At 37.0% G+C, this 60948-nt stretch overlaps 3 protein-coding genes and 1 pseudogene across 5 annotated transcripts; 1 reads left to right on the plus strand and 3 right to left on the minus strand.

The window, feature by feature from the left end:
* The first annotated feature begins 16480 nt into the window (after positions 1 to 16480).
* LOC122306231 (ribosomal RNA small subunit methyltransferase, chloroplastic-like) lies at positions 16481 to 28747 on the plus strand. Of its 3 annotated transcripts, XM_043118668.1 has the most exons (12): positions 16484 to 16700; positions 22219 to 22275; positions 22558 to 22707; positions 23138 to 23194; positions 23958 to 24059; positions 25400 to 25495; positions 25600 to 25684; positions 26003 to 26041; positions 26166 to 26218; positions 27281 to 27364; positions 27861 to 27971; positions 28088 to 28747. In XM_043118668.1, the coding sequence occupies exons 1-12, from the start codon at positions 16503 to 16505 to the stop codon at positions 28151 to 28153; spliced, it is 1098 nt and encodes a 365-aa protein (XP_042974602.1). In that variant the 5' UTR covers positions 16484 to 16502; the 3' UTR covers positions 28154 to 28747. The 3 variants fall into 3 exon arrangements, 2 of the variants coding, with proteins under 2 accessions (XP_042974602.1, XP_042974606.1); XR_006241464.1 differs by lacking the exon at positions 28088 to 28747 and having other exon boundaries at positions 16481 to 16700; positions 26003 to 26046; XM_043118672.1 differs by lacking the exon at positions 26003 to 26041 and having other exon boundaries at positions 16486 to 16700.
* A 7562-nt stretch (positions 28748 to 36309) lies between these two features.
* LOC122293417 lies at positions 36310 to 39672 on the minus strand. Its single transcript, XM_043101987.1, has 4 exons — positions 38899 to 39672; positions 38140 to 38811; positions 37486 to 38031; positions 36310 to 37068 (listed from the first exon to the last, which is right to left on the minus strand). The coding sequence occupies exons 1-4, from the start codon at positions 39670 to 39672 to the stop codon at positions 36310 to 36312; spliced, it is 2751 nt and encodes a 916-aa protein (XP_042957921.1).
* Positions 39673 to 53230: 13558 nt separating this feature from the next.
* On the minus strand, positions 53231 to 58185 carry LOC122306245 (annotated as a pseudogene).
* A 1431-nt stretch (positions 58186 to 59616) lies between these two features.
* On the minus strand, positions 59617 to 60568 carry LOC122301511 (RING-H2 finger protein ATL7-like). The gene is made up of 2 exons (XM_043112908.1): positions 60383 to 60568; positions 59617 to 60198 (listed from the first exon to the last, which is right to left on the minus strand). Exons 1-2 carry the CDS (start codon positions 60424 to 60426, stop codon positions 59847 to 59849), a joined length of 396 nt encoding a protein of 131 aa, XP_042968842.1. The 5' UTR covers positions 60427 to 60568; the 3' UTR covers positions 59617 to 59846.
* Positions 60569 to 60948: the final 380 nt, after the last annotated feature.

Genomic DNA, 60948 nt, shown 5'->3' on the forward strand with positions numbered 1-60948 from the left:
TACAATTTTCTGGTAACTCTTAAGAGACACACGTAACACAAGATCCCAGGTTGCAAATTGTTAAGAAGATAGTGGCAGTTTGCAAAAATTACCAAGCATGGTCCTCACACACCACCCCTTCTGGCAGCTTTTCTCGTCACATGCGCCGGATCACCGATTGTGGCTGAAAAGAGAAAAGCTTGTGGCCTTCATGGCCGTCACAAATTCTGAAGTTTACAGGAATTGGTCTAAACTATAATCCATTCTTTTTCGTTCTTGTTTTCTTTATTGTATAGTTAAAATTATATTTAAAAAAGAAAAAAAGAAAAAAAAGTTCATCTCTTAGACGGTTTGTCAGTAGAGGTTGAGTCCTCCCTTTGTATGAAGGGTAAGGTTAAGTCTCTATTTAGGCAGAATATTGTGTCTAAGACATTTTTCTGCAGAGAGTATCAGCAGTACTGAAGTCCAAACCAGTCCAATAGTATACTGGTAAAGCTCCAAATTGTTGATATGGGGATATTCCAACAATAACTTCATTGACTTAAGGTGCCTTCACTTTTAGTATTGGTTGGAATTTAAAATTTGGAGCATTATTGACTTGGATTGAGGCAAACTTAACATCAAAAGAACTACCAGGAGTACTGTGGGCCTACACGACCATGGTAAAGACCCCCACAGTGGAGACTCAATTCACTTTAGCATACGGACGTGAACTTGTGCCCCCAATAGAGGTCGTGCTACCAAGCTTCCGGACTCGCCATTTCTCGGCAACCCAAAATGACGAAGCGATAAAAGAGCATCTGGACCTTTTAGAAGAGGAGAGAGAGATAGCATAAGTCAATATGGTACATGGTAAGAAAAAGGCAGAACAATACTTTAATAAGAGGGTCAAACCCAAGACATTTAATCTAGGAGACCTAGTTTTGAAAGAAAGCGGAGTCACCGCCAAAAAAGAGGGCAAGCTGGGACCACGTTGTAAAGGACCATACATTGTGGTTGTCAACCACAGACTAGCGTCCTACCAGTTGAAGGATAGCCAGGGCAAATAGCTAGAACACCCCTAGAATGTAGAGCAATTGAAAAAGTTTTACCCTTGATGATGTTTTATTTTCTATTGTTGGAACTTTTATTGTATATCGTTAGAACATCTGTTATAACTAATTTATTGATTTTCCTTTTGTAATGAAGAAAGTGCCCATTCGAGGCCATTTTCACATTACCCTTAAACATCAATGACGAGTGCAAAGACTTGCGGTGCCAAGTAAGAAGGGCATAGAGGTCAGTAGACCACGCCACCCTTAAACATTAATGATGAGTCCAAAAGACTCGTGGTGCCAAGTAAAAAGAGTCGCAGATCATGCCACCCCTAAATACCAATAACAAGTCCAAAGGCTTTTCATTGCCTAGCAAAGAGGGTGAGGAGGTCAACAGACCACCCCACCCCAATCCACCATAAAAGACAACAAGAGCACAAAAGACAAGAGCAGCAATAGAAGCAACATTTAGCATGATTAGCAAAGGTCTAGAAATATACAAGTTTAAAAGTATTCATCTTTTTACAAGAATTTACACAGCAAGCTATGGGAATCATAAAAATTAAGCATTAGAGCCGCCTGCAGCTGGAGGTGGAGGAGGACTGTCAAACGCATTGGACACAATGTCCCGGCCGAGGGTATCAACGAACTAGGTTAAGGCCGCATCAGGTTTGAACAATTCCAAATCTAAGCGTCTCAAGTCGACACGGGGATTGGTCAGCAAATAAGACCTAAGCCATAGCACGCCAGCACCATACACATAACCAAAGGCACGGTCTCTTATGGCATGCACCGACGCCAATTGTGGATGAAGGCAGACGACTTCCTCCCTTGCCGCCTTCAATTCAGATTCCAACATTTGCACCTCATGAGTCTTCTCCCTCAGGCATATATCCTTGTGCACAAGGGCCTCATGGAGCTTCCTCTGCTGCTCATCGACATCAGCTCGACTCTTCTTGTATTCCTCGTACCGTCGTTGCAACTCCTCCAAGGAACCACGCGTCTCAAAGAGATCAAGGTTAGCTAGCCGACCCTTCTCCTCAGAAGCCACCAAGCTTTCACAAGTATAGAACTATGCACCTGGGAACTAGATAGTTCCTGGCAAACAGACTTGAGCTCCTCCTTAAGAGCTGAGAGTTCATAATTGAGACGATCTCACTCGAACTAAAATTCCCTTTGGGCGAGGGAAAGTTGAGTCCTAGCAGAGTTCCGCTCTGACTTCAATAGCCCTATAGTAAAGTTGTCCCGAGCCTTCACCTCCCTAGCACGACGAAGTTCATCTCGAAGGTAGAAAACTTTGTCGTGGAGAATTTCTAGGTTGCCCACCAAGGAGTGGATGTAACCGTCAAACTGCTCAAGAAGGATCTCCAACTTTGCCCTCTCAGCCTTCCATTTTTTGAACTCTTTTTTGGCGTAAAAAGAAAAAATACGCCCAGAGCTAACTTCCTCTTCCAAGTTAGCTCGATTTGCCATAATCTAGGCTGCTAAATCATCATCATAGGCAAAACCAAAGGAGGGTGAGTAATAGTAAACGACAAATGATAAAATATGAAACAAATGAGGAACCGAAAGTACACCAGAGAGAAATTGCCTTAGCTGATTGGCCATATTACTGACATCTTTATCTTGGGCAGGGGCAAAGGAGGAGGACCTGCCTCACTGAACCTCTCCATCCCCCCTAACCTTTGGACCATGACAGGCACCAAGGAAGAACGCCTCAGACGGCATTGTCGCCAAGCCTACGCCTATCTCAAGGGTTCCACTAAGACTTCCTGTATGGCAAGCAAAGTTTTTGTAGGCGAAGTCTGTGTTGACCAAGTTGAAAACCTCACTCACAAGGCCACCTAGAGGAATACCCCCCTCTAGGAGAGAAGACTCAACGTCATCTTCAAATGAGGGTGGGAAATGAGAAGGAATGAAAACCTGCTCACCGCTGGCCCCCAAGCCCAATGAAGGAGTCTCTCCCTAGAGATGGTGGACGGTAGAGAGTAAGGAGCAAAGATTCTCAATTCCTCTTCTCCCTCAACCTCTTCTACAATGGGGGCTTCAATACCATCCTTGCCGCCCCTGACCTTGCAACCCTTATCTCTGCTTTGAGTGGCATCCTCAATATGGCCTGAGGCGACATCTCCCTCTTAGCCCCAAGCAGCATCATCCTCCCCTCCACCTCAGGCAGTACCCTCCTCACCACCTCAAACAGTATCCTCTTCGCTACCCCTAGCGGGATTCTCCTTGCCACCTAGGGCAGCATCATCCTCATTGCCCCTAGCGGCATCCTCCTCATCACCCAGAGCAACACCTTTCTCTCCACCTAAAGGTTTCCCTACTAGCCAAACTCAAAGAAAAAGCAGCCTCTAAGTCAACATTGACCTCGCCACTCCCCCCGATCGGGTCTTCCAATATCGAAAATTCCAAGGTGGAGCTAGACACCAAATTAAGTGTTTGGATAGGGAGTCCAAAATCAAACACCATAACCAAGTTAGAAAAGGCATGGCCCATCAAGCCTCCACATCATCAAGGCCCGAAGAGGGCATATGTGTTGACAACAATTTGGGGGCAGAAGGCAGGGTACCCAGAGGGTTGCTAACCGTGGAAGTGGCGCCACCACCTTTGCCTGAAACCCCTTTCTTCATCGCGGGGGAGGGGGGCAGATGCGTCTATGTTGGTGGAGCGAGAGCATTTTTGGGAAGCTTTTGGAGTAATGGTCGCAGAAGAATGTTTTGGCATAAGAGGTGAAACCACGACCTTGGTTGATAAGAGGAACCCTTCAACGTTAGAACGGTCAGGAATCATCAAGAAATGGTCAATGTTGGCTGGGGTTAACAGAACCTTAGTCCAAAGGTCATCCTCATGGTCCTTCGCCCAAGTGCAGACCATCTTTATAAGAGATCGCTCCCACTCAGACAAGGGTTCCAGGGCTGCTGCCAAGCCCTTTTCATTAGGGATTTTGCTCCAAGAAGCCCTAATTGGGAAGTCCCGTTGGAGAATTCGGGTCCAAAAGACCACTAACCCTAACACGTGGACATAATAGTGTGTACCGTCCAATAGAAAGTGATAACAGTTAATTGGATATTATGAAATGGTTTAGTTTCTTTATGAATGAATGTACAAGGTGTGTGAAATATTTTATGAGGAATGAAAACATTTTTAAAGAAAAGCTCCCTCCTTGTAATATTTTCCAAAAAATAAAATATTTTATGTAAAGTATGTAGAAAAATGATAAATGCATAAATGACAACCTGTGTTAGTATATTTTTACATTATGAAGTAATGTTTATTGAGTATTCAACTCTTTTTGTTTATACCCCCTCCAATGAATGAAATGGGGATGAAGTGTTAGCACAGACATGGCCCAAGAAAAATGTGAAGAAGGCTAAGCACATTTTATGTAACGTATGAAATCATATTTCGTAAAAGGATTTTATATTTTAATTTAATGAATTTCGTTGTATATACTCTTTTAAATTAATAAAGCATGTTCAATTTTTAATTATAGAATCTTTTATATCCTAGGGAGAAAAGAAAAAAATTTTAAAAAGTTCATAATTGCCGTCTCATGTTCTTAAACTAATTCTTAAAATCTCACCATAAGGACAGGTGTTACATTAGTAATCTTCTCCGGATCTCTCAATCAATTATCTTTCATACAGAAAATGAAGTCAAACACTTTTCTAAAAGATAATTATAGAATTTAAAGGGTATGAGTACTATATTAAGTCATCATCTTACTATCAAAGTACATCGCTCATAACATCTAGTCTATGCCCCAGACTAAATAATCTCATTATGTCAATGGTCCTTAATCTCTCACTAGTTTATAACTCAAAGAAGCTATTGACCTTACATTATATAATATGCTCATGATTATATAGAGTCAAAATTACATAATCATCTGGGCTATGAGTAATAAAATAACAAGTATGAATTCAAATAATCTTTTCTAAACATTCATGTCAATTCAACTAGACTTGACTATTTTCTTAAATATGCTCAACGAGTCTGTATCATTCATGGATATGCTAAAATAACAACATCAAGTTTTGATCTCATGACATAGTTCCAAGTTCAGGGCACATGAATAGATCATCTATTGATGCATTAGGGCTCACATAATAATGGAGCAAGGACTCATCTAATCACTCCCTCATATGATCATCTATGGCACATACAATTATGTTTGTCACATTCAAACTTCATAGGTATCTTTAGTCTAATTGTCATAAAGGCACCCTGACTTGAGTTTCTTAACACAATTACACTTTCAATGCCCGCCTAAGATCTCACATTCCGCTTTAATTAAGCTTTAAGAAGTTGTGTAAATATTTTATGTACGACTTTTGTAAGTCTCATCTTAACGAAGCTACAACAATATTCTTTAAATATATCTTGAATGCTCTCAAAGCATCAAAATGTTTACTTGCTTGCTTTTCAAGTGCTAAAGTAATCAATTTTTTTTTCATCTTGCTCACTATTCAAATGCCAAGGTGATCATCCATGTGAGTGGACCAATCTTTGTCTAGTGACATGTTTATAATATGTGCTTTTCACTTAGTATCAATAACTTATAATATGAGATAAACACAAAAATCTCGCCAATGCAATTGATACTAACAATATCAAATGTACAATAAAGTATAAGGCATCCTTAATACAACATATATCAAATACGATGAAGTATCAAACTCCTAACATAAGTTTGGAAAACATTTCTATCAGTAGCATTAGTAAGAGGATCATCTACCATCTTACTAGTAGAGATATGTTATAGGATTTATCTCACCTCATGCAACAACATTCCAAATGTAATAATATTGAATATGAATATGTTTAGTTTTGGCATGGTATTTGGGATCACTGGCATATTGAATATGAATAGTATGTCTTAATGCCAAATCTCCTCAACCAACAGGCTCTTGTACAACTGCTAAACAAGCAACATACTCTTACTTCATCATAGACAAACCAATGCATGATTGTTTCTTACTACACTAAAAAACAGCTCACCCGCTAAGCATAAATGCATAACTCGTCTTGAATTTATGCTCATATTTATCATTAACCCAATTAGCATCGCTATAACCTTTCAATTTCATGTCTCCACCTTGATTATAAAGAATAAGGTTTGATGTCCCACAAAGGTATCAAAAAATAATCTTAGCTGCTTGCCAATGAACAAGTCCTAGGTTACTCCAATAACGTCTAACCAATTCAACTATAAAACAAATGTTAGGTCATGTACACAGCATAACATACATCAGACTTCCAATTGCAGTTGCATAAGGAATTCTACTCATCTCTTTCTTTTCTTTATCATTCTTAGGGCAATGTTCTAGGCTTAATGTGTAACCCTTCTCAATTGGAGTGTCTAAAAGTTTAGAGTTATGCATACGGAATCGCTTTAGACTCTTGTTAATGTAAGTCTCTTGGGAAAGACCAAGAAGTTTCCTAGACCAATCCCTTAAAATATTAACTCCAAGCACATAATTTGCTTCACCTATGTGCTTCATCTCAAAAGTAGAGGACAACCACTCTTTTGTAGCGACAATTAACTTCATATCATTTCCAGTTAATAAGATGTCATTAATGTACAAAGACAAGATCAGAAAACTCTTCATTATACATCTAACATACACACAATGGTCTTCTTCTAGCATCTCACACAATGGTCTTCTTCTAGCATCTCAACACTAGTTAAAGTAATGGCCTCATGAAATATGAAGTATCATTGTTTAGGCTATTGTTTAAGGCCACAAATGGAATATTTCAGCTAGCATACTTTGCGCTCTTGTCCCTGAGCCTCAAAACCAATAGGTTGATCCATATAGATCTCCTCGTCTAGTTCTCCATTGAGAATACAGTTTTCATAGACATTCAAAAAGTTCCAACTCTCAATATGCAACTATAGCTAGAATGAGACAAATGGAAACAAATTTCACGACAGACAGGGGAGAATGTTTCTTCATAATCTATGCCCTCTCTTTGGGTATATGCCTTTGCCATGAAACGAGCTTTGTACTTGTCAATTGATCCATCCACCTAGTGCTTAATTAAAAATAAAAATCATTTGTTTCCTATAGATTTGCTTCTAAGTGAAAGATCAACTAACATCCGAACTTAGTTCTTTGCCATAGAACTTATCTCTCATAGCAGCCAACCAATTATTTGAATCAAGTGAACTTAGGGCTTCCTTATAAAAATCAGTCTCATCACGGTCACACAAAGCACATATAAAAGATTTCCCTTCAATTTAATAACGACGAAAAGGCAAGTTAGCTTGCGTCATCATTGATAAAACTATTTCCAATAAGGTACGATTCCTTCTTTTCGCTACATCATTTTCTTGTGGTGTGTCAAAATTTGTTAATTGCCAGGGCATCCCATTTTCCTCACTTTGTCTCTGAAATTTTTTAGACAAGTATACAAAACCCCAATCAGCCCATAGAAATTTTAAATTCATTTATTTCTAACTCTCAACCAAGATAAACATAACTAAGGCGTGACTAGTCGTCTATAAAAGTGAGAAAATAAGATGCGTTATGGAGTGCCTTCACATTTTTAGGCCCACAAGTATCATAAAGGACTAGCTCTAATGGATAAGATGCCTTAGGAGCCTTTCCAAAAAGCTACCTATAGGCTTTACCAACTAAATAGGATTTACACACAGGTAGGCTTACATTAGCGAGAGACCCCAATAAGTATTTTTTAGCTAGTCTCGCCATTCTATCTTTCCTTATGTGGCCTAGTCTAGCATGATATTTCAATGTATTAGAAACATCATCATTATTCGAAGTCATAAAAGAAAGTGAGGAATTATCTAAATCTAACATAAAGAAACCATTCAAAAGAAAACCAAAAGTCCTATCCAAATAAAGGTCCAGGTGAGAGCCATCAAAGTGAAAAGTAAAACCAGGTGAGCACCAGGTGTGTAAAGCACATCATGCAAAATTAAACAGTGCCCTAGATGCATCTGAAGTTGGTGCCAACTTTAAGCACTTTCTCTTGAGTTCCGTTATCTAATATAACGTACTGTTGACCAGTCAGTATTCTTCTATACCCTATTAATCCAACTCAATCTCAAGCTACATGTATGGTTGCTCCTGTGTCTACAATCCATTCAAGGATTGAGTGAGTAACAAAAATATGTGAATAAATATAAGTAATGAGAGAGTTGTGTTTAGTGTATACATTGTTTGCCTTTGTGCAGTGACGAGCAAAGTGTCCCACTTTTCCACAGTAATAACACTATAGTTTGGACTTGTCCTTGCTAGCGCATTTGCCTCTATTGCGCTTTGCTAATTTTCCATCCTGTGGCCCAAGACTATTTGTCATTGTAGCAAATCTCTCATGTTGCTTGCGTTTAGGCCTAAATGCCTAGCACTTCCCAGCTTGGGTAATAAGAAGAGTACTACAGCTCACATCTATGCGCTCAGCCTCTAGATCCAAATGGCAAGATATATTAGCAAGAGTCTTAATATTCTCACAGTTTGTTAAAACAAGCTACATTTGCCCCCATGTTGACTCAGGTGAAGAACGTATCATAGTAGTAACTTGCTCTTCATCAAAAAGATTATTGCCAGCAACCTTTCGATCACAGATCAAGGCACACTCATTAAAGCAGCGTACATAAAACTTTCATTTAAAGAGTTTCTTGATAGGGTGGTTAATTAATGATGGGGTGATTAATTAACTTCCCCAGAAGTTAATTAATTGCTAGTGATGAAAAGTTAATTAATAGCTTGTAACTCCTCACCCATATGAACACTACATGGATTATGAGGTAGCCATTACTAAGAGCATTAGTATTGATGTAGGCACATGTAAAGGCAAAATTTGGTGAAAATCACATATTTTGTCTTTTGCCTATTTCATTCAAGAGAGATTCTCACATTCAATTATCCATTTGTTAGCCAAAATAATATTAGTTTAGTCCTAGTTTGTTTTTAATAATTTTTTGTATATTTTTAATTATATTAACCTTATGTTAGTTAATAATTAAATTATTATTTGCCAACTATTTTTTTTTTTTTCAATCGAATAATATTTTGAAGGAGATAGAGAAATAATTCATAAAATAGTCAATAGATGAGGAATTGTAACCCTTCAAATATTTAGATTTACTATAACTTGTAAGGAAAAAAATGCATTTGCCTCTTCCAATGTAGATAATTTAGTGAGATTGTTAGTTAATTTTTAGTTTGTATTTATATTTGCCTACACCAATGCTATTAAGGGTAGTGAAACCTGTAAGTACAATGGCCTAGATTTGCATTGGTGATTTCAATGAAATTTTGAGTCAACATGAAAAGATGGAGGCTGTCACCAGACCTTACAAACAACTAGTGGCCTTTCGAGAGGTTATTGAGGATTGTGCATTATCTACAATCAATACTCAAGGCTTGAAATTTACCTGGTCAATAAAAGGAGTGGCAGAAGATTTACCAAAGAAAGATTGGACAGAGGTCTGGCTAATGCTACCTGGAAACTTAAATTCCCTTCTATAGTCTGTCATGCCTTACCTGCCATTAAGTCTTACCACTACCCCCTTCTAGTTCAGATGGTTAACCAGCCTCGAGAATGTAGGAGTATCCACTCTACCTTCAACTATGAAGCTGCCTAGTCTCTAAAGGATGATTGTTCTACCACTATTAAGGTGGCATGGTCTAAACCAGTAGGGGGTACTGATGCTAGCTCTATTCTCAGAAGCAAGCTCACTCATTGTGCAACAACATTAAAGGACTGGATTTCCTTGAAGAAAAGAGAAGGCCATTTCCCTATAAGGCAAAAGCTAGACAGAATAGCTGGTCTTCAAGGCATTGACAAGGGCAATCAAAAATTAACAATCCAGCAACTTCAATAAGACATTGAACAAGAATTGGCAGAGAAGGAGCTAAAGTGGCGACAGAGGGCTAAGCAACACTAGTTACAAAAGGGAGATAGGAACACTCAGTTCTATCACCAACATGCTAACCAGAGGAGAAAAACCAATTCCATCTCAAAAATCATGGATCAGCAGGGCAGGACAACCTTAGATAAGCAGCAGATAGCTACTGAATTTTTTGATTATTTCTCTAAGCCTTTCTCTTCCTCAAAACCAATTTCATCCCAAGAGTGTCTCTAAGGCATGGAACCACGAGTTACTGAGTCCATGAATAATAGATTACTGGCTCTATTTACAGAAAAAGAGGTCAATGATGTAGTACAAAAAATAAACCCACTAGGATCTCCAGGCCCTGATGGGTTTCCAGCACACTTTTATCAAGTCCATTGGGATAGCATTGAAGGAGAGGTAAGTAAGTTTGCCCTGAATATATTGAATAGAAGAGGATCATTAGCAGGTGTGAATGATACCTTAATTGCTTTGATCCCTAATTAAGCTGAAATATTGCATAGTTTAGCTATTTAAAACCAATGTATTTTAAATTCTTTGTGACACTATTATTGGTTTTAGATAGAAAAATGGTTAATAAGCATAAATACGAGTTGTGATTTTTAATTGATTGATATCATGTTTATGCTTAATTTTATAACTATGATTAATGGGACAATATTTCCTCAAATATATAGTTTATTTTTTATAATCTATTTTCCTTTTAATTTATTTTTGAGTGTTAATTATTTTTTTTATTTTCAGCTTAAATAAAATTCAAATGGGATCCGGTTGGAATTTTTGACTAAAAGTTGAGAAGAATGAAGAGAAGGAAGTGTACTTTAGCAGCTAAAAAAAGAAAATACGAAGATTTTTGGTGGAGTGTGAACATAAAGATTGAGGCGGCAACTTCTTGTTATTTAGCTTGATAGGAGGTGAAGACTGAAAGCTACATTCGGTGCTGTAAACGTGCTAAGTAGATCAATCAAATATTTGGAAGCTCTCGTGTCTGTTGGTGCAGTTAAAGTGGACGGAATTGGAGTTAAGATTGCCGTGCTTGACTTGTGGAGTTGGTGGTGATTATTTGTGAGAAGTCGGCTGGAGTGAATTGGGATTGGAGGAGTTTGGCACCGACTTGAGGCAGCTATATATATATATATATATATATATATTGTTGAACGGAGAAGAAAAGGTGAGTTGGTGAGTAGTAAGGCTAGAGAACGTGAAGGAGTGAGAGGTTCCGTGCTTGGTTTGAATTGAGGAGAGGAAATCGGTGCTTGATTGAATAGATGAGAGAGGAGAAATCGGTGGGATTATTTCTTTATTCTTCAAGAGGCGGCTAGTTGGGAAAAGTGGAGTGTGAATGTAACTAGAGGCAGCTAGCTGGAGTTGTTCCAGTTTGAATTTTCAGTAGGTTGAAAAGCTTTTATGAGAGAGTTCGGCTATTTTTAAAGATATTTTCCTTGCTATAAAAGGAGGTACGTTCGGGTTGGAGTTTTATTATTGAAAAAGAGGGAAGAAACATAGAGAGAGAAGTGTGGGACGGTTGGAGGTTGGACGTGGAAGTCTGTAGGCGAGAGAGAGTTTTTGAAAAGGGAAGAGCAAGTCGGTTTCTTAAGTGGTAGTGTCAGTTATTTTTATTGGTGGGAATAAATTTGTTGCGTTGTGAAAAGGAAGAGAGGGAGTCGGTGAGTTGGGATCAATTGGATTTGAAGGGAGTCGGCTGGAATTAGTTTGATGTTGCTGAAAGTGCAGGGGCACGTGGGGATTTGAGAGATGTAGTGCTTGAGTTTTCAACCGAGTTTCAGTTGGAGAATTTTTGAGTCGGTGTGGGACGGACTCAGCTCTTTGTTTTTATTTTCATTATGTTGGTTTCCATTTCTTTGCTTTTCATTCGGAGTGGATGTTTTTCATTTGTGGCCTGAAGCTCTCTTTCTTGTTGATTCATTTTCATTTAGAAAAGACGGATGGAATTTAATCTCTAGTTCTGATTTATTCTTCTGTATCAGCTGGACTTTCAGATTTTATTACTTTCAAGTTATTTTCTAATATTTCTCGTGTTTCATTTTAGTTTTCTTTTATGGAAGATATTTATGTAATTTCTATAGTACTTGTAATAAATATGTTTGGCTAAATTTTCATACTAAGGTTAGAGGTGAAGTTTAATAAATTTAAATATTGTTTTCGGATCCACGTATAATTTATTTGTGAGCTTGATCGATTGAAGGATTTTATTATTGGATATTTTGATTATCTATATATTTATCTTGATTCATTTTGATTTCCGAATACAGTGAATGCTTGAGGAATCCTTGTGGTATTCAAATAGATTTGTAAATGTTTTAATCATCAATCGTTCACGCTCAATCATAAGCGACTATTTTTCTTGATCTTAAATGCTAAATCTTCTAATTAAATGGAATCATTATTCTAGTTTAATTGAAGTAAATCGATCGGAAACAATATCATAAATTATTAGATGGATCCTCGAAACCTTAGTCTTTCTCCATATCAATTCATTTTATTATTTTAGTTTAATTAAGTTATTTTATCAATCTTCATTTGATTGCACGTTTCTTTTAATAATTTCATTTCATTGTCTGAATTTATTTTCTTTATCACAAAAGTCAATCCCTGTGGATTCGATCCTGTAAGATACTACAACACCTGTATACTTGCAGGTAAAACTGCACTAAATTTTTTGTTCATTAATTTGAGTCAAAGTTTAGACGCAACAATCCCAAAAGTTAAGGAGCCAAAAAGGGTCACTAAATTCAGACCAATTAGTTTATGTAATGTAAGCTATAAAATAGTTGCTAAGGTCTTGGCTAATAGGATCAAGTTGATCCTGTCTGAAGTCATATCTTGGAACCAAAGTGCATTTGTACCCGGAAGACTCATTACTAATAATGTATTAGTTGCATATGAGACCATATCAACAAAGATGAAAGGCATAGTGGGTTATATGGCTCTCAAGTTGGACATGAGCAACGCATACGATCGAGTAGAATGGGATTTCCTCAAATCTATGATGGAAAAGATGGGTTTTAATCATAGATGGATATCCCTTATTATGAGATGCATCACTTCAGTTTCATACTCCATTTTAGTCAATAGAGAGGCAACTTTGCCTATCACCCCATCAAGAGGCATAAGGTAAAGGGGTCCCCTATCCCCTTATTTATTCATCCTCTATGCAAAAGCTCTCACATGCTTACTTAACCAGGCTGAACACATTGGTAGTATTTCTAGCATACCACTTGGAATAGGTCCAACTTGTGTAAATCATCTGTTTTTTTTTTTTTTACAGATGATAGCCTTATATTTTGCAAGGCCAATTCTTTGGAATGGAATAGAATGATGTATATTCTGGAAGTATATAAAAAGGCCTCAGGTCAGGTGATAAACAAAGACAAAACTTCAATATTTTTCAACCAAAATACTCCCTCAGAGGTGAAGCAAACCATCTTAAGAATCTCAGGTATTAAAGCTTCAGGCAACTTTGAAAAATACTTAGGGTTACCTACCATGCAAGGGAGATCAAAGGGAGCAGCATTCAATTCACTCATAGATAGAATCTGGCACAAGATCATAAATTGGAAAAACAAGTTCTTGTCGACTGCAGGAAAAGAAGTTCTCTTGAAGGCTATCCTGCAAGCTATCCCAACTTATTCTATGGGAATCTTCTTGCTACGCATGTCGATAGCCAAGAGGCTCAACCAATTGCTGAGGAAATTCTGGTGGGATTTTAATGAAGACCATTCCAAGATACAGTGGATAAATTGGGCAAAATTAAGTCAAGGGAAGGATAGAGGAGGGTTAGGGTTTCGAGCAATTAGGAGTTTTAACATTGCAATGCTAGCCAAACAAAGTTAGAGGCTTATTCAGAATCCAGATTCATTACCAACTCGAATTCTCAAACAAAAGTACTTTCCTAATGGCAATCTAATGGAAGCCAAGATGGGGAATAGGTTCTCATACACATGAAGGAGCATACTAACTGGGCTTCAGTTACTTAAAGAAGGGCTTGTGTGGAAAATTGGGAATGGTCAACAAGTCAAGATATGGGAAGACAAGTGGATTCCTCAAGCTCATACATACAAGATTCAGACCATCAGGCAGGAGGGAACAAGCCAGTTTCTGGTTGCAGACTTGATTGACCATGAATTGAAGACATGGAAGGAACCATGTCTGAAATCCCTTTTCTCTACACACGAAGTTGAGGTAATTAAATCTATCCCTATAAATCTAGGTGGGAGAAGTGATCAACTAGCTTGGTGCTATACTACCAACAATAGGTTCTCAGTAAGGAGTGCATACCACCTACATATGGAAATGCAGATTAGAAATAAAGGAGGACCCTCTACTTATAGGGAAAGTTTTGCAAATTGGAAAGCTATGTGGAAGATTCCAGTACCTTTAGCAGTGAGAATGTTCATATGGAGAGCTTGTAATGAGGCATTGCCTATTATGGGTAACCTGAATAGAAGACATGTTGTGCCTGACAGCTGTCCAATTCGCAAGACTGAAATGGAAACTACTGGGCATGTTTTATGGGGGTGTGAGGTTGTAAAGGATGTTTGGAGTCAAGGGTGTTAGAAGGTCCAGAAAATGCCAATCAATGGCTCTTCATTTCAAAGTATATGGGGTTATTTTGTTGAACATTTAAATGAGGAGGAAATCATGGAAGTGGTAATGATCAATCGCTTAATATGGACTAGGATGAATGATTGTGTACATGGCAAAGGTTTCTTGCACCCTAACTTGCTTCTTAAAAGAGCCAAAAGAGATAGAAATGTTTAAGAGCAATTAGAATCGGCAAGAACCTGATCTACTTAGAACAAGTACTCAGGACTCTGTTATGGGGGTGAAACCCCCTCCATGAAGCTATAAGATGAATTGGGATGTGGCCACCAACAACAGAAAAGGTATCATAGGTATTGGGGCCATCATGAGAGATAATGCTGGGCAGGTCATTGGAACCATCCAAGCAAAACGAGTGTTGAATGTGAATGCATTTAGTGGGGAGGCTTATGCCATGATGATGAGTGTATTATTTTGCAAGGACATAGGTGTCTCTACTTTCATTCTTGAAGGTGATGCCATGCAAGTAGTCAATCTGTTAAATGGGAAACAACTTGATTCAAGCTCTGGAGGCTTAATCGTAGAGGATGCCAAAGGGGTGTTGATTCTATTGAACCAATTTGCAAAATGGTCTGCAGCCCATGTGAAGTGGGAAGGGAATAGAGCAGCACATCATCTAGCTCAGAATGCACTAAATCTCTGTGAAGACTTGTTTGAACTTGAGGAAATTCCATGTTGTGTTCAACAGATTGTAAGAGATGAGATGTTGTAATCTTTTATTAGAGAAATGAAATGTTCGTCTTTCAAAAAAAAAAATGCTATTACTCTAAAAAGCACATTAAACTATGAATATAAAATAATAATGTTATATATAAGACTAAAGTGACTTGTGGAAAAATGGTGCAAAAACTACTTTTTATTTTGACGCGATTAATTTATTTTATTTTATTTTATCGAAATGGCTGCAATTTGCAATTTTGCATCCCGTGAATCAATTTTGCTAAACAGAGTTGCTAGGTACAGTCATAATATACAAGCAGCGTGTAAACGAATGTACGGAAATAATTAAAAAAAGAAAAAAAGAAAAATGAATACCTCTCTTTCTCTTTCTTCTTTCTCCTCTCTGTTTGTTTTCTAATCTCTTTCTCGCCTCTAGTTCTTCTTTCTCGCCATCTTCTTCTCCTATTTTATTTCTCTCAAACTTGTCTCCGCTGTCCTTCACCGACCCTATATCATCTTCATTTTGCCAAAACCACCCAACACCGACAAACTCTCTTTGATCTATTCCTCCCGCTCTCTCTCTCTCTCTCTGTCTCACACACACACACACACATATTTTAGTCTTCTTAGATTATTTTTTTAGTCCTGTCCATCTGCTGCTGGTTAGATTTTCTTTTCGGTGGAAAAATTTCAGGTTGGTTTTAAGATGTCCCACCATCCCATAGCATTCAATCAAAGGTTTTTTTCATCTTTTTTTTATTTGTTTTTTTGTCTTAAAACCTGGATCTTTATGGATAAGCGCAAGCGGTTAGCCGTTTGAAATGGATTTAAAGGCAAATAGATTCAACTTTTTTTATTATTCTAAAAAGTTGCCACAGCTTGCTGTCGTCTTCAACTAGGGAGGGAGCACGGAACGATATCTTCAAGACCTTTAATGGAACTTTGCACTGATACGAAGCTGAAGATCTACATTAGGAAGACGATTCTGGGCGCATCATTTACTTTTTCTTTTCTTTTTTTCCTTCTTCTTAACTCGTCTCTCTCTCTCTCGCTCTTAGCTTTTTCTCTTAAGTCTTAAGTCTGGATCGGCCATGACGTTTGTTCCTTTAAGCACTTATTAAATGACAACGAACAAAAGTAAAGAGATATCGAAAAAGAGAGGAGAGAGAATTAAAAAAAATTATTATTAAATGGCCGATTACGTGTCGTTTGTATGCGGCGCTTGCAAAAGGCATTTCCCTTTGCTAAAAGAATCATGAATTAGCTATGTTTACAGTTGGAGGCAAAGCACGTCACCTGAAGACAGACTCGTGAGAGACATGACCACTGGACATCTTTCGCTCCACTCTCTCCCTCCACTATCTCCAAGAGTAATTCTCAAAGCTCCACTCCCGAAGCATAATAGCACCTTCGGCGCACGCAGAAGAATCATTACCCCGCCGTGCATAGTCTGCTCGAACAGAGGCCAAAGACAAAGCCAAAGCCGAAGCCGAAGCCGAAGCCAAGACGACTACCATGTGTAATGTTCTTGATCTTACAACAATCAAGAACATACTGTAACCCTCGAATGCGAAACTCAGAAATGTAGCAACACAGACACAGAACTCAGTTAACCACATACACAGAACACGAATCAAGAATGAATTGAATGCAAGATTCCCTACTTGAATCTTGACAAGGAATTTTCAAGGAATTCCCAACCTCCAAATTGCATTAAAGCTCAAGATTCCAGATACCATTTACACAGGCCATGCACTGCTTTTATAACCGCAGTACATAAAGACTCAAAATGCAAGACTACAATATAAAACGAACTCACAATCTCTGAAATTGAAACGCACCGTATCGCTACACAGCTTTAATGAACTAAACAACACATACAAACAAAACACAACGTATTACTAAAAATGCAACTACAAGTCGTCGAGCTTTCCTTGGCAGTTAAATCTGTTACAGCCTCTTCACTCCCGCTGCTGCTGATCTGCACACAGTCCTCTTCACCTCTTCATGATCTCGCCCCCAAGCACCCGTGACAATCTCCTCCTCTTCAAGAGCCTTGCCCCCAAGGCACCCGTGACACTTTACAACACCGTGCCTACTAAATGAGGGTATAAAGACCTCAGTTTGTACAATAATTCCCAAGAATTATTCTCCATATCAGCACCTACCCATTTCACTAATACTTCGGTGACAGCATGGTTACCTACTTTCTTCATTCTCCTCTCCATAATCTTTTCAGGTTCAGGCTGAATCACCCCTTCATCATCAACAGGAGGAAGTGTAGACAAGGGAACAATGTGCTCCCCTACTTTTTTCTTTAAGCAAGATACATGGAATACTGGATGAATTCTTGATGAGGATGGTAACTGCAGTTTATAAGCAACTGAACCTATCTTTTGACTGACTTGAAAGGGGCCATAGAACCGAGGGGCTATTTTCATGTTATGCCTCATAGCCACTGATTTTTGTCTATAAGTTTGAAGTTTCAAAAACACCCAATCTCCAACCTCAAAGTTTCTCTCTGATCTTTTTCCTATCAGCATACAATTTCATTCGATTTTGAGCTTTAATCAAATTCTCCCTCAGTAATGACAGCAACTGTTCTCTAGATTTTAATTGCTGGTCAACAGCAGCATTTGCAGTAGTGCCTGCTACATACGACAGCAACCTGGGGTGTGGCATGCCATATAATGCCTGAAATGGAGTCATGCCTGTGGAGGCATGCACAGTTGTGTTGTAATGCCATTCAGCTAAGGGAAGCCAAGTACTCCAATTATTTGGTGTAGAGCCACTGTATGCCCTCAAGTATGCTTCAACAGCCTTGTTCAAAGACTCAGCTTGTCCATCAGTTTGAGGATGGTAAGCTGAACTCATAGTTAAGAGAGTGCTCTGCATCTTAAAAAGCTTCTGCCAAAATGAACTTGTAAAAACAACATCACGATCTGATACAATTGTCTGAGGCAGACCATGCAACTTGAAAACACCAGAGAAAAAAATTTCTGCAACCTTAGATGCTGTATATGGATGAGCCAAAGGAAAGAAATGACCATACTTGGTCAATCGATCTACCACTGTAAAAATAACTGTCATGCCTTTAGAAGAAGGAAGGCCTTCAATAAAGTCCATATCTATATCTAGCCAAGGATTCTGAGGAATAGGTAAGGGCTGAAGCAACCCTGTAGGTAAAGTATTTTCAAATTTGTTGACTTGACAAACTTGGCATTCTTTCACCAACCTTCGTATATCCCTTCTCATGCCAGGCCAAAAAAAATCAAACTTAGCCCTCTGTAGAGTCTTATGATACCCCACATGCCCCGCCTCTGGACTGTAGTGTATATACTGCAACACTTGTTTCTGAAATGCTGAACCAGGAACAATCACAATCTTGCCATTTTTCAGAAGTAGGCCTTGCTGCAATGAAAATCCTCCTGAGGTCTGTTCTCCTTTCTATAGTGCCTCAATCAACTGAGTAACATGAGAAGACTCTAGGTAACTTTGCTTCAACTCTGTTATCCACACAGGTGTTGGAAAAGAGATTAATGCCAAAGTAGCAGACTCATCTTCCATCTTTCTTGAAAGTGCATCAGCTACTTTGTTGTCCCTACCTCTTTTATATTCAACCTTAAAATCATAACCCATAAGCTTGGAGATCCACTTATGTTGAGCTTCTGTAGCTATCTTCTGCTCCAACAAGTGTTTTAAGGCCTGCTGGTCAGTCTTGATCTTGAATGGCTGACCCAATAAGTATGGTCTCCATTTACCCACTGCACTCACAAGTGCTAAAAACTCTTTTTCATATGTGGATAAGAGTAAGGCCTTACCCTTAAATGCTTTACTAAAATAAGCAATGGGTTGATTGTTCTGCATTAACATAGCTCCTAACCCAATTCCAGATGCATCACACTCAATGGAAAACTCTTGAGAAAAATCTGGCAGTTTCAAAACTGGTGGTTTGAGCTACAGCATTTTTGAGGTGGACAAAGCTGTTTCAGCTGCTTCAGTCCAAGTAAAAGAGTTCTTTTTCAACAACAATGTCAATGGAGCAGCTATAGAACCATAATTTTTGATAAACTTCCTATAATAACCAGTTAGGCCTAAAAACTCTCGTAAAGCCTCAACTGTTTTAGGAAGGGGCCACTCTAGCATGGCTAAAATCTTGGTAGGATCTACTTTAACACCCTCACCAGAAATAATATGGCCTAAATAGTCAACCTCCATAACTCCAAATCTACATTTAGACCTCTTAGCAAACAATGTATGTTGCTGTAAAACAGATAGAACTGTTTTCAAATGCTCCAAGTGTTGATTTAAATCTTGGCTGTAAACCAAGATATCATAAAAAAAAACCAGGACAAACTTTCGAAGGAAAGGCTTGAATACATGATTCATTAATCCTTGAAAGGTATCAGGTGCATTAGTAAGCCCAAAAGGCATTACTAAAAACTCATAATGGCCTTCATGAGTTCTAAAAGCTGTTTTGGGAATATCTTCTTCTTTCACTCTAATTTGATGATAACCTGATCTTAAATCAAGTTTAGAAAAATACTTTGCTCCATAAAGCTCATCAAGAAGCTCATCAATCACAGGGATTGGAAACTTATCCTTGATAGTTTCCTTATTGAGGGATCGGTAGTCCATGCACATCCTCCATGTACCATCAGCTTTTTTCACAAGGAGGACAGGTGAAGAAAAAGGGCTTTGGCTTGGCCTAATTACCCCATTAGTCAACAAATCTCGCACAATTTTCTCAATTTCTGTTTTTTGGTAGTGAGGGTATCTATAAGGTCTCACAGAAATTGGGGTAGTGCCATCTTTTAAAACAATTTGATGATCAAATTGTCTAGGTGGAGGTAACCCAACTGGTTCCTCAAAAGCACCTTTATACTGTTGTAAAACTTCTTCCACTGCTGGTAAGAGCTGCTGCTTTTTAGTGTTATCTTGAACAACAAGTTGCAATAACCAACCTTACTGTCCAATGAAGGAAGATTTCATCATATGCACCCCTGCCTCTACTTGCAGTTTCTCAGTTAATAATCCCTGCAACAACAACTCCTTATCACCCACTTTAAACTGCATTGACATATTCGAAAAATCCCATTGAATAGGTTCCAAAGTTCTGAGCCATTGAACACCTAGTACAATGTCACAGCCCCCAAGGTTAGTACATGAAAAGGAACCCTGAACTTAGTCCCTTGCACACTAATTATTTCTTCACATCTCCCACTACTTATTATTCTAGTGCCATTAGCTACTTTCACCTGCAAACTCCTATCTTCAATAACCTTCAGATTGGCAGCTTGTACTACCACTGGATCTAAGAAATTGTGAGTGCTTCCTGAATCCACCAAGATTTCACAAGAGAATGACCCAATTTTTCCTACCAACTTCATAGCATTACTGCTCATGCAACCTGAAATTGCATGAATAGACACCTCTAGTTCCTCAAAACTTTTCTGCACTAATCCCTTAGATTCTGGCAGCAACTGTTCTACATCCTCTCCCACATTATCAAGCATTTCCTGATCCTTACCATTTTCACCATGGAGAAAGTACACCTTAGGTTTTTTACAAATATGGCTGGGGTTCCATTTTTCTTCACAATGGAAACACAACCCTTTCTTTCTTTTCTCATCTATGTGAGTAGAGTTGACCTTCTTAAAAGGAAACCAACCCTTCAGATCTTTATTAAGCCCATCGACAGGCTTTTCACTATTAATTGGCCATTTATCAGCAAAGTAACTATTTTGCCTCCAAGACTTCCTTGTAGACAAAACATATTCTTCTTGCAATTTAGCTAGGCCAAAAGCAACCCCAAGATTCAAGGGATTGAACATCTTCACAGGAATTCTGATTTCATCCTTCAACCCACTAATGAAACAACTCATCTTGTGCCTTTCGGATAAACCTTTCAACCTATTTGCCAATGCCTCAAACTGAGCTGTATACAAACTAATAGATGTAGTTTGTTTTAACCTTGTTAAAGCTTCCATTGGATCATCAAAAGCTGATGGTCCAAATCTTGCTTGTAAAGACACCACTAATGACTCCCAAGAATTAAAGAGGCCTAATTCTAAGACATTTTGATACCACACCAATGTCTCTCCTTCCATGTGGTGAAATGCCACCATCAACTTCTGATGGAAGGGAATTTGGAAACAATAAAAGTATCGGTTGGCCTTGAAAATCCAACCAGCAGGGTCATTTCCACTAAAACGTGGAAATTCGAGTCTAACACTTCTCTGAAAAACAGTTCTGTCACCATTATTCCTTGGTTCACCAGACACTTCGCTTTCTCTAAAAGAATTGACATTAAGAGATTCAACTAAAGAACTCAACATATTCGACATGTGATCTACCTTTTCAGTTATTCCCGAGATTGTTTGATGATGTTGATCCAATTGCTTCTGAACCACTTCCTGTTGTTTTTGATATTCTTCTATTTGAATTTTCAACGCTGCACGTGTTCCTTCAGCCATTGCTACGAATTGTAAGGATCGACTACTACTGATACCACTTGTAACGTTCTTGATCTTACAACAATCAAGAACTTACTGTAACCCTCGAATGCGAAACTCAGAAATGCAGCAACACAAACACAAAACTCAGTTAACCACAGACACAGAACACGAATCAAGAATGAACTGAATGCAAGATTCCCTACGTGAATCTTGACAAGGAATTTTCGAAGAATTCCCAACCTCCAATTGCATTAAAGCTCAAGATTCCAGATACCATTTACACAGGCCATGCACTGCTTTTATACCCGCAGTACATGAAGACTCAAAACGCAAGACTACAATATAAAACGCACTCACAATCTCTGAAATTGAAACGCACCGTATCGCTACACAGCTTTAATGAACTAAACAACACATACAAACAGAACGCAACGTATTACTAAAAATGCAACTACAAGTCGTCGAGCTTTCCTTGGCAGTTAAATCTATTACAGCCTCTTCACTCCCGCTGCTGCTGATCTGCACACAGTCCTCTTCACCTCTTCATGATCTCGCCCCCAAGCACCCGTGACACCATGCCACTCACAAAGCTCTCAACTCCAAAGGCCGCACCCCAAGGAAATCTCTTGGCCAGGTCCTCCCCCATATTCCATCTACTCCACTTTTTACTTTTTCCGACAAAATTTAAACGAATTTCCCTAAATCTTTCGTCTTTGTTTGGTTCCCGAGAAAATGTTATTATAAATGACAATTCCAAACGCTTCCTTTGTAGATGTAGCAGAAAGATGAGAGAATTCAAGATAATTTAATTTCTTAGTGATTTCGCCTAAAATTATGCTTGTCCGGTAACGTAGTTGTTTGGTGTTAACTCTCGATTCGAGAAAATTTCCCAATGAATGAGTTTCTGTGACTGCAGCATTATATGTTGAATAATGAGATCAATGAGCAGCTTGCGAGTGCGGCCAATGTTGAAGAAGGCGATGTGGTGCTAGAAATTGGGCCCGGGACGGGCTCTTTGACTAACGTTCTCATCAATTCCGGTGCCATTGTTCTTGCCATTGAAAAGGTTTGTTCGTTAAAAACCAATGCTTGGTCTTTAGCTCCACTCATCTACTCTATAAGAAGGAACGTTGCAAAATTTTGAGCGTACATGCATGTGCTTGGTTGCACATGCTTTCCTTGGCTTGTAATGCAATTAGCATTATCATAAGCCTAATACGTAAGCAAGCAAGCATGAGACAAATATGTCTTGCAAGTAACTACAGAAAATCTATTTATTCGGATAGAAATCCTTCCCTTTGCCTCAAGATTGACCTTTTGGTCTGATATAGCACACTTGTTAGTGAAAAGGTTAAATTATAATGCTATTCCGAAATTGTTTGACTTTTGATAAGAGTATTGTTTGTGAAAAAAATGTGAGGGTGATGGAATGAGAAATTCTTTTTCTTCTATATTGATTCCATAGACTTACTTTGTACATTTTTCATGATCTTTAGGATCCCCACATGGCTGCTATTGTGAGTGAAAGATTTGCAAGCACAGACAGGTTGAAGGTAAAGTATGACTTTCGTGATCGCTTAAGCTGTAAATAGTATTGATATATTCTCACTGGTTTCTCCTGGCAGAGACGCACGTATCTTTTTCTCCAAAGCATTAAAATAATTTGGCTCAATTAACTCAAATGGTAACAATTTTAATGCATCTTACAGTTTGCACTATGGGAAGTGCTTTTGGACTGTAATAGTTAAACAAAATTGAAGAAAGCATGAGAACAATGTTGTTTCACCTCTTTCATTCTACAGCAAGTCTTTCCCAAAATGCTTTTTGAAGTAATTTTTCTGCAAGTTAGAAGTTATAAATTGAAGTTTGGTATCAATTTCCAATCCACCATATACTTGAATTGTTACCTTATGCATATGCGTCTTTGGAAAAACCAGAGAATGTTGTGTATTATAGTTGTGTATACAATTAATGTAGCTGAAAACGTTTTTGTTGACAGAACTTAAGCAGTGTCAGGTAGGAATTAACGATTTACAATCTTCAATGAATGACTCTAGATGGCTACGTGAAGAATTAATCATTTAAACTCTTCAGTGTCCAGTAGAAAGGTTTTTATGTTTCCCTTATGACTGAATTGTTGGTATTTTTCACTTAGATTTCCATGTGTATGGTAAAGTGCCCGATGTCATTTTAACTGTCAGCATTCTATGTGGATACTTAATGGGTTTATGCATATTTTTTGTGCGAGATCCTATGTTTTCTCATTGTCAATTATATGTTGTCGATGATGTTGACTGCTTTAATTGAACTGTGTAGGTTTTGAAGGAAGACTGTGTGAAATGTCACATTCGCTCCCATATGTTGTCTTTTTTGGGAAGCATAAAGTCGTTGAATCATTCAAAATCAAGATATGCAAAAGTGAGAATCCTACTTTTATGTACGCTAGTTACATAATTATGCAATGCATGGGAATAACTAGATATTAAATGAAAAATAATACTTGTAACTAATTTAGCATGACCTTGAGCCATTATGGAATAGATAGAACTTTTCAAAGAGTGTCAATGTCAGTACCTTGATATCTATAATTTTGGTTGAGCACATTGATCTTCTCTCATCTTGCTTTCCTTTATTTCTATATAAGTGATGGAGACCTCACAAACTCTACTGAAGTCGAGAGAGACCAAGAATTATTTATATAATGTGCCAAAATAACCTAACTATCAAGAGTCATATCTAACTTATAGACTCATTAACTTAAAATGCAATGACCTATATACATACATTACTTGCAAAAATAAAAAGGTGTGAGTTGAAAAACCAAAAAGATGTGCTTAGAAAACTTAAACACTACTAACATTAAATGAAAATTATTAATTTAATTAGATATATTATTTTACTTTTGAAAACTTTGACTTAATTAAATATATCAGCAAACATTATTTAATAACATGATGAGGGAGTGGGTGATAATAGGCATGCTTTCAAAATTACATATTGCAGTAGTTTTAATTTTTATTTGATAACATAATAGGGGATTGGATGATGTGGCTGAACTGGAGTAAAGCTTCGTGCTTCCAAAATTATAGTTTGTGTGATTTCAACATGATCTTGAATTTTTATTCACTAACATAATAGAGTGGAAGATGTGCTGGACAGTAGAAAAGCTCCATGCTTCCTAAGTTCTATATTAAAATTTTATTTCACCAAACCCCCAGGCCTTGGGCTTGAGGGTACGCTCCCCCTAGGTCTAAGGTTCAAATCCCCTTGGGTGCAAACAATCTCTAGGGCCGGTCGGACTGGGAGATTTTTCCCTTTAATTACCCGAGGTACACTTGCAAGAAACTCCTTGCCAAGGACCTGTGCACCCCCAGGATTAGTCGGGACACTGTTCTTGACAGTGGACACCCAGTGCCAATAAATAAATAAATAATTATTTCACCATGATCTTGAACGTGATCTCTAGTTGCTTTTGATTCATTAAAAGAACTGCATTTTCAATACCAAGAGGAAATGGATGCACAACCTGTCTGTTTAGCATAGAGTGTTAAATCCATTGCAGTTGTTCAGACTGGATGCACAATTAGTCAATTCCCTTTGTATGTGTCCAAGACGATACGGTGCACTTTTGTGTGTGTGTGCATTTTAACCTCTGCTCCAACTTCAAGTAAACACTAAAAAAAGAATAAAAGTTTGTTGTTCGCATCATATATTTATATATATATATATAACAATCTGTATAAGTTTGTTGTTTGTAGGTTGTCTCCAATATACCCTTTAATATTAGTACAGACGTAGTGGAACTGCTTCTTCCAATGGGTGATATTTTTTCGGAAGTTGTTCTTCTACTCCAGGTTAGTATTCCCTTTTATTTTCCTGTCTAGTATTCGGGTAGGTGTTGCATTTCTCTGATAGTTACTCTAAGAAGATTTGAGCTCATGATTAGATTTATTTTCAGGAGGAGACAGCAGTGCGCTTGGTGGAATCGTCCTTGCGGACATCAGATTACCGACCGATCAATTTCTTTGTCAATTTCTATTCAGGTATCCTTGCGAGACTGTAAACTATGTGGAATGCATATCTTAGCTGGCATTATGCTTTGTTTTGAGAAATTTATAATAAGCTTTTGGATGGTATTGCAACTGAGAATCTTTTTTTTTTATTTTTATTTTTTATAGGTAAACGAAAAAGAATCTATAACAATTAGATGATACATTTTTTTTTTTTTATATTGGTAAATTACTAAATTATCTCTGTACCTAGTGCTTATTGAAACATGACCTTACCATAACTGCTTTTCTACTGGAACTGTTTTTTTTACTTGTCTTTCTTCTTGGCAACATTAACTTACACAAGTGAAGCAATCAAAATGCAATCTGTAGAAGAGCCTTCAAAGTCTGGTGCTGTATAATTCTGTCCCTACCACTTACTCAGAATATTTCGCACAATTGTTTGTTCATATATAGCAAAATATTTTGCACAATTTTAAATATACTTGACATAGGCTTTCTGTATGTTTCTCAGATCCTGAATACAAGCTTAAGGTGCCAAGGACATATTTTTTCCCTCAGCCTAATGTGAGTGATTTTTATCCCATATATGCAGATAAATACTTCCAAAGATGGCAATGTATTTTTTTTTCTTGGAATAAACTTTGACTAACTCCTTGTCAATCTTGGCTTGGTCTCTCCACGTCCTATCATGAGCATAAAATGGATTCTGCAGATTTTAACAGATCTATAAATAGCGTAATTCTATGTGCATAATATGATGAGATAAAGGAGATGTACATAGCAAGATATTTCAAGAGAAAATTTTGAAAGATAATTATTAACAGAGCGAAAAAAATTTAGCTATAATTATTTCCTTGATTGTGGGGAAGAGGAGGCATAGCAGCAACATAAATTGGTGACAATATAGCTTGTTGTAAGTATTTTTTGGCAGTGAGCACAAAATTATTTGGTGAAAGTTGTTCCCAAAACTTATCCCTTTTCTCTTTAAACATCATCGCCTTTTACATTTTTGGAGGATAGAATCTTTTTTGCCTACCACTTTGGAGGTTTTATAAAGTACCTATGCAGTAACTCTAATTTGTATGCTCTCTCTGGATTTCCTGCTTTCAAACAAATCAATCAGTTTGTGGCCAGAGAAAAGCCTTTATTAGAGTACTGGTGAAAACCTATCATCAATGGTTGGTGTGTGAAGACTTTTGCTTCTCCATGGAGCTGACATCTATTTGTAACATACCTCCATTTTTTAGGAACAATTTGATATGCTTCTACTCATCTCTGTAAATGGTGGAACTTGACTAATCCTTGGTTTTTGGCACTGAGAATCACTAAATTCAAGCCTGCAGGGACACACATCAACCTGACCTTGAGGCATGGAACTTCTGACCCCTGGTTGTTAGCAGTTCCATCCTTCACTGTGGCAGCACTTAATAAAAGATCTTAGCTGTTATTTGGAATACATGCGGGTCAGAGAAGAGTAGGTTGCTTGGGGATAATCAATAATCACCAAGCACCAATTCTACTTCTCATCTTATTTGTAATTTATGTGCATTCAGGGAAACAAAGAACAAAAAATGCATCACTTTGCCTAATAATGCAGGTTAGCCTGATCCTTCTTATGTTCTTTAGGTTGATGCTGCTGTTGTTACATTTAAGTTGAAGCAAGCTGCGGAGTATCCCCAAGTTTCTTCCATAAAGAGCTTCTTCTCAATGGTACTGTCAATTTGTATATTATCCTTCTAAAATTTTCATATTTTTATTGTTCCAACAAACTTAACTAGTTTTGGTTCTAGCTATGGATGCGCTTTTTTTTGTCTTTTGTTATTGGTGTTACTCTTATTATTTTTATTCCTAGAAGACCAAAACTTAGAATTATGTTATATATTACACACTCGTCTTATTTTTAACACAATGTGCTAATGTAGGATTATTCATCAACAATTAGATCAGCTCTTATATTTTTAAAATAACAAATCCAAAGGTTGATAAATGATGTCACATCATCATCATAACGGGGTAGGAATTTGAAGAAAATGCAGTATTTATATCATTTTTCTAGAATTTAAGACTTATGCATGCAGCCTTTACTACATGGGCCAAGGCCATCTATATTGTTGATTATTCTTTTAACTTCTAGTTATATCAGTCTGAGGACTGCCTCGTTATTTCATTCTGGTAAATAGGTTTTTGCTTTTTTGTGGGAATATAGGTAAATTCTGCCTTCAACGGGAAACGTAAGATGTTACGGAGATCACTCCAGCACATATGCACATCCCTCGAAATTGAACAAGCTTTGGGAAGATTTGGTCTTCCAGCTACCGTAAGTATTGGGAATTAGAGGAGTTGATAGCTTAGTACTATGGTCATTTTTTTCTCTCCGAAAAGCTCGTTAAGTTGGCAATATCTCTGTTAATTAATCTTCCATGATTTTTGCAGTCCAGACCAGAGGAGCTTGCATTGGATGATTTCGTGAAGCTGCATAACTTGATTGCCAAAGAATAGTGCTTCTGGTTTTTATGAACGGCAACTTAAAGGCTGAAGTCCCAACACAGCCTGATATACCACATTGTGGAAATTGCACCAGAGTTAAAATGCAAACATGGTCCCAGATATTTCTACATGATTAACATCATGTCATCGTCCATGGCTGAAAGGTGAATTGGAGATGAAATAGGTTGTGGGCAAGTCTGCTTGGACGCATTTTGTGGGCCAAAGCGGCACACTTTGTGGCAGAAACAGCATTTATGAGCCCCAAAAGTCAAGTTCATGCAATGATTATAAGCATGGTGTGCACCATTACTCATCTTCCCCTGCAACCCCTGGTTCCTTTTTCCTTAATTTTTATTCCACCCATCTGATGGTACCATAAGTTGACTTTGACATGGAGACGAATATTTATGCACAAGTTTACAGATGTTATGATTTTGAAATGCTCTTACGAGAAGACAACAGGGAAATCAAATGGTTTCAAATGAACAATTTCTGTAAACGAACCTCTGCCAAGTGAAATACTCTTAAAAGAGTATCAAAACGATTTACCAGCAAAAATCCCCAAAATTTGGGTTTACTAGAGTGAGTTGAAGAATTTGCTGCTCATTCAAAGTGTTCCTGATGTTGTACTTCGAAAGTGACCAATAATTACCATAACACATTCTTGTCCCTATTTCATCAGAAATCAATTGAAATGTAAAACCTGCCCCCATCTCACACACACACACACACACACACACAAAAAACCAGAAAACGGGGCTGATTTAGTAAGTTAATGCACACTGCCCAAAATCACTTCTCTACGGTCTGTTCATAGCATAGGCAATGAAGATTTCCTCTGTTTCTACCCTGTATTTGCTCTATTTCTCCAACGTCCTTTGCTCCCTTAGCCATGAAACTGGTAGACAAGGTCCAAAGCCCTCAACCTCATCACGTGAGGATCAAAACCCTTCACTCCCACTGCAGACCCATCATCATATAGCCTTCTATCCTCCGCCATGGCCGAAGGCGATAAGACTGCTTCGGCCACTTATTTCTAGTAAAGAAATCTTGCATCTTCTCTTCAACCTTATCAAGTGTAACAGCCCGCTAGAAATTCAATGGTGGAATTTCTATAGACTTTAGGAACCTCGTAAAAACTATAAGTTTTCACGAATCGACTAATCGCAAAGATTTTAGCCTGTCAACAAAGTCAGTGTTATCACTCACTGTGGTGCCAGAAATGCGATTTTAATTGTTTGAGATAGTTAGAAGTGTCAGAATACGTTATAGTCTACACCACTAGACTCAGTTGAATATTTAGGATTTTATAGCTCAATAACTCATTTTCATAATTTCGAACGAAATGGCTGTTTGAAACTGTGAATTTTATTTTTAGGGACACTTCGGGGTTGAGTTTTGGTAAACGATTTTCACATTAGGTTAATATGATTATTTAGGACTTTTCAGTACTAAGTTTATTACTCATTTTTGTGGAGTAAATAGTAACCTCGATAAGCATATTAAGTGCAGGAAATCAAGGTGTGAGATCATACCACCTAAGCAAAATATTTTTCATCTGATCAACCAAATTGAGCCAGATCAAAGAGGGTTTCAACCCTAGTGAAACTCTAAATGGTTGGAATCCAATTGAAACTCCAAAATTTTGGTTGAAACCGAAACCCTAAATGGTTTCCCCAAACCCTAAAGTTGGCCTTCAAACTCTTTTTTATCCAATTTCTAGCATTGTGTTTAATCACTTGATTAAATCACTTCCATATGCTATTAATTTCTCAAATTCTTGTTATGATATCATTATCCAACCTTTTAAACCTTAGAAATTTGATTGGGCCAAGAAAAATTGAATTTGGGCTTGATAGCATCTCAAAACCTAACCAAACCCCCTTTAAACCCCAAATTAAAGTCTACTTGGTTGAGGCCCACCAAGACCCACGAATTTGGGTACCTTGGCAAAACTTCTTGAAAAAGTTTCCTCCCCCACATGGCAGACCATCCACTGCCCTTGGTTGCACCCAATAGTGCCTTGATGAGATGGACAAACCCACCCCATCAACCTCCATACCTCACACTTCTGCAGGCAGTCCTTTCCCCTCACTATTCTCCACTTTATGTCATATAGTCACCTCAAATCAAGGTTCATTCAAGTCCATATCTTCGCCCTCCAGAAGTCTTGAGTCGTGCAAGACACACTTTCTTCCCTTTCATCACTTCTTTAGCCCGTTCTTAGAGAGAAACCCAAAAGAGCTCTCTCGGGCAGATTTCTGGGTTTTTTTGTGTGGAGATTCTTCACCACTTGTAAGTATTTTCACATGATTACTCCTTCATAAACATTGTTCTTCTTGGAGTCTAGTTTTCGTAGATATATTATTTGTAGCATTCCATGGTCATTTGGTCGGTCAAAAGTATTTTTAAACATGGAAAGGTCATTCTGGGCATGAAACTGGAGAGTATGTTATGTTTTGGAGTTTTTGACCAAGCTAATGGACATATCTTGGTCCGAAAATTTTATGGAGTGTTTTTAGCATGTGCTTAAGAGTTTTCATTGAGGTTTTGTTGCATGAATAAAGTTTTTTATGATAGATTTTCTTAGATCTAGAAACTTGAAAACTGAAAGTGGAAAAACAGTTTTTGTTTGGAGAAAGTTTGAATATTTCGTGGTTTGATTTTTACTCTAAAGGCTTTGATATTTTTATATGATGATCCTAGGTCTCTTATTTTCATGTTATGATGTTATTTTGAAGATATTTAGCATTATTTTCAAAGATATGATTTTTTTATGCAAGAGGATTTCAGTTAGGCCTAAGATTTGATGTTTTTGGATTAGATCCATGTTTTATTGATTTGTAGCCATGCGATTTTAATTTTGATGGTTGGATATTCTTTAGGACACATTTTTAAATTATGTGATGCTTTATTTCGAAGATATCACATCCTTAAGCCATTGATCAAGAGATTTATCAAAACTAGTTGAGGAAAAAGTTTCTGTTTTTTGACTAAGTGTAAAACCAAAAACTCCAAGTGTTATTTTGTGATTTTGATGACTTTAGTTTGATTATTTAAAGCATGGTTGATCTCAGGATGATGTTATGAATATGTTAGAAGTAAGATTTGATTTTTTGGATATCTTGGAGATGTTTTGATTTAGGATCAAAACTTGTGATTTAAGTGTTTGGATTTTTTTACAAAAAGTTTGGTGTTGATTATTAGCTTTTTCTAAATGGATGTTTTAAGTATGGTTTTAAACTTAGGATAGGAAGATCTTTGTTTCAAAATTTTGTTTTAAGCATAAGTGTTGAAGTTGGAAGTAATTGCAACAAAAATCAAGAGAAATGGCCTATGGATGTTTCGGCCATAGTGTGTTTTTCTTAATTTTGATTTGTTTTAAATTTTTCTGAGTTGATATTTGAGTTTATGAGAAAATTTACATGAGGAATGTAAATTTTGAAAATTTTTGGAGTTAGGATGTGAAATCCTTAAGTTAGGGGTAAAATGGTCATTTTTTCACATGTAGAGGGTAAAATGGTAATTTAACTCTAAGCAGTCTCTTTTACACATTTCTAATTATTAGTAATTAAATTTCTAACTTTTAGAATATCCTTTTACAGTTTCTCGTGTTTCGTGCCTTATTTTCATAGAACGCGACAAAAGAGGTAAGTTAGCTTCTAACTTACTGTCAGTTTACTATGTATGTATGATGGGTAAGGGAACTAGTTTATGTCTGTATGTTATCATATATGTTATGTCATACCACGTCATTACATCACTACAACAGAAGGGACTTTTAGCGGCGATTCAAAATCGCTGGTACATAACCAAAAATCGCCGCCTTCCTGATATTCCAGCGATTTCATAGTCGCCGACTGATCACCGGTAATATTCAGCCACTTCCTAAATACTGCGGCGATATCAGAAAATCGCCGCTTTATATACACTATTTAGCAGCGATTTTTCTATCGCCGGTATATAATACCAAAACGGTATTTTATTTCCCGGCGAATTTGAAATCGTTGTGATATAATATGACAACAATTTATACCTCGCCGTTATATTAATCTTGAAACCGTGAAATTAATTGCCGGCGATGTATAAATCGCTGTTAAATAATATAGTAGCGACTTTATCATCGCCGCCAAGTCATTTCACGATTCCGAAGTTCATTTACCGGCGATAAAAAAATCGCTAGCATATTATATAACAGCGATTTATACCTCGCCGCTAAATAATTTCCTGCTTCTCTTATGAATATCCCGGCGCTATAAAAGTCGCCGTAAGATAATATCCCGGCGACTTATACATCGCCGGGAAATGCGTTTTCCTTTTTATATAAATTTCCCGGCGATTAAAAAATCGCTGTGATATTATATCACGGCGACATTTACATCACCGGTATATTCCTTTTCCTTTTTAAATTAATATGCCGGCGATATTGAAGTCGCCGTTATATAATATCACAGTGATTTTTTAATCGCCGGGAAATTTATATAAAAAGGAAAACGCATTTCCCGGCGATGTATAAGTCGTCGGGATATTATATAGCAACGAGTTTTAAATCGCCGGAACATATATTACCACTGTGAAATTATATTCCGGCGATATAAAAGTCGCCGGTAATTTATTTGGAGTGCTGGTATTATTTTAAATTAGTGCTTAATTAGTTTTTATATGAACTGTTTGAGGCCGTATTAACGGCGATTGATAAATCGCTGGAAAAACCTGTAAATCTCATTGTTATTAACCCAGTATTCTTACTGGGTCTCGAATTCACTATAAGACCCAATACGAATACTGGGTTAACAACAATTCATCCCATTACTCCGAATGTACCTGATTGACATTATCAACTAACAATCCATACATACACAATTATATCCATTGTGAACAATTCAATTTAAATGGAATAATTACCAGTATAATTGACTTAATTGACTATATATAATTTCTTACTGGGTGGTGCACTATATCGAGTCATATCAAGTACAAGCTGAGCTAATTTTTATATAATATACAAAACATCACCATTACCTACTAATTGTCTATACTCAAACTAATATTGGTAACCAAGGGCTACCATTATTAGTTTGGCACAAAGTAATACTGTGGGACTTTTCATTCACTGGCACCCAAAGTTGGTGAACACTAATCCACGAAAACTCGTCCTGGTTGCACAGCTCATGATCAGCCCAAGCTCTGCCATATCACTGTTGTGAATAGAGATAACCACCCCTTTTTGTCTGATGCCTAATGTAAGAGTGAATAAAAAAACAACCATTATTAAAGCCATGCAAGTAATTTGTAGAATGTAATGAATATCAAACACTTACATTATAAATGAAAGACAAACAAAAACCATATTAATGAACGGAAAATTATTGTTCTGGGTATATGCATTTGGCTGTTAACATTTGGAGATTTTTTCAATACATTTTGGAAGAGGTCCAATAATTTTCAGAATGGGGAATTTGTTACACTTGCCTAAACATTTTTCCAATGGAAAATGTTTTTCTCCCAAATAATCAAACTTTGCCACACCCAAACATTTGGAAGCAACATATATTTTGTGAACTACTAAAGGTTTTTTTTAATAAACCTTCGGCAATTCCTTTCACCTAACCTAAACAGCTTTCAGATGGAAAATGTCCACCATTATCCTAGGTGGTGTAGTCAATATTGGGAAGATCTCAGATAACAAAAAGGCCAGGCTTAACTTATTCAAGCCTTGTCAGTAGATAAAATGCATATTGGTATACATGCAAAGTCTAAACTTGAATATAATTATTTCGGGTTGCCAATATTGAACATAATGCTTATTGGGTACTGCATATATTAATTTCCACCTCAACCAATGCCCTTTTAATGCAACTTCTAGTTTGAGAGTCATGTGTGTGAGTCACGTGATACTATGTTTTGATGACGTATGATAATGTGACTTTGCAGGCAATATAACCCCTTGGTTATCTCATCTATATTACCACAAAACAATCCAAGCACACAAAATATTTTCAAATGAGGTTGCAGTCTGGACAGCAAAGCTTTAAAAAAGGCATCAACCTGTTAAAAATAAGTGGTCGAGTAGCAGGGAAAACTTTCACTATACTGGCAGAGTTTATATTTCAAATTTGACTTTTAAATGAGATTTGAGTACCTTTTCCAATTGCAGAGAACACTGCACCCTAGCATCATCATTCTTGTCTTCCCCAAACAAATTCATGCATTTGGGGTCGCAGCACTGGGCCCCGTGCTGAGTAATGCCGGATTTGGTTGCATATTGGATTTTGAGCCAATCCACTATTGCATGACGAGAATAGCGGCTTCCATCAACAATGTATTACTAGTTCTAAAAAAGTAAGATGGCTTTCATTAATATTCTAAGGCTAATTCGATTTTCAGAAATAAACTGTGAAAATCTCTGATAAGAAACAGATTTTTTCCCAATCACAGAACATCGTATTATTGGTCTGGAAGCCAGCAGTCAAGGCTTTATATTTCATAGCCGAAAACTTAATATGCATGTTATTGGCACTCCGAAATGGACAGATTTCGGAGAGCTACTGCTACTCAGTAGATTAAAAGCTAAATTTAACCGTGGCCTTTGTTAGCTTGGGTACAGGTTGTGAAAATATTTGAGCACTAGACACTGAGTTAGCCAACCATAGTCTTGGGTTTGCCAATAAAGAAAGATGTACTTTATGAAGTAAAGTTAAGAATATAAACCTAGCTAAAGTTTAATAGCTAGGTTGTATACAGGTGGTGTTAAAATTATTTTCAGGGGTAATTGAAAGAAGGGCTTTTATATCCACTTACCTTAACAGAGTTGCCCACAATATTTGTAACCAATCTGCCTGAACCTCCTTGGATCACCCATTATTGTTTCATGGAAGTTCATCGGAAACAAACACTGCTAGCTTTTTAACATGATTAATGAAGTTTGTGACTTTGAGCATTCAATTGGTAACAGAACCCATGCACAGATATATAGAAATATTGCTAGTCACAATTTTACCCCTTTATCAGTAACATATAGCAGTTCATATTTGGTCCTACATATGCATTGAAATGAGATCCAATTCTAACGCTTTTTAAGGAAATTGCGTTTACATATGAGCTCCATGTTGTTATCTAATATTGTGGATGCAAAAGGAGACATGATTCCCCCTCCAGCAAGAAGAGGCACAAATATCTACCTTATGGCAAAAAGCATCCGGAAACTATATTTCAACAAAAGATCAAAAAATATATTATGTGTAATATATTTAACTAGTACCACCGATGGGGAAAATCTACCCACGCACATAATAATATATTTTTTGCACACCCAACAACACATAAGGCTATTTCTATGCAATCATCCATATAAACTATCCCCTCCACCCATATTCATTCTTTATAAATTTTGATATAAATTTATATGTATGGTAGGAAGATGCACCTTTCAACTCATATTCGGGTTTTATACAATTAAAGATATTAATCTGATTGTATAGTTAATACCAGAATTTTGTCTTAATCAAAATGTGCATAGAGAAACCCTTTCGGATAGGGGATTGATATCTGTAATGACCCTCACACACAGTATCATATGAATCCGTTTTTAATCTCCGTATATCCACAACCACTTATTAATATAAATGGATAATTGACAGTTGCTAAATATATTTACCTAAGAGAGAGAGAGAGAGAGAGAGAGAGAGAGAGAGAGAGAGAGAGAGAGATAGACCTTCTCCATGCTGTGTCAGTTGCAAAGCTCCTTCAACTGTGTCTCCAGGTTTTGCACCAACTTGTGAACACTAGCATGATGGAGAAGCTGTCTAACCCAAGAAAAGGCCTTGCAATAAAAGACCATTGCGTGTTAGAAATGTCTGCCCGCATAATGATGGACCTACCTACTAAATAGTTGTACCTAGAAGAGAAAATGGCTTCCAGCCATTAGAAACTTACTCAAACATATGATGATGTACACATTGTGGTTCAGCAAAGGAGTCTTACATACCGTGTTAGTCTAACTAAATCAAAAAAGTCATGACTCTACAATATCAATATTTAACGATATGTGAATATGTACCAAATTCAAGCAGGTAATCTGTTGTACCAACCTTAAGTAGAAGAAGTTTTTGGAGTGTTCATGGTATATCTGACACAGACTCTTCATCTGTTGATAGGTCCTCTTCATCTTAATATTCCCCCTCACTATACGCATCTCCGGAACCAGAAGAAATCATGGCATCATTAATAAAGCCTGTTGAATCTATGCATTGACCATGCACATCCATGACTTCTTGTGCTTCAATATGGCTAGGTGGTATATCATTCCTATCCAATGGAGTTGACATTGGATCTGCATTACCACACTGAACTGGTTCATAGTAATCAGAAGACTCATTTTCTTGATCGGCCTCATTTGTACTTGGCTCCCCATCATTAATATCTTCCAGATTCCGTGACACTGACGGAATGTTATATACATTCCTATTTGTATAGGTTTGCACAACACCCCAATTCCCTTTCGATCTTAAATCTCTTATGTAGAAACATTGATCAGCCTGGCTCTCCAACACGAATGGTTCACCCTTATACCAAGTCCTATTCATGTTGACACTAATCATATGGTCATCCACCCGCACCCCTCGTTTTTGATCACCAACATCAAACCAATCACATTCAAATAGGTATACCCGACGCCACTCCATGTAGTGTAACTCTACGATATTATTAATAACACCGTAAAAGTCAGCGTTATTTGTGGCCTCGTCCCCCGTTACCAACACCCCAGAATTTTGTGTACGCCGATGAAGTTCAAGTTGTCTCGTATGAAACCTTTTTCCATTTATTATGCAAGCATCATATGATGCAACCCAACGGTTAGGCCCGCAAGCTAACGCATACAGATCAGCGGACACATCATGTGGATGCTGGGTACGATGTTCCTGGATCTATACCAAAATTGTTGAAAATTCATAACGTATATTGTCATCATTTCAAAACATATGATTGAAGTCCATAATATATAAATGTAGATAAGTATTCAAAAGAACTTACACGGTGCTTGAACCAAGTTGGAAAGTCAGTTTGATGCATGCGATCGATGCAATTTGGGTGTTGCACCTTACATTTCTCGTAGTGTTCCCTACATTTGGTGCACAGAATCGCCAAGCAAAATGCATGATGTTATGAGTAGTGCATATATAATAACTTGTTAAGTTTGAGTGGAAGTAGATTTTTTAAAAACTCTTTGATGCTTACTGTATATATGGTCCAATCTCCTGACAATTGTTGAGCACATATCAAATGGCTGCTCTAAAGAGCTTATCTTCTAATTGCACATTAGAAACTGAACCCAAGGAACGAACTTTCTGATTGAAAATTATGAATCCATCTATAGTCTCTTCTTCGTCAGCATCAACATTGCGGTCCGCTCGATTGAACTTCGTCTCAACATCTTTTAGGTATATAGAGCAAAAAGTCAGGCATTCAGTGTGAATGTAGGCCTCGGCTATTGAACCTTCTGGTCGGGCTTTATTCTTAACATACCGTTTGAATTTTCCAAGGTATCTCTCAAATGGGTACATCCATCTATATTGTACTGGACCCCCAAGTATGGCCTCACGAGGCAAATGGACAGCTAGGTGGACCATGACATCGAAAAATGAGGGAGGGAATATCATCTCTAGTTTGCATAGAATGGTGACGATATCAGTTTGAAGCTGAGATAGGCGATTCACATCCAGTGTTTGAGCGCACAACTCTTTGAAGAACGTGCTCAGTTCAATCAAAGCCAAGGTAATGTCACTTCTTAGAAACCCCCCAGCAACAATTGGGAGTAGTCTTTGAAGGAAAACATGATAATCGTGGCTTTTTAACCCGGCAATTTTGCAATCACGTAGAGAAACACAATTCTAGATATTGGAAGAGAACCCATCAGGAAATTTGATCTCCGACAGCCACTCACAAAATTTATGCCTTTCATCTCCGTGTAATGTGTACAGTGTATGTGGCATTGTTACATGATCACCCTCACGCCTCAAATGTAATTCTTTTCTATAACCCAATATCTCCAAGTCACGCCTTGAATTTATATTGTCTTTAGTTTTTCCTGGAGTGTTCATTAAAGTGAATAAGATGTTTTCGTTAATATTCTTCTCAATATGCATAACATCTAAATTATGCCGAAGTTGAAGTGTTGACCAATAAGGTAACTGGAAGAATATGCTACACTTTGTCCAGTTCAGCTCTTCAGCAGTACGTTTTCTCTTCCTTCGAGATTTGCCAAACTGAAAATCCCCAATCATCTGTAATTGAGTCAGAATATCGTATCCTCCTATATCTCTTGGCGGCATGCGATGATCTTCTTTACCGTTGAACAATCCTTTCCGTCGTCTCCATATGTGATCTAGCGGTAAGAAGCGTCGATGTCCCATATAACAATGTTTTTGGCCATATTTCAACCAATTGTAGTCACCCTCGGCATTGCAAGACGGACAAGCTAATTTTCCCTTTGTTGACCAACCAGAAATATTCCCGTAGGCAGGAAAGTCATTGATTGTCCACAACAATGCAGCATGCAACATAAACGTCTCCTTAGATACGGCATCATATGTTGATACCCCATATTCCCACAATTCAAGCAGTTCATCAAGCAACGGCTGCAGGTACACATCGATCTCATTCCCTGGTGACTTTGGGCCAGGAATAATCAAAGAAGTCATAAAATATTGATCTTTCATGCATGACCACGGCGGCAAGTTATACGGGACAAGGATCACTGGCCAAATGCTATGGGGCTTAGCCAAGTTGTTGAAGGGAGTGAATCCATCACAGGCCAGACCGAGCCTAACAATGCGTGGATCCGCAGCAAACCAACTATGATGTTCATCAAATCTCTTCCAACACTCAGAGTCAGCCGGATGTCTCATACTAGTATCTTCTATCGCCCGTTGCTCTTTATGCCATCTCATATCACCTGCTATCTTTGTAGACATAAAAAGACGCTGCAATCTCGGTTTCAATGGAAAATGGCGCAACACTTTTTGAGGTATAACGCATGAGCCGTGTGCATTTGGCATCCACCTCGAAGCCTTACATACAGGGCATTCATTGAGAGTGGCATTTTCCTTCCATAATAAGATGCAGTCATTGGGGCACGCATGGATTTTGTCGTGCTTGAAACCCAACCCGCGCTCCAAAGACCTTGATTCCTCATATGATTGTGGCAAGAGCGCATCAGGAAAAGATGACTGCAACAGATCAAGGAGCATGTCAAATGACTTAATTGACCATCCACCGATTGATTTGATGTGTAATAACTTGACAATGAATGACAACTTTGTGAATTTTGTACACCCGTCGAAAAGAGGACGTCGAGCATCATCCAGTAGTTTGTCAAAAGCAGTTGCTGGGGAATCTTCAGGTATTGGTGGAGTATTTGGCAGTGTTTTCTTGGGGCACATCAACAAAGGTGCATGCCCATACGTCATCCAACATATGCTGCATGTCATCGATATACTCATCTCCGGCCATAAACTCGTCACCACCATCATCGTCGCTGACGTCCAATGTTGTCTCCTCCTCCCCATGAAATATCCAATTGGTGTAATTTGGATTGATCCCTTTAATAAACAAATGAGATTCAACCTCAAATATAGGGAGCCACAGATTGTTAAGACATGTACGGCATGGACACCGAATGCGATCCCGTGTGCCCGCATGGTTTCGTGCTTGTGTGAGGAATATTTTAACACCTTCGGCATATGCAGGTGATAAAATTCTATCGGGCTCGTTCATCCAACTTCTCTCCATCTAAAAAAATAATAAATGTGGAAAAGAGAGTTAGATAAACAGAGACCATCAACGTAGGTAGTTGATGAGTCGAAATTTGAAGGTAATTTGATCATAATATGTTCCATAATATATATTATGGAATTCCAGAATGGTTGGACAAAATGTAGGATGAGAGTACTTAATTTGATGGGACAAGAGTGCTGTGTAATAAACATGCCAGTATACAGCTATAAACTGTATAATTCATCCTTATAGGAAACGCAAGTGTATGCGTCTTGAGTTCAGTATATACAAGAAAGAGAGACATGAAACAAAATTATTTCGGGTTTGAGTCCACTATTTTGTGTTATTAACTAACTTATTCAAGCTTATAGTCATGTACGGTTCAAGGATAATTGGTTGTGTAACCAAAACACTCACAAATGAAGGTTTTCAAAAATGATGGACAGTTAATCCATATGATGACCTGCATATTTGAGTTTATTTAAATCTTCTTGAGTTGGTCTGGTTCCCTGTCTTTGCTTCCTTTTATAGAACTGAAATTTACTGTTTCAGTTCTATAGAAGTAATGGAAGATTTATTTTGTCGTTTCCAGTTAGCCTTCCAGTTACTCACTCTGCTCCTTACTCTATCAAGGATGCTTTTAAAAGCCTTGTATCTTGATCTTCCCACAAGGGCAGGTAAACCAAGATACCTTTCATAGCATGAAGTTGCTCTCATACCAGCAATCCTCAAGATGTAATCTCTTGTTTCTTGTCGAGTATTGGCACTAAAGTATATTGCAGTTTTGTCTTTATTTAACTTTTGTCCTGATGCCTCTTCATAAATACTAAGTAAAGAGTTGATGGTGGTCCATTCCTGTGCTTGTGCTCTGCAAAATAGTAAGCTGTCATCTACAAAAAATAGGTGAAAAATGATAATCTGGCCCCTTCCCATAAGATAGCCATGAATGCTTTTAACTGTTTCAGCATGATTGAGAAGATTGCTAAGCATGATTGAGATTTTAGCTAAAATCAAAATCAATAGAAATATTAAAATCCACTTTAAACTATTCATTCCAAAGTGAAAATAAACTCTACATTAATCTTCTTTTAGAGGCCTCGAGTTGACCATAAAATCTAGTCAACACCTACAGGTACGTTCTCATGCCATCATCATGTATCACAGTAACATTGATATGGTACTAAGTGAAAATTAAGTACTTTAATGCTGACCTCCTAACTCCATAGTAGAGGCAATTACCTCTAGCTTCCACCACAAAACAGCCATCACATCCCAACTTCCTTTTAATAACATCAAATTTTCTTGTTAATAGTTTTGTCTCCATGAGAAAAACTATATTAGACTTCTTATCCTTTACCAAAAGGTAGCGGTCTTGAATTGTCCGGGGAACGTAATTCCAATTTAAGATTTTCATAATATTTGGCAAGGCTGATATACCCTCCACCAATCCCCTGGAAAACATATCATCATCACAGACCCCATCTAGCCTTCCTTTTTTCACAGGATTTTCATTTACAACAACACCCTCATCAACAACCTGTAAACTACGTTTACTATTTCCAGGCAACACAGTCTTAACAAAATTACCTGTATTCCTTACTCTTCGTTTCCATTTCCCTCTACTAAGCACTCCATCACCCTCATTCCTCTTATAATCATTATGTTTCAGTGTTGTCAATTGATCTCTGGCCTTTAATTGTGCCTGTTTCTTTTTTTGTTTCTGTAGAACTTGTCATGCTCCTTCTCGTACAGATGGTCTTAGAGGCACTCAGATTTCTAGTGCAGTTGTCTCAAACTTTTCCTCAAGCACCTGGTTGGCCAGCACGGTACCAACTTCTTCATTGTGTAGAGATGGCAGCAATGAATCACTAGCAACACACTCTTTCACACCAATCACATTCAGTCCATCCACCCCTTTACTTAGATTCCATAGATCTTGATCCCTCAGCTTGTACAGGATCAGAATGAGGTATTTTCCATCATTTCTCCCTAAATTCTCAGCACGAATCTTCCCTTACTCACACTAGGAGTTGCTCTTTCATCAGTTGGAATTCCACTCTTCCTCCGCATAGGATGACTTGCTCGAAGCTAGATTCCATGCTGCTTCACTGTTGCACTTGTGCCTGAATTAGAGCATCCTTTACCCCCATGGACAATCATACCACAATTAAAGCATATTCTAGGTAATTTCTTGTATTTTAAAGAAATCCAATGCTTTTTTCCCAGTAAATTCACAGTTTTTCCACGAGCAATGGCTTTCTTTAGGTTCAATTCAACTTTAACTCTCAGAGCACCTCACCATCCAGATCCATCCTCCTCAACATCAACCTCCTGAACCACCCCTATCGAATCTTCAATTTGCTTTCCAATCTCCCATTTCATACATACAAACAGTAGAGTATACATTTGAATCCAAAAAAACTCACAATCAAAATTCATCTGTAGTGGATGGATAAAACCATCAAGAGGCTTAAGGACCAATAGACAATTATCAAATAGCCAAGGCCTGCCTTCTAGCACTTGTCGTTTATCCTTCTGGCAAGAAAAGGTGATAACGAACATATTTGTACTGATTTCCTAGAAAGTGAATGAGCTATCAACTCTCTAGATCTTAGCCATGGTAGAACGCACCACCTCTTTCCCAACTCAACGATCAGAGCACAATTTACTCACCAAACAACTCTCTCCTTTCTTCGCAACTTTATTCAAATCAATAGAGCTAACTTAATTTATCGAATTCTCATATTCAGTAAGACTGAATTGATCCGATTGCATTTTCAGATCCTCCATTTCTTCATGCCTTAATCTTTTTAGTTTGATTAAGGGGAAGCACACTCCCTTAGTCACTCCTAGAGCACCAAGACTAACACACTCCACCTATTCTTCCTCATCGAGAGAGTATTAGATGAGACTATGCCTGCATGATGACTCTTAGAACAGTTAATCTCACAAATTTTGGTATAAAGAATTTCAAAGGCCAAAACATATTTACAGAAAGATTAAGGAAAAAAACTTATAAAATAATACTTTTACCAAATCTAATAATACAAGTAAAACCCATAAACACCAATTATTTTGAAAATCTTAGGCAATGGTTATATTATGTGTGCATAGTGCTTGTACCAACTACCAAGTTCTATCAAAGGCCGGTGGCCTGACTGGCATAACCCCTCAGCTTTCAAAATGGAGGTCTGGAATTCGAAACCCCCTCCCCAAATATATATTACAAAAAAAAAAAGAAACTGCCAAGTTGTAGCTTGAACATGCACGTCTTTCTCAAAGTCCGGCTTGTCCCATTTTCTTCTATGTGCTTTTTCATCTTACCTTCTAGTTACACGTCAAAAAACAACTTGCCATCCATGGCAGAATCAGGAATTTTTATGAAGGAGGGCCAAATTTTCTAGTGTGCGATATATTGAAATTTAAAAATCATTAAAACATAAATATATATATATATATAGAATTAGATTTCGATAATTTGCAATATATACATAAAAATAAAACATCTTAATATATGTTTTAGGTTTTTGACGATAATATTTCATCTTACCTTCGATAATTTGCAATATATACATAATATTCATCTATTATTATTTTTCTAATGAAATATTTAGAATTTATTTACTTTGTATAAACTATCAAGTAACTTTTTAGAATGTTATTTTTCATTATAGTATATATGTAAGGTAGTTTATTAAGCTTTATGTAAATTTTACATATTTTCATATCATATTAAGCATATAATAATATAATAGAGACCTTAAATAAGATTTTTCTTGCTTAACGAAGTCTAGGCAATAAAACCTCTCAACTATTTTTCATATAAATGACTAACCTTAAATGCTTTCTCTTGTATTTTTATTTTTGATTCCAAATTAAAAAGCCTAATAGTGTATAATAAAAAACCTTAGGATTCATATTAATAAGTTTCTTATTTCTCTTAAACTTAGTTTTGATTTAATTTCGATGAGACCACACTCTTGAAAATAAATAATATATAGGAATTATACAAAATTTTGAGACTATAGGAAAAAAATTTAAAAGATATTTCTAAGTATATTAGAATTTTATAAAATTTTTTAAAGTATATAGAGATTATACATTTTTTTAGAGGGCCATTTTCTATATTTATAAAATTATGAATAAAATCTAAGGTATATTTTAATTTTTCAAAAAAATTTAGGGGGCCATGGCGCCCCTGAGATGCGTGTATCTCCGCCACTGTACTCTTCCCTTGCAAAGGCATCATCAGTACATGGCATGCTTTTTCTTCTTAGCACTCGGCATTAGTATTACATGTTATATATAAAATAAATTTAATATTCAATTACTTTGTCATTTCAGCAGAAAGGTGATGGAACTGGGGTTTGGTTTCCCCTTCTGTTATCAAAGCCATATGATTGGATTGGTGGGGTGTTAGGGCAAGGGAGGCATAGATGTTGAAGTTATTTTTCTGAAAGAGAGGAATAATGCTAATTTAATGGTGCAGTTTTCTTAGAAGAGAAGCCATCAAACATCAGAAGAGTGCAGTCATAGTATAATAACAGCATTAACTTAATAAATGTTCAGGTGTGTGAAAGTAGAAATCCTATCTTAAAGTAAATTGGATTTAGTTAAATTTAATGTTCCTTGAGAGAAGTTGTAGTCCTAAGGATTGTGTTAAGCATATGGATCTATATGACAGTTGTTGGGAGTACCTAATGGCACACCATCTCGTGAGGAATTAGGAAAAATAGAGTAGAACAAATGCTTATACGAAAAGCAATGCCTTCAGAAACTTAGTTGTATCTGTACATCATATTTTTTGGGCGTCAATAGAATGTTTGGGCAAGGACTTAAACTGATAATAGCATTCTAGTTATGGGGTGAGATGTTCTTTACTTCAATTTACTGAAAGAGAATCCAAAGAGATTTATGTACACATATTTCAATGACCAATTGTACAGTACTAAAAATTATTCCAGGCGATATATGTATGAGCCTTGGTGTTTATACTATTTACTGAAAATACTTTTCTATAAGTAATCGAGAAGTTCATTGAAGAACCCAAAAGGCATAGCTCCCGCTAAATATTCAGAAGTAGCTTCATTAGATCTATGAATCTAAATACCTCATGACTACTTTAGAAGACAACTAGAGTCATGAGACCTGTCATTCGACATGCTTTATGCAGGTGTGAGGACTAATGCAGAGATACGCATTAAAGAAATATGTGCCGCTAACATAAGAAGGTTCAGACAAGACAAGTTCAGGCGAGTGAATCGAAGCTCTTTGTTTGAACTTTTCATTCAATTCCTTGAAAAGGAAAATTCAAGGAAGTTGTTTCTACCTTAATACTTAATAAAAAATCATAGTAATAGCGATTTGTGTGATCAGCTCAATACAGTTCGAAATAAACTCATTACACCCCTAAACCATCAAAGTTGAATTATAATATTGTATCACAATATTTTCAGTCAACTGTTGTTGTCGTGAGTATGTCGTGAGTCCTACTCAAAAGTAATGAGTAGTCATGTGAAACTATCAAAGTGAAAGAAAAGCTAGAACAATTAGCGACATTCACGAAATAGAGTTGTTGTATCTAGAGAAAGCATACAACAAAAGATCAGACAATGTATACATGTGTTCAAAAAATTTCTAACTTTCAGCAGGGTGGAATATATTTGACAAAACCATAAAACATCCATCTAAGTTACAGATTTATTGAAAAACTTGAAAAAAAGGTAGAGATTTGCAGCATACTCCAGCATTTGTTACCTTCAATATGAAACAAAGTAAGGGACTCACCCCTGGCTGCTCAAGTCTGCCCAATTCCTCTCAAAGGCTCAGTCAACCCCACTTTTAAATCAATACTGCTCCCAGTGGTCCTGCATACACACTGCCGACAAATCGATATTGCTATACATTGATACGGACATCTAAGAGAGGAAAGACAACAAAAGAATTCATGTGAGATAGAAGGCAGTATTGGGTATAATATTTATACACTGCTAATCTCAATCCTTAGCAGGATCCCTCACAGTGCAAAGTGGGTACTCTGCACAACAATATTTCCCATTTCGTGACACCACTTCTGTGTTTCCATCTCTTGTGAGCCTAAGATGAGATTCTATGGCTATATGGTGGAACATTTGTCTAGTAGCAACCAATTAAAAATCTGGGATTAAAAAAAAAGTTACATTTGATAAAATTATTCAACCCCTCATTTAGAGACTGGATAACCATCTTAAACTTGTAACCATATAAAGCAAGTCTTCTACCATTGTTTAACAGAAATATGCATAAGTGGATCATTATGCATCTAACATCATAAAATGGTCAAACGCTAAAAATCTAGAGGCTAATACTCTTAACCACCAACCTAATTTTAAAGCTGTACTTTAATCTCCAAGTAATTATCTCATATGATTTGACAGATAGGTTGATTCCTAATTACCTACATGTAGTGGACTGACTTTTAAGCAACAGAAAGCGATCTGAGTAGTCATGTGCATCGAAAGACTTAAACCCAAATCTATTTCTCAGTCACAACACCAAAAACTATTACCAGTTAAGTTGGCTGAAACCATCTCACGAGCACAGTGTTAACCAAAAAAAGTTTGTTTTGGACTTTGGTCCTAGAATTCTCAAAAGCAATCTAGAAATTTTCAAACAAAATTTCTTCTACACTTTCATCCGTAGAATTCCTTAGAGGCTAGAGACATTGAAAAACCATCCAGAAAAGCTCATCTGACATGGTGATTAAAAAGTACATGAACATATTTGAGCAAATATATTAATGAAGTTGCGTTACTCTTATTTATACTCCACTTGCCAAGACAATGGCCGCACTTAACACCCAGCACAAGCATCTCGGAAATACTTTGCCCATAATGTCATACATTGGAAATTCATTCACATGTTTGCCTCAAGTCAAAAAATAAAGTCATCTACCATCCCTTACACAAACAGCAGCTGAAATAGATGTAATTAATTACAAAATCTTTAAAAATGTGGCATGTATTGGGAGGAAGCAGGGAAACTTTAACTAGAAGGCAACCAGCTTTTTGACACTTCAACACTAAGTTTTTGACACTTCAACACTATAATCCACCCAACATATATTCTGAACAACCTGTCCTCCTAAATCTATTAACTTGGACAAGCAATTATTGATTCTCTGTGTATCTTGAATATGCCCTTTTGATCTATATGCTGCAACTCTATCTAGGAGGAAATTAGTTGGGGACTGATATATACTAATAGCAGATGTAATTAAATTAATTGAGGATGCAACTGTGTACAGAGTGCGTGTCTCAACAAGCTAGTATGTATATATGTATATATATATAGGCATTTAAAATATTATGCTGCAATCATATGCATGCATGGATTGCAAATGATCTAAGGCTAATTCAACAGTAAACTGTTGTGAATGCTGTCTTAATTACCAGTAACGGCAACCGGATTTTACTAGATGAAGCTAGTTTAAGAACGAGCTAGGGGATTTATTTTTTAATGACTACGAACTTTAAAGTAACAAAAATATATATCTAGAAGTTGGAAGGATTAATGACTGTAAATACCTATTCTATACTTGATTACCGGCCTTAACATAATTTGATTATCGTTATAGTGCTTAATTATGAACAAGCAGCATATATTGAAGTTCTGTACTTTATCAACTATATATCTAGCTAGGCCTCATTGATCAGAGGTACTATATACGTACCTTGTTATCTAATCCTTGAACAAGCATCAACCTCAGATAATTTGGTTGAATAAAAGACCACATATTAGTATGAGCTAAAAGTACCATACGCGTTATTTGGATTAAAGATAGTCTTTCGTTAGAACTATTAACCTTCGTGAGTTTTGGTACTCATCAGTACTTGTTGGAGCTATGAGATAGAGGTTCACATCTCACTATCCCCTTCCCCCTCCATAGCTCCCGCCACCAAACAAAAAAAAAAATTCATGACTACAAAGATGCCTTGCATTTTCATTAAGAGGCCATGATGAACCATATTAAGGCTTAAATTAATTTGTACAATGCACAGAGAGAGAGAGAGAGAGAGAGAGAGAGAGAGAGAGAGAGAGAGAGAGAGAGAGAGAGAGAGAGAGAGAGAGAGAGAGAGAGAGAGAGAGAGAGAAATGCCTACAAGAAATCGCCAAGATAACGAGATGCAACATGCATCAGCATTTGCAATGTTTTTATCAGTATCTCAGCAATCTCTCTTTAAAAAAGCATGTACCTCAATTGTACCTTAAACAAACAGTTGTTAACTAATATGCAATGTACTGGGCCCTTTATCCTTTCAAAGATTACAAAGATTAAAGGAAACAGGTTTTAGAAGTGCATCTTAATGTAAATATAGGCTTTTAGAGTATAAACCAGCTAAATATATTAGAGGTATTAGTTGTCTAGTTATCATAGTGGCAGGTAACTACATCTATGTCAATCAAGCTGTTATGGTTTGGTTGGTCTCTACTTTTTGCAAGTTTTTGGAGTAAGCCCCAGTTTTCTAGCACGAGTTTTTATTTTATTCTTGATAAGTTAGCATGAGTTTAGCTTTAAATTTTGATTATAAAAAGAATATTATTTCATTGAGCAAACAAAAGTGCACAAATAAATAATCCCCTATATACTGCTATGGCTAATGTCACTTCCTTAAAAAGTGATGCACTTCTTATGAGCATCTCATATGCCTCTGCTGTCAATTAAGGCAGCCCAACAGTTCACTAGTAGAAAGCATTCAAAGTGTGTACAACGTAGGTACATAAATTAGCTTCATCATGCAAAGAACACTTTTGCTATTAAACAGAGGAATCATACTTATTTGTTATTATCAAAAGAGGGAGAAGAAAAGAGTAAAGAAGAAATCAAAATAGCATGAAAGAGAGAGGATGTACAAAGAGCAAATTAAAAGCCATAAAGTCAGTTTCACAACATAAAGCTTCCTGAAGTAAGATCAACAGCATGCGACATTAGACAATATTCAAACCTAACAGCCGCTTTATTCATTACCCAAAATTCTTTCCCTAAATCTAGCCCTAAGGCTAACCTCAATTGCACAAATTCTTTCCAATAGGACATTGACAGCACTTGAATATCTATTTTCAACTACCAACTACCAAGATTCAAAATCAACCAATAAATCACAATACGCACAGCATCTTTGATCAGAAGATCAAAAAAAAAAAAAAAACCAAAACAAAACCATAAGGACAAAAAACCAAAACTGATATTTATGCATGTCAATATACAATCAAAGTAACCCCGAACATGCCAAATGTTCATGCATGTATGGAGAACAAATTGTGGCACAAATAGAGTTTGAGAGTATTCAAATACCTTGGACACGCTGAGCAACACCCGAGCAAGTGGATTTTCGCCAACCGAGGGCTTAGTTCTGAGTGGAAAGCCTCGCACACAGGATCTTTGGGAGAGCAAGTTTAGGGGAATTTCTGGAATATTGGTAATGCACAACAGAGGGCGTTTTTGGCTGAAATCGCCGTGTGTACATATGCATTCAACAGAAAATTTGGTTAAGTTTTGGTAGCCTTTCGGATATGGGTTTGCCGAACAATGGAGGCAACGAGTGGGTTTTGGAAGGAAACGGTTTCGCAACCTTCGAACGCCAAGAAAATTTCATGGAGGCCAGATATGGAGCTTCGGGACGTATTCGGAACTGGGGATTACTGGATTTGGAAACCGTATGGATTGGCCGGAAGGGATTTCAGTTGCAGGTGATTGGAAATGGAAAAACACACGGAGAGCAGAGAGGTTACTGTGAATACGTCGCGGGGAGGGAAATAAAATGCAATTAAGTTTGGCGCCTCGGCTTAGACATATAGCGGCGAAAAGTTTCGCCGCTAAAAGAAAATAAGTGGTTGGGAAATTTTAAGTGACTTTCTCGCCAGCAAATATAATAAATAAAGCAGCGATTAATAAATCGCCGCTATAAGTGATATATTACGGCGATTAAAAACTCGCCGGTAAAAGCCCAGATTCTTGTAGTGCATGTTTATCTGTTACGCATGATTTATTCTGTCATGAATATTTATCTGTTACACAATCTATTATGTCATGTATTGCTATATGTTATAAGTATACCAAGTTAAGTATGCCATATGTTACATGTATGCCATATCATGTAATATTCACTGTTGCAAGTATGTCATATCAAGTATGATAACTGTTACATGTTCGGTTATGTTACAAAGTGTTTCCATCTCAAGTAAGTCATGTCTTTCGAGTTACGTTTAAGTTAGTAATGTCTAGCATACTTGTGATGTAATCATTATGATTGTCCGACCATCTCCACTTGTAATTCACACGAGATACTTTTTGTGAAATCATTTTGATTGTCAGAATGCCGTTCAAGTTCGGTTATGCAGATACTCATAGCATAATTATTCTGATTGTTAGGGTATCTTATTTAAAATACTCGTGATGGAATCATTCTGATTGTCAGAGTATTACTAGGTACTTCTGGTGTAATCATTCTGATTGCTAGGGTACGTGTTTTAAATTACTCATGATGAAATCATTCTGATTGTCTGAGTATCTCTGATGGAATATGTTGGGCGAAATCATTCTGATTATTCAATATTCCTGATGAAAGGACTAGCAGAATCATTTTGATTGTCAGAATTCAAGTCCAAGTTCATGTTAACTAAAGAAGCAATATTCCAAATTTATGTTACGTCAAGTTTCAGATCAAGTGCATGTTAAATCAAGTTTCAGATCAAGTTCATATTATGTTATGTTATGTTATGTCCACATTTAAGTTAAGTTTTAATCTCATGTTCATATCATGTTATGTTCACATTTATGTTATGTTCAAGGTCACGTTTATGTTATATTATGTTCATGTTCACATTAAGTTTCAAGTTCATGTTCATATCATGCTATGTTCACGTTTATGTTATGTTCAAGTTCACGTTCATGTCATGTTATGTTCACGTACATATTATGTTCAAGCTCAAGCTCATATTATGTTATGTTCACGTTCACATTATATCTCAAGTTTATGTTTATGTCATGTTATGCTTAGTTTTATGTTAAGTTCATGTTCATGTTTATGTTATGTATGTTCATGTTCATGCTATGTTTTAAGTCCATGTTATGTTTTAAGTTCACGTTCATGTTATGTTGCTAGTCTATGTTATGTTTTAAGTTTAAGTTCATGTCATGTCAAGTAAAATTCAGTTTACGTTTCAGTTCAGGTTATGTCAGTTATGTCATGCTATATGTCAAGTTATGCTATGCTTACTTACGACTTTAATTATGCATTCATGCTTTTACTACCATGCATGCATCATTAAACTGTGTGGGAGTTTTTTGTTAACTTACTGAGATTTGTAATCAAATCTTATTGTGGTAGTCTCGACTACCATTCCCCCTGAATGGTAGATCTTATTACAGGACCCGAAGGAGAATCGAAATCTAACCAACTGAACACGGTCGATAAAGCTACAGTGCGATGTCGATGATGGCATAGTATTTAACTTAGGTTACTACTTGTACTTATGGAGTTGTATCTCCAGTACTCTTTTGATCACAACCATTTTGGACTGGTGTTGTGATCATGGTTATTTAATATGCCTTTATGTATGAAGTATGTTTCAAGTATTTGTGATATTTTTAGTTTGGTGCATAGTATTGCTAAAGAAAAAAAAAATTATCCACTGCGAATATTGCATAATGCTATATACATGTTAAGAACATTGCATCTTATATGTCATAAACAGGGGCAGGTAACCTTATGTTGTATATCCCGACGCTTCAAATGTCCATTCGATCCTAAGCAGAATCTGGGGACGTCACATCAAGCGTGCCCTTCGAATTCTCTCCAACTTCTTTAAACGCATCATCATCACCATCCATGATCTGCATCGGCTGGGTATCGTTGCCATTGGCAACGGTAGCTGTGGCAACACCGGTTGCATAGGAGAGGGAGCTAGGTGCGGTGGTAGGAGACGAAGGAAAAAGAAGAGGAGGTAGAAGAGAAAGTTGAGTTTTGGAGAGGAAGACGGAGAGATGGTGGTGAGCTTGGTGGAGGGAAGTGTAGATTTGGAGGAGTTGGGTCGGGTTGGTGGTGGTGTGGAGCTGTTTGGCCATGTGGGTGGCTTGCTCCAGAGAAAGTACCACCTGCTCTACCACTGTTACTTCCCCTGCCATTCCCTCCATGATTGTTTCCCTTTCCCTCTCTCTCCCTCTATGTGTGTCAAAGTTAAAGCTTTTCACTTCTCAGTTTTTAGGCTCTTTTCTTTCTAGAACGTTCTCTTCCACAAACAAGACAAGGGTTGGAGACTACCGGGAAACGAAATTGATGTGAGAATTACACGAGTGTGGATTCGGTTGTGGTAAATCTTTAAACTTCTTAAAAAGTTTGTGGGAGTAGATGCTTGTGTCATGGGTTCCGACTTCCCTTACCCTCAAATCAGCCTCAAGTGTTACAGTAGCCCAACCGTGAACCCTAAGGGCTCTTCATCTTTGTAGGGTTTTTTCACCATGGTGGCTACTGTAGATCAGACTTTTTCAATTATTTAACTGAATTTAATGACTTGAAGTGAAAGAGATAACGCAGTTTAAAAAATACACACAGCAACAATAATTACCATAAACATCTATCTCTCTAATCATTTGAAGGGTAGCACTACGGCTACCACTGCTAGCTCCCATCGCGAGTTATAGTATGTGTTTTTATTTTTGACTTTTTTTTATATGTATTGTTTTAATATTTTTAAATATTTTTTTTTAAATCACAACTTTATTTAAAAACGCTTACTTAATCATCAAGCAAAAAAAAGGGAGGGCAACAGTAACCCCCAGCGATGACTCAAGCATTTCCCTCATTTGAATTAATCTTTTTCTTTTTTTCTTTTTTTCTTTTTTGTTTTCTTCAAACCAATAGGGATTCTTACTTTTAACTAGATGTATTTAGGCTATTTGCTTGTCCAGTCGAAGTCTTGGAGCAGTGGTTTACATGTTATATGGACCAATTTATTTCCTTTGTGTAATTGCCAGGAAAATGATTCCCTGGTAAAAGACAATCATATTATTTTGTTTAGTGCTTTACCCTTGCAAGAGAACATCACTCCTTTTTCTTTCTTCCCAACATATGAAGAAACTTGAATAGGAAGGCAATCTCTATAAAAGCAATGTAAACAATTTATGTACCATCAAATTTTCAATGGAGTTGTTCAAATACTTGTTCTTGCAAAGAAAACATTATTATTTTTTTTATTATTATTGGTAAAAGAGATTTTATTGGTCCACACACATAGGCAAAGCCTTAGTACACAAGAAGTATACAAGAAAGAGCCTAAATACAAAACTAAGTGCTAACAATAGTAGCATAAAAGTCATTAAGACTCGTTCCGTTCGGTACAATAGAAGATGCCCAAAGCAAAGCAAGTACAAGAAAACGTTATTTGACAAAGCAAAACAGAAAATTGAAGCGAGTACAACTCAACAGAACAGCCCATGGAAATATTAGAGCCCCAGGAAGCAGCAAAATGTACATACAGGTGGAGTAACGTATAAAAAACATGGTCATCATTTTAGACTCGATGCTAAGCATTTAACATCCGGAGATAGTCATCTATTATAGACATGGCCGATGAACGGTAGCTGGAACCGAAGAGATTGTAATGATTCAAATAATGATACAACATATAAAGATCTTTCCTCTTCTCAAAGCCTGGCTGTTTGGGCATCACCTGGAGAAGACACAAACTATTACTAAAAGAGAGCTTTCAGATGATATCAACAAGGATATTAAAAGGCTAAATTTGAGAAGGTTTTGATTGTGGAGGGAAGGGAGAAGAATAAACTACACAAGCTCAAATCAGCTTGATATTGGGTTAGTCAGTTTTTCTCTAGAAAACATGGCCAGTTTATTTGGTAATATATAATTGAATTGAATATATTAATAGAAAGATATAATTCAAGTCCAAGTTTTAAGCAATTCACCACGGTTACGTTTGAACCAAATGCTTATTAAATCTACAAAAATACTTTCAATTATCTGTTTGAAGATGATAATACCTCAAAATAGGCGTTATAGAAAGATCCTGCAAAGCCAGCGCACCACGACATTCCAAATTCTGCTTCACTATGTCCATCTATGGCAAAAGTTCAGTGTCATCACACGTGGTGCTTTATGTTTTCGATTTCTATAGCATGATTCAAGAGGTATTGAACACACTAGAGAATAGAAAAATTTATAATCAGAATAAACTGCAAACAAATGCCATCACATCCACTGCAACTTTTAAGTGCAACTAGTACAAATCCCAGAAATCTTTGGGGTGTGATTTTAAATTTTATTCTCAATGATAGACCTGATTGCTAAGTGTCAAATCTCATATTGGTTCATTACGGAACTGAGCTTTATAAATAACTCTATGAAGTTCTAAGTGTAAATTTGAGTAGCCATTTTGGAGTATAAATGCAACTAAAATTAGCACTTTTCTTCGCTCAATACAAATTTCTTTTATAAACTACCCTTTTATCAAAAATACAGAACAGTGTATTTCTGGAAATGCCCCCACCACCTACCTCTACGTTCTCCAAAGAAAATTGCCAGTAAAACATGGAGCTGTGTCCCCAAATCAAAGTCACCTTTGTCTCAATCACGACAACGAAGCCTCCTCTAAGATCCTCAGGTGTCTTATCTGCTTATTTCTACCATAATGGCCCTCAGGTGTCTTATCTGCTTACTTCTACAGTAAAGGGGTATACTTAATAATGTTAATAACGTATTCTGTGTCCTATTATTAGCATAAAAAAAAGGGAGTTCTGAAGAAGCCTTGTTTGGATCTATCTTCTCCAGGTCGAAATCAACTAAGAAAAAAAACTAACTTGAAATCTTTGACTTTCTCACATTTTGAAGCCAGCCAGGCAGACTGCCAGAGTATGTCCATCCCCAAATTCCCATTCACAAGTAATTAATATCGAAAGCTAACATCAGAGACCAAAATTATGAAAAACAAAGCTTCGCATAACCATTATCAAATCTTTATTTTCAATGTTGAAGTAACTATTTTTAAACAAGATTATTTGTTCTGGGAAAAAAGCACCATTTTGAGGAAAGCAAACATCACTGTCTTTTTGCTCCCTTCAAAATCGAAATGCTCCAGATTCCCTGCCTATACTGACATGGTCACCTTGGTCCTTAATGCCTGACCCTCCCTTCTTCAACCCTCTCCCATTGCTACAATTTGAAGTTTTTGTCTACTATTGGTCAAAATCTCAAACCAAACATTCTGGTCACTGTCAAAAGAGTGTCCTATTTATGCACTGTTAGTTTTTTGGACACCTTCGACATTTGGGTTTCACATTTGGTCCTCCAAGTTTGAATTTTTGAACTGGGTTTTGTGTTATGGTCTGGAAGTGGGTTTCGTATTAGCAAGATAAGGTTTGTCTCTTCATTTTCGCTAACACATTCGGTTGTCGTTTTGTTTTATCTCTGTTTGGTTGCCGGGAAACCATGGGAAAGGAAAGTGGATTAACCCAAGAGTGCAACAGCTTTCAAAGGGGAGAGATGAATTGCTGGAGAGAGGGAAAATAGACTCAGGGACATTTTTGACATTTGATGAAAATTAGAGGAGAAATGACAGAAAGACCCATTTCGTGCGCACGCAGGCCCCCAACGGGGACTGTACGTAGAACTCATTGTTCCGGAACCATATTTGGAGTAACAACTTACAATAACATGCTGGATCAAGTATAACAGGCTCGCCACTTCTGTCAGAGCTAATATTTCCGCTCCACAGGTCTCCATGTAGTAAGCAAGGCTCAATCGCCACATTGTCAAACAGAGGTGCCATACTCTTCACCAGCCTTTGACCTATCAAGTATGATGAGTAAATGTCACATGCCATTAATCATTTTCATTCATGAGTAGCTACAAATATATCAGCAACAACAAATATCATATGTTTCTTCTTTCATTGTATTTGGTGAAATGCTATCACATATTCAAAAGAGCATTATGATGAAAAGGCAGCCATTCAGGTATTTCAAGTACCAAATTCTGCATCATCAGCTCTGAGGAGGCTAAAAAGCAATAGAGCAACAATCTTACAATTATACATAGTACAAGCCTCACATGATACCGCAGTCAGATATCATATTCAAATTACTTGGAAAGCACTTACTCAAATAATATATTTACATTTCCAATGGAAATTACATTTATAAGTTTTCAAGATCCTAGACTCCACAACTATTAGTTTAATCTCAGAGAATACAGGTGATACATAAGGGAAACTTTAGGATTCTACAGCTAACTCACAGTTGGCTTGCACCTGTTAATGCAACAGTAAAGGCAAATAACAAAGGCATGTAAACATTCCATGGTAGCATCACTTTCAAACAGGAAAAATGTCCCATCATAGCAATGATAAAAACAGAAAATGAAATAAGCCATGTCACATACTTACTTATGAGTTGAATTCATCGCCTGAACCATGTCTTTAAATCGATTTAGGTGCATGTGTATATCGAGCTATGATTTAAATCTGATGGAAAGAAATATTATTTTAGAGACAACATAACCTTTTTCATAAATGCTTCTATCACCGTACTCGTCTAGTAACAACTTCAACTGGTAACCCAATCTATGCTCCCCATAAAAATGAATCCAATCTGATGACCAGTGTTTATCTGTGGAGTACTACAAGGTAGCATATATGATCTATTAAATCTCAATCGGTACAAAGAACTATAAATGTGCCTACATAGCCAACGGCCTGTGGCCTGATGGCACAAACCCACATCTCCAAAATGGAGATCATGGGTTCGATCCCCTCCCCCAATGTATCAATAAATAAATGTGCCTGCACCTGCATGTGCAGTTGTGTGTGTGTGTGCGAGAGAGAGAGAGAGAGAGAGAGAGAGAGAGAGAGAGAGAGAGAAGATGATGATGATAACCTCAACCATCCAGAATATTGTACCTGCCAATGGTATTATTTACATCAAAACCAAAGCCTTTCTTCGATTTTCCAGCTTTATGCATTTCAGCAAGTTTCCTCCCTAGAACAGACTGAGAACCAACAAATGATTAAACTAAAAATAGAATTTTTTTACAACCTATATCCTATAATTCCTATTCGTAAAAAATTTCCAGTCTCACCTGATTGCCTCTGGAAGAACCAAATTCAATGAATTCCATAATAATGTAGGAACCACCCGTAGGTAGGGATCCAACCTACAATGCTTAACAGCATGCTCAGTTAAGCTTTTCTACTAAACAGGGGACCAATGATGCAATAGACAATGGTTTGGGAGCTATAATTCTAGCGTAATATATATGAAATATAAACTTGCACACCTTGAATGGCCTAGGCACACGGATTGATCCGGTTTCATACATGGCACCTAAACCAAGAGCCTCTGCTTCAAACATAGATGATCCAATACTCCTGACCAAGTGTTTCAAAATCAAGATTTATTTGCCCCTTTGAGTCTTGACATTGATTTTAAAAGGATTTAAATTGGTATATTCACGAGTAGTTTCCAGAACTCAGAAGCAAGTTTGCAATCATTTGGATGCCAGATGCAAAATTGGACGTCTGTATTGACAATTTAACATATACCTCTACCTGTTTGTTTTCACAAAGAAAGAACCTGCATCCGTTTCATAACGACTAGCAAGATTGATGCAGCCACCGCCTACGGGACTGATTTTTGTTATCTGGGTTGCCTTTCCTTCTGTCAAAATCCATTCACGGACTGGATCTTCACTCATTACAGCCACTGAAAAATAACAAATACCGATTAATTGAGCCAGCGCAAATAAAACATAGGTTCCAGAAAAAATATATATATATAAATTTTCTGTGATAACATCAGGCCCATATATATATAAATATAATTCACACCAATAAATGATGGCAGTGTCAAGAAATTCATATAGTAAAACCATTACGGCGCAAATTAGTGACAGACAGCTAAATTCAGCTGAAAAAAGTCTCGAAAAGAAAAACATTTCTTTTCCAGTGATGTTCGTACGTACTGGAAAATGGCTTGTGCTTGGTGGAGTAGAGCCGAGGAAGACGAGGGAGAGGAGGGAAGCAAGAGCCGAGAGAGATGACTCCCACGTGTGCCACCATTATCTCTGTCTCACACTGCCTCACTACAAAAAGAGCCACCACTGGGTCGGTGGACCGTGGCTCAGGCTAACTGGCTTGCCCGTTTCTAGTAGTTACTGGGCTTTTCCGTTTTTCGGATTGAGCAGTGACGAGAAGATAACGTTGTGTTTCAAATTGCAATGGTAGCCGAGGGTCCCTTATGGGCAAGGCTTATTATAAAAAAATAATTTTTTTTTTTTTTCATGTAGATCTTAAATTTAATCTATTTTTTTCAAAATGAATGTGTGAAACTCCTAATTTGGTTATACAAATCAAACCGTCTCATATCATTTCATCTCATATAATCATTATAAATTTTTTAAATTTCCATACGAAATATAATAAAAAATTAATTTTTTCAAAATCCAAAATAAAAATAATATTTTAACAATATTTTATTCAAATTTTTATTTTTATTTCATCTTATCTTATCTATGTAATCAAACGGGACCTAAAAACCTAAACACATCCTAAAATATACAAATAAATTCCTGCAAAAAAAAAAAAAAATCTCTACAATTTTTGGATAAAGACATGCCTCCACTTTCAAAAGGAGTAAATATTACAAAAAGGAAAATGATAAACCTACTATTAATCTACAATTATTTTAAAACTCTACTTAAAAGTATTCATGCAAAATTGAAATTATTTTTTAATGAAATGGAACAATTATATTATTTGATTTAAAATAAGTTGTAAAATAAATATAAAAAGAATTATAGGTGAATCATTTCCCTTACAAAAGTAAATTGATAACCCAAAAAAGTTGCTAGGCTTGCCCTCTTCTTTAAACTAAAATAATAACAATAATTAATTAACCAATATGACTATGATGTTTTTGGTACATTTGCATTTGAAAACAAGACAATGATGTATTGGTCTCAAAAGAGATTATGTCCATTAAAAGCTAGTTCTGTGCTGCGGGCACCCTTCAATGAGGATGCAGAATTGATGGGCATTTTCAGTTTGCGAAAGTGCCGAGCAAAAGGATGATTGAGATGGACACTAAGTGCTGCGTGATGCTATCAAATGTCTACGAAGGCAGAAGCCAGTGGGAGCGAAGGCAGCACACGATTAAGAAGCTAGTTTGTTGCTGATCATCCTATTTTCCTGTTCTTGTTTGACCGGTTGAGGTTATTTCAAAGCACTCATCTAGTCCTCCAATTTGAGTAGGAAAGTCTTAAAATATAATCAAATGATTAGATTTACCTACAGTCAACTTAAAGTTCAGTGATAAACAGTGACCTTACATGGTATCACAACAGAGATTCTAAGTTCGGATTTTGACTCCACATTTACCCTCAAATGATCTAGATTTGTCTCACATCAATTTCATGCATCATGCATGGCCTCTAAGAACAATCTTAAGTTATCAATTCGAACTTGTGAAAAGATCTGATGTGAAAGAAGCCATCTGTGTTGCAATCTCCAAATTGAATCAATCTTTGTTCCACCAAAAAAAAAAAAAAGTCCTGCAACTGTGTAGCAATCTATGTTCCCCAAACCATCTATGCAGAATAACTCAGGAAGTTTCAGTTGTTCTTCTTCCATATTATATGTATAGAGTCACAATATACTGAAATTTCATAATTTCAATTAATGCATTGATCGATACCTGAATGAGAATGTCAAATATCAATTGACTTCATTCTGATCCATAGATTTTTAAGGCCTTTTTTCACAACAATTCCGAATAACTATGTCTGAGCCATGCAAAAGAGACAGGAAATTTCTGTACATTTAGGAATAAAAGAATCTCCAATTAAAAAAGAAAAAGGCTTGCCAGATCCAGAGGCATGTATTCCTATCTTCTTTCTGCTTCTCGAGAAGGTGTTGACTCCGGTTGGTTCACAAGAACAGATTCAACATGCCCTTCAGTACTTACATTTCCTACCGAACGCTCAAGGCCAGGTAGCAGCCACCGCTGGGAATTGTCCGTTGAGTTTGCAGGATCATCTAAAGACTGAGGAATATCAAACAAAGGTGGCCTCATATGTCTTCTTCCAAAAAAGTCTTGTAATGGTAGACGACAGACTGGACAAGTAGACTGTTTTCTGAGCCAAACATCGATGCAAGAGAGATGATAAGTGTGGCCGCATTTTGGCATTATTCGTAAGACCTCTTTCTCTTGATACTCTGCCAAACATATTGAGCACCTGCAGGAGTAAAGGACTAACCTCAAAACTTCTTGAATGAATAGAACTAAACATCAATTATTACACAGAAACAAGCAGTTCCTAAATGTCAAAGAGTCAAAAGGAGGAACAAGTTTCTCTTCCACGAAAGGTGATAAAAGGTATGTCTTATTCAATAACTAGATATTTTGGTGGCTATACTTACTGTGGATCTTCCATAGAAATGAAAGCCTCATTGTCGAACTTCATGGTGGGGATCGCAGCAACCAAAACTGGTTCAAGGCCACTAACCTGAGGCTCCGGCTGTCAGCAAATAGTGCAAATTTATAAAACAGTGCTCCAAGCTTAACTACAACTAACAATATACTCACATTGAGAGAAGGATTAAAGCAAGCAGGTGCAATTTTCTTGTATGTTTTTTTTTTTTTTAATAAAAGGTCTGTTGTGGTTTTGATTGTTTGGCTCACGAGAAAATGAAAGAAAACGAAAGAACAGGAAAGAAAAAGAGAGGGGATCCTGTTGTGGTCGGGTCATACGGGTTTGACCCAATTCTATTTTGGTCGGGTTGGCCGGATTTGTTAGACTTCTGGCCCGTTGTTATTTCGGGTCGAATCGGGACCAAACCCGATTATTCCATGCCGGGTTGCAGGCCTAGACAGGTGTAAAAGCTTTGATTCCTTGATTGTTGTTAATTGGATCATATGAACATGTTGTAACACCTGGTACTTGGAAGACTATTGGAGTAAAATTCTAGAATTTTTTCATCATATT

The sequence above is a fragment of the Carya illinoinensis genome, chromosome 1 (genome assembly GCF_018687715.1).
Source record: "Carya illinoinensis cultivar Pawnee chromosome 1, C.illinoinensisPawnee_v1, whole genome shotgun sequence".
Lineage (NCBI taxonomy): Eukaryota > Viridiplantae > Streptophyta > Magnoliopsida > Fagales > Juglandaceae > Carya > Carya illinoinensis.

Bases quoted from the DNA above. Each gene is read 5' to 3' on its own strand.
- LOC122301511 (XM_043112908.1), bottom strand. From the start codon at position 60,426: ATGAAGTTCGACAATGAGGCTTTCATTTCTATGGAAGATCCACA. The intron at 60,199-60,382 runs GTAAGTATAGCC...TTACTCCTGCAG, and splicing joins ATTTCTATGGAAGATCCACA to GTGCTCAATATGTTTGGCAG.
- LOC122306231 (XM_043118668.1), top strand. From the start codon at position 16,503: ATGACCACTGGACATCTTTCGCTCCACTCTCTCCCTCCACTATCTCCA. The intron at 24,060-25,399 runs GTGAGAATCCTA...TGTTGTTTGTAG, and splicing joins CAAAATCAAGATATGCAAAA to GTTGTCTCCAATATACCCTT. The intron at 27,972-28,087 runs GTAAGTATTGGG...TGATTTTTGCAG, and splicing joins GATTTGGTCTTCCAGCTACC to TCCAGACCAGAGGAGCTTGC.
- LOC122293417 (XM_043101987.1), bottom strand. From the start codon at position 39,672: ATGATGGTGGTGACGAGTTTATGGCCGGAGATGAGTATATCGATGACA. The intron at 38,812-38,898 runs GTGATCCTTGTC...CCTGGCCCAAAG, and splicing joins AGCCCCATAGCATTTGGCCA to TCACCAGGGAATGAGATCGA. The intron at 37,069-37,485 runs GTTCGTTCCTTG...ATTTTGGTATAG, and splicing joins TCATAATTTTCAATCAGAAA to ATCCAGGAACATCGTACCCA.